We start from the raw sequence: 66651 nt of genomic DNA on the forward strand, positions 1-66651 counted from the left end.
TCCGTCTGTGGAGTGATGAAGATAGAATCTGAGAATAAGCATTAGAAAAACTTTAAAGCAGTATGATAAAGAATAATGAATAAAGGCAGCATTGAGTTTGGGCTTTTAAATTTTTCTGGATATATATATATATATATATATATATATATATATATATATACACACATACATATATATATATATATTTGATAAAACTCTCATTTTGGGAGTTCCAAAAATGGCACAGAAGTTAAGATCACACACTGCTCTTACAGAGGACTGGAGTTCGGTTCCCAGCACCCACTTCAGGAGGCTCACATGTGCCTGTCTCTCCAGCTCCAGGGCATCTGTGCTTTCTGAAAGTCTCTGTGTGACCTATGCCTATACACATGTAACCACATAAATATACGCACATGTACATGATTAGAAGTGTCAGTAGGTATCTTATCATCTCAGGCATTTAGAATATCTCTTCTGAGTACCAGATCATACGTCTGCATCCTGCCCTGAGACAAGCCCTTGCATTATTCTCTGGGAAACCCTTCACCACATACAGTTGGAGAAGGATTGGTTTTGGTCACCTGGTTGTATATATGTAAGATATTTCAGTCATGTTAATAAGTGGCCAACGTGTTTTTCCAGCCCCATTGCTCTGCATCCCAGACCACGTGGCATCTTTCTCCCAGGCCTTTGACCACACCTGTGACCATGGGTACACGAGAGGAAACCGAGAACCACACAAGCACAGCTGCCTGTCTTCAGGGACGTCCGATGAATGTCAAGAGAAACTATTAGTCAGCAGCGACCATGAAGTTAGGAAAAAAATGCTTCCTGAGTTTTAATTTATGTACCTCTTTTAGGCAACAAAAGAAGTATGGAGTACGAAGATGCTTCTGAGCCCAGCAGCTGCGGTGACCACAGGACTCAGTGGTGAATGTTGAAGATACTTGCAAGTGATGTAATTTTTCCATTGCATTGATTGAGTGTCCCGTTCTTCAGCCTCCCATGGTAGAGGATTTCAGAGAATAATGCAAGGTGATGTTTTTTCTAGGGCTCCTCTTAGGGCAGAATACAGACATATAATCTGGTACTTGGAAGAGACACCCTGGACAATTTATGTGCCCAGGATTCAGAACTGGCTTATTCATGACTTCTCAGGGAAGCCATGCATTTAAAGAGTCAATTACTGCAACCGGTGATAAAAAGCTGCTGCCAGCAGAAAACGTCATTTGACAAAAGCTTTGAAAAGAAGTCTTTGCCCACACCCTGGGTGATATGTTTAAGACAGCATATGCACAAGCGATTTTCTTGTTTTCAGAATTGTGTCCTGGCTACAGAAACGTCTGGGAACAATAGCTCTTTGGTTGGCGACAAAACTTTTGGTTGGACAGAGTTGGTGGCAAGCATGAGTCTGTCGTGGTGACAGCTGAGAGAAGGCAGCCTTGCAGTCAGCCCCATCTACAGAGACCAGCATGAGCACACAAGATGGCTCTTTTATGTGCGACTTCAGGAATGAGCATGGTGACTCAGAGGCCAGCACGCTCTAGGGGTGTCTTCCTTCAAAGTCTGGATGGGAGGAAGATGAACAGCTGGTGAAGACACACTGTAGATGATAATTCTCCCTGGGCAGGTTATAAAAGTCCACCGGCAAACTGCAAATGGGAGACGAGGAACTGAATGGCATGTGCTTGCTTTCAAAGCCGTTAGTTGTGGCGTGGGGGGCGGGGAGGCTCTTGATGGAATAACACTATGTCCATGGCATGTTGGAGTGTGCATGAAATGTGCCTTCTTGGTAATGAATGAACAGTTTGTGCCCCTGAAATATGTAAATATTAAGTACATATGTTTAATAAAGCAAGCTGGCTATAAACTCAAGTGGATCAAGGCCAGAGTTCATGTCTGAGCTTGTCTTTTTGTTGATGAAGTACAGAGATGGGTAATTTTATAAATATCATAGCTATGTCAGCTTTCTAATAAAGTATGTAATGCATATATTAGTAAGTCCTCAGTGCACACACACACACACACACAGAAATTCATATGCAAGTAATAAGGTATGCAATATATATATTATAATATAGACAGCAAGTCCTCAGTGTGCACACACACAGATTCATATGATAAATATGCAAGTAATAAAGTATGTAATATTTATTATATATAATATATTATAATTATATATAGACAGTATATTATAATATAGACAGTAAGTCCTCAGTGTGCACACACACATCACACACACAGAGAGAAAGAGAGAGAGAGAGAGAGAGAGAGAGAGGGAGAGAGGGAGAGAGAGAAAGAGAGAGCAATCCCTCTAGATTATTTATTATCAGAGATAGATATGTTGAGTAAGATGTAACCTATAGCATAATGGCTAAAATAAATCAGTTAAGTCATTGCCTGAGGAGTCTCAGTCAATCCACAGACCGGATCAGAAGCTTAAGTCTCCGTGTAACAGATTAAGAAACAGATGGAAGCCTGTAGCACAGGTTGGCATGTGTTCCTAAAGAAACCAGGAGAGGGCTGCATCTTTTCCCTTTGGAAACTGTGGCATAGAAGCAATTTGACTTCTGGAAAGAAATCATGACCGAGTGTTTATGGCTGATTAGTGCATGTTCAATGTAGAGAAGGTGGAGGTAACATTTATTGTGGACATAGGTTGTGGATAGAGATCAGATCTTATTTTTATGAATCCTATTGTATAGTCCATAAAGTGATGTACACTGTACTACACACAAGTCAGTGTTAAATTGTAAAACTAAATTTAGTATTCATCTGCAAGCTTTGTATTTTTTTTAAGTGAAACATGTCCATATTTAACAGCTAACTACAAGAATCTATAAACTTAAAAATGCCTTGGCTCCAAACACAAGGACACATTTTTATTTTCCAAATCGGTTAAAACACTTGGATGGAATAGACACCCAACCACAGGCCAGGAGAAACATCCAAGCTCTCTCCATCCCTCCCCTAAATCAATCTCACATTTAAAAATATGTAGAATATTAAAAAGGCAGATTATGCCTTTTCTAAATTCAATTAAGTAGTAATAGGGAAGGTCGAAGCCTTCAGGAGTTGAGATAATGAATGGCATGGGGCAAAGTCTCTCGCTCAGCCTCCAGGCAGTCCCTGCTAAATAAGAGGCTTTCATTCAACTTGGTAATGGGAAACATCCATCACCCGTGTCTCCGAGGCCAGCCCTAACTCTTCCTCAAGTGGAGACATTATTAAACGCTTAAAGAAAACTGAAGTCACAGAAAGACATTTCCCGGGCTCATGATAATGTAGATTAATCAATGGAGACGATTTGTACATTATCTTCAGAATGTGAATACAGAGTGGCCTTAAACATTCTAAGTCCTCGGAGCCTACTTAAAATAATACTCACAGTACTGTCTCTGAGCTCTTTATTAGATGGCCCTGTAGGCATATGGGATTGGCCCATATATAGGTTATTTTATGTGCCCATCGACAAGCAGGTGCATGGTAAATACATGTGAATAAGAAGACAAGGGAATATTCAAACAAAAGCTATCAAAGGGGAACCACATGTCGCCAGTCCGGTTAGTTTAATCTGGTATTTGTAACCTAATGCATATATGTGGTTTATATTTTAAAATGTGTAGGGATTGGAGAGGCAGCTCAGTGGTTAAAACACTTGCTGCTCTTGCAGAGGACCCAAGCTGTTCCCAGGCCCTGTGCCGGGTGGCTCACAACCACCTGGACCTTCTGCTTCAGGAGTTCCCGTGCCCCCTTCTGACTTCATGAAGCACTCTTACACACTTGGCACACACAGAGACACACATGCATATAAATAAAAATGAAATTTCAAAAAATAATTATGGATACTATGAATGCAGATTAATGAAAACCCTATGGTTGCTGTTAGCTCTCTCAGGCTGTCCATGTATCCAGAAGTGAGCTAATACTGGGCTACACAAGGTATCTGGTGGATAGATAAAAGCCAGCATTCAGGATCTTGTGAAACTGGTTCCCATCTGCCAAAAGGAGTCATTTCCCTTACCTCTGGAGGAAGGAGCATGTGTGGATCCTATCAGCATACCAAAGCCACGCTGGCCTCCAGGTCCCCTCAGCATCCTGAGTACCCTTTGTCCATCTCCAAGTCTCCACTCTACAGTCAGGTGTCCCTTCACCCAGATACACTCTTGTTTGTTCCCTTTATAAAGGCAAGATTTTCACCCTGCCCTGGATATTGTCACTCTCCCCCCACCGCTCTCCCTTCTTCTCTCACTTACTCTCTTGTATTCTTACTCCCTCTAGGTGTGGCTTTATAGCTATGTCCTAGTCTCTGTCCCCAGCGTCTCCATCTCTGCCATTCTTCCTCTCTGCCCCAGCCCTGGCCACATCTAGTCTGCAGATCATGTCCAGTCTTTTCTTTCTATGCTTAGTTAGTTCTTTCTATGCTTAGGGAACTGGCTGTTCCCTCTCTGGTATCTACAACAAAAACCTTAATCATGTATCTTGGCTGTCCTGGATCTCATTCTGTAGAACAGGCTGGTCTCGAACTCACAGAGATTTGCCTGCCTCTGCCTCCTAAGTGCTAGGATTAAAGGCATGTGTTACCACACCCAACTACTCTATTTCTTTTTTAAAGAACTTTCTCTATCCTTTGTCTTTTCTCTCCCAAGACTACATATATTTTTTTAACACACTGTAAACCGTTTACAGGTTTCCCCCCATCTGAATCTGTCTTTATTGTGTATGTGTAATTATTTTCTGATCAGGTGAGGTTTTAATCCACTAAACGATATGGCTAGGATTAAAGCCGGGCTATGGTGGCTGCTCCGCTCCATTCCTTAGATTCCTGCGAGTCTACTAGCTTCATGGTGGAGGTACTGGCGGGAGCCACATTTATGGTTACAACTCTGTGGAGTTTCTAGGTCCACGCCACCACCAAGAAGTCTGATGTGGGCTGCTCATAAACATCATTTAAGTGTTTGGTTGTAGAGCGTCTTAAAAGAGCTGCAAGGTTTTTGCTGCTAATGCTGAGATAGGAAGTCTCTCTTAATGGGTTTCTGCCTCTGCTTGCTGCCAGCAAACAGAGCCTACTGGGGAAAAGAAGGTTACAAAGAAACTATGCTTGACTCTGTTCTTGTCTGTCTAGAATCCCTTTTTTTAAAGCTTTCTCAGGCTTTATGTGGAAATTCTTGCCAAATGCTCGGGCACCAAATATAGCACGGTTAATAAAAACTCAGAGACAGATATTGAGGTTCCACTATAGGTTCTAAAGACCAGAAAAGCAGAGCAGTCAACCACTGGCTCTCACGTCCTCCTCAGTCTGAAAACGGTGATCCTGCCTCCAGGAAACCTCAGAATGAGATTGAGACTGAGCGCTGTCTCCTCTCTAGTTCTGGTATTAAAGGTGTGCACCACTGGAATTAAAGGCATGCACCGCCCTTTTTCTATGCCAGACTAGTGTGGCACTGGCATTAAAAGTGTGTGTTGAGCCGGGCGGTGGTGGCGCACGCCTTTAATCCTAGCACTCGGGAGGCAGAGGCAGGCGGATCTCTGTGAATTCGAGACTAGCCTGGTCTACAAGAGCTAGTTCCAGGACAGGCTCCAAAGCCACGAGAAACCCTGTCTCGAAAAAAAATTAAAAAAAAAAGTGTGTGTTGATGTGGGAGTCCCCTCTCTATGCTGTGAATATCATTGGTTAATAAAAGAACTGTTTTGGGCCTATAGCAGAGCTATAGGAGAACAGAGCTAGGTGGAAAATTCTAAATGGAATGCTGGGAGAAAGGAGGCAGAATCAGAGAGAAGCCATGTAGCCCTGCCGAAGCAGGTTGGAACTTTACCCGGTAAGCCACAGCCACGTGGTGATACACAGATTGATGGGGATAGGTTAAATTAAGATGTAAAAGTTAGCCAATAAGAAGCTAAAGCTAATGGACCAAGCAGTGATTTAATTAACACAGTTTCTGTGCGATTATCTGGGGGCTAAGCAGCCGGGAACCAACCAGTGGCCTCCTTACAAGTGTGTTACCACTGCCTGGTCTGTAAGGCTGACCAGTGTGGCTGTTTTACTCTCTGGTCCTCGGGCAAGCTTTATTTATTAAAATACAAATGGAATATCACTACACCATGCCATGGAGCATTGTGTCTGCAATTTCTTTACTGCATGGTTTTTTGTATTCATTTGCTATGAGACTTCTCCTTTCACTCCCTCGCCCTCCAGCAGTGAACTGAGCTCTGCTGGGAGCTTCTTGTGCCCTCTGAATGAATGGTTTGGGAGCCCAGGAAAAATTACAGGCCTTTCTTCAAGAGCCCCAAAGCTAAAATTTTAGGTAGTCTTATCTTATATGTTATAAGACAGCTTTATGGTCCTGGATGTTTCCGAATTATAGACCCTCTTTTCTACTTTACCCTGTAGAGTTTTCGTACTCATTTTAAATGAGGGAAGGTCAGTTAGTTATGGTTTGGATGGAGAGTATCCTCCCCAAAGGCTCAGGATTTGGACACTTGTTCCCCAGGTGGCAGCACTATTTTGATATGTTCTAGAAACTTTAGGATAATCAGAGAAAGTAGGTCATTGTTCACTGAGGGAGCCTTGTGCCTGCTGTCTGTCCTTCCGGTCAGCCATGAGGTGAACTTGGTATTCTAAACTCTCACCATCATTTTCTGCCCATTGAACAGAGTTAGGAAAGGAGAAATTGAGTTGTCTGAAACTGTGAATTCACATTAGTCTTTCCTTCCTACAGTTGTTTATGTCTTGTGTTTTCGTCACAGCTGTAAAATAGCAATCAGGTTGGGGGAGGCCGCTCCGTGGGTAAAGCACTTCCTGCATACACGAGGCCCCGAACCATGTAAAGCTAGACACAGCAGCCCACACCTGTGATTCCAGCCATTGCTCTGTGGTGAGGCAGGTGGCAGAGAGAGGAGATCCCAGGGCCTCACACTCTACTGGTCTGCAGCGAGAGACCCCTGCCTCACCCAGAGGCTCACACTGCTCTAGTCTGCAGCATGAGACTCCTGTCTCACCTGGAGACTCACATTGCTCTAGGCTACAGCGAGAGACCCCTGCCTCACCCAGAGGCTCACACTGCTCTAGTCTGCAGCATGAGACTCCTGTCTCACCTGGAGACTCACATTGCTCTAGGCTACAGCGAGAGACCCCTGTCTCACCCAGAGGCTCACACTGCTCTAGTCTGCAGCATGAGACTGTCTCAAATGAGGTGGAGCAAAACCAACAACTAAAGTTGTTCTCTGACGTCCACACATCTCTGCAGCACACAAGAGCACACATGTGTGTACACACATGTGAAGGCTGGTAAATCAGAGGGCATATTGTTTCTTTTTGTTTGAAAATATGAAAACATGCTTTCTGACAGGTGGGCTGTGTGAGCCAGCTGCACTGCTGAAGGAACTAGTTCTCAGTGCCAATAAATCAGCTGAGGCAGCAACATGAAGTCATTTCATGGACATGGACCAGCATGTATTGTTATAACTTAATGGAACAAATTGTCAAGAAAATGTAGGTCAGGCCTGGTGAGCCTTGGCAGGTGACAGGACGTTTCTGTGCTCACAAGGATATGCCTTGCTCTCTGGACCCTCACCTCTTGAGTTCTTCAGCTCAAATGCAAAACCTCAGCAAAGAGATACATCAAACTATTTATAGGTTGACATTGAAATGTTTTAACTTGCTTCACTTGGCTCCCAGAATTCTTTCCTAGAGATCACATGGCATTATCAGGCTGAGGTGAAGGGCAGGAAAGCTTTGAGATGCGAAAAGAATATAAGGATCTCTGAGAGGCAGCCATATTTTTATATAACACCTCCTGGATGGACATACTTCTATTATTGCTTCCAAGATTACAGCCAGACATAGTGGCTCCCAAATATAACCTCAGCATTGCTTTGAGTTCAAGATCATCTAGGGATATGTAGCACAATTTTGTTTTAAAAGTCAAGGAAGAAAGGGAGGGGTGAAGAGAGAAGGGAGAGTGGGAGAAGGAAATAAGGGAGGGAGGAAGGAGCAAGAAGGAAGGAAAGGAGGGAGGAAATGGGATGAGAAAGAAGGTATAGGAAGAAGAAATGGAGAAAGAAAGAGAAAATAATAGCAATCACTAACCTAATGGCCCTTTCGTAGTCATATAAATCACTCATTCTAGACTGAAATTTGCAAGCAGAGACTGCACTTTTGTTTCCTGGCTGCCCAAACCAAAATGATCACACAGAAACTGCATTAAATACAACACTGTTTGGCCTATTAGTTTAGGCTTATTATTAACTAGCTCTTACAACTTAAACCATAATTCTTGTCTATGTTTAGCCGCATGGCTTGGTACCTTTTACCAGTGAGGTATTTTCATCTTGCTTCCTCTGTGTCTGGGTGGTGACTGCAGACTGAGCCTTTCCTCTTTCCAGAATTTTCCTAGTCTGGTTTCCCTACCTATACTTCCTGCCTGGCTACTGGCCAACCAACATCTTTTTAAACCAATACAAGTAACAAGCCTTTACAGTGTACAAGAGCATTATCCCTCAGCACTTCCCCTTTTTTTCTTTTCAAAACAAGACCCCGAATATTTCTCCTTTGTTTAGCTTTTTCTCTGACCATTATCCATAACAACTTGTAACCAACACACTAAACAAAGATGAATATCATAATCCATTTTTGAGACTGTGGACATAGTTTTCTAGGCTACTTCTTGCTAATCAGGAGCACTAATACATTTATGGGGATGCAAAGAAAATTTAGGATTATGGTCAAGTCCTGACTGGAGTATTCTGTGAAGCTGGATCATCTCAGCCAGCAGTCTTAAGACTGTTCTAGATGTAGAACTCAGAAGAAACTGCAACAAAGGTGCTCTGAAATGTTGAACCATCTGGGCCATCCATTCCCACTGGAGATTTTTTAGGGGGTCTTCCTCAATCAAACCTTATTTTTCTTAACTCAGAATGAATCCACAGCCTCCCATTTCCTTGGAAACAAAAGCAAAATCTCTTCTCCAAAGTAGCATACCTTTTGACTTAAATTTTGAAGTCAAGGCATTTTTAAAATATATAGGGTAGATTAATCCTGTAGCATTAATCCAGCACTTATAATCAAATGACTTTTAGCAGCTGTTGCTCCTTCTTCATCCATCAAACAATTCAAAGTCAACACAATAACACACAATATCCAGACACTCTGTGTATTTTCTAGCTTTACATGACTTTTTAAAATTATATTTCTTTTATATTTTTAATTTTTTGGTTTTTTTAAGACAGGGTTTCTCTCTGTATCTTTGATAGTCCTGGATATCACTGTAGACCAGGCTTGCCTTGAACTCACAGAGATCTGCCTGCCTCTGCCTCCCAAGATTAAAGGTGTGTGCTACCACACCCGCCTACTCTATTTCTGTTTTTTTTTAAAAGACTTTTTCCTATCCTTTCTTTTCACTCCCACACAAACGTATATTTTTAAACACACTGTAAACCATTTGGAGGTTTGGTTTTCTTTTCTGTCTGAAACTATCTTTACTGTATATCTCTTTTTCTGAGCACCTAGAGCCTAGCTTCATGGCAGAAGTACTGGCGAGAGCCATGTCTACTGCCACAACTCTGTGGAGTTTCAAAGTCTCTGCCACCACCAAGAACCCTGCTGCCAACTATTCACAAATACCATTTAAGTGTTTGGTGGCAGAGCCTCTTAAAAGAGCTGCAAGGTTTTTGCTGCTAACACTGAGTAAGTTTCTCTTAAAGGAATCGCACCTCTGCTTGCCTCTAATAAAGAGAGTCCAACAAAGACAACGTAGCTACCAAGAAGACATGCTTGACTCTGTTCTTTTCTATCTAGAATCCCCCTGACCTGTAAAAAAAAAAAAAACTTTTTAGGCTTTATGTGGAATTTTTGCCAAGTGTTAGGGCTCCATTATGTAAACAGAGACTGCTTTTTCATTTTCCAGTCAGCAAGACCTGAATAACCATGCAGAAACTTTATTAATTGCAACACTGGCCAATAGCTTAGGCATATTCTTTGCTAGCTCTTACATATTAAATTAACCCATTTCTATTAATCTGTGTATTGTCACTAGGCTGTGGCTTACTGGTGCTGGCATGTTACTCCTTCGGCGGTTGCATGGCATCTCTCTGACTCCACCTTCTTTCTCCCTTATCTCTGCTTGGATTTCCCACCTTTCTATATTTTGTCCTGCCATAGGACAAAGTGGCTTCTTCATTAACCAATGGTAATAAAACATATTCACAGAACTCAGAGGGGAATCCCGCATCAGAAATTCCATGATTTTATGGGCTAGATGATTCTCACCAATGCTTTCTTTGGCTTGCTCATGTAAATTATTTTTAACTTTAATATTCTGTGACCCTGTGGCCATCTCTGTACTCCATCTAAACTGAGCCGGTCTGTCCTGTCTCTATGGGTACTGAAATATTATAGACTTTGGATGCCTCAGACCTAGGCTCTATCAACTTTAATTTTCCAGTTTCTGATCCTTCGTAACTGCTTATTGCTTTTAGACATCAGTTTGCTCATCTTTACATAGCAATGCTATTTCTCAGGCAGTTACCAAGTCTTCATGATAATCCCTGCATATGCACCACATGGTTAGTGCACTGAAACTGTCATCTTTTCTCAGCTGTATTTCTCCTCTTTCCTCACCTTTCTGCTGGGGTCAAACAAAGCAGACATATCTTCTACATTCTTGTCCAAGTCAACAATACTCAAAATTTGGATCACGGCAGCCCCTCCCCAACTCTTCCTGTTATATAACACTAGAAATTTCTTTGAGATGACGTTAGTCTGTTAAGCACGTAATTTTCCGTCAAACTAGTCCATCTATCTCTTCTTACCATGCCCTCACCCACATTACATTCTTGGGGATGTCACAGCAAAACTCCAAACAGCTTTCTTAAGCATAAATAAACCATAGCTACTGATTTCTTCCCCACTCCAGCCTCTCAAGGAGGAAGGGTGTCAGTGTACCATGACTTATTCAAAGGGAGATCTGCACGTAGCACGTTGCCTGCTATTATTTACATCTGGCAGTGCAAACTAACTCACTGTGTGCCTGCTGAATTCCAGAGCAGAGCTGAATTCTGTTTACTTACTGTGCTCACTGTCTTGCTAACAGAGTCTTCATATAAATGTTTATTGAATTATTAACCACATTCTTGATTATTATAATCACCACTTCTTTTTTATATATACAATTACTTTACTAGGGACTTCTAGAATCTTGCTAATGTTTATTTATCATTTACTGAATCTACTTTTAATTCCTTTGGACATAAAAATATTATCTAAATTATGTTATTGTAAGGTTTGTTTTCTTGTTTGAGATAGAGTCTCACATGGTAGCCCAAACTGGCTTTGAATTTGTGATCCTCCTAACTCTGCCTTTGGAGAGCTGGGATTACAGGCATGGACCTCCCAGATCTTTGGCAACGATCCACAGCGAGGCTCCAGTTCTAGTGTCAGCCTTTTTCCTGTACACTAAAGGGTTAACCCAGAACGCTTGGTTTGCTCAAAACCTGACCATTCCAAGAAAAGACTGGCCCTTGGGAGAATCAGCTTCTGATCCGTGGAATATCTCATCTGACAAGAATATAGTGGTGTCTCAGGCCTCAGGCTACAACAGCATTATTTTGAACTCTGGCGTTCAGAGACTGACTACATAAGGTCAGTCATACAGAAACCTTTTTAGGAGTTCCCATGACAAAGCTTCCATCTCAGTGTTAGGAGAGTTAAATGCTGTGTTTGCACCTCTGCTGAAAGAAGAAATTTGAGATAGTTTCAACCATCAACTTCATCTCTCCCACATTTCAGTCGGTACCCTTTAAAACAGCAAACTTCAACTGTGAGTTTTAGAGGTTTTCTGAACCCCAAGTCTTTCTCATAAATCTGTCCTGAATTGTTTTGGGGGACTCCCAAAGTACTACTGACTCTATTGTAGTCATGTGCCCTTGGTCAAATTAATCTCATTTAGGTTCACATTCCTCACTTATAGAATGGGTATAAAATCATCACCATCATCATCATCATCACCATCACCATCATCACCACCATCACCATCATCACCACCACCACCACCATCATCATCATCACCATCAACACCATCACTGTTTTGTGGTTATATACAAATGGAAACACTCCCTACTAGAGGGCAGGGAATGTTCATAAGACTCAGGAAGTAAATAAACTTCACAAGACCCAGGGAACTTCTAAAATTTAGAGCCACAAGTCTTCTCCCCAAGGTTAACCAAGCAGTAGTAACTGATGGGAAAAGGAGACTCTCTCTCTCTCTCTCTCTCTCTCTCTCTCTCTCTCTCTCTCTCTCTCTCTCCTTCCCTCCCTTTTCCCCTTCCCTCCTTCTCTCTCTTCTCAAGCACAGCTACCTGCCAGTTGTGCAGGGAGCTCCAAGATGCAGTTTTCATGAGTCTTCACCCACTCTGCAGCGGGCTTTCTGGTAAGGCAGCTGCCTTAGAATCGCCCAGTCTCCTGTAAGTCATGCTAATAAATTCGCTAGTTCCACTAGGCTCAACTTAGGTAGGATAGGTTTTGGGGTCTGGTACTGGTGACCTATCTAAGGGGAACTGGAAGTTGCTCACACCTCCCTCCCCAGGAAAAGTCACACAGCATCTGCTTGGCAGTGAAGCTGTGCTATCAAGTTATTTTCCTGAGAATTATTACAGAGATGCCTGGGAAAAGCTAAGTGTCAGCACGGAGCATGCACCCACCCAAGCCTGTCTCCTTTAGCATCTCTGATGAGTTCCCTCAGGCCTCCATCTCAGGACAGAGTTCTCTAGAGCAGAGTGCTCACCTCGGGTAGAGCAGGGGGAGCGCCTGTTCAGTCTTTCCCCCCTCTAGGACACTTTCTCTCTCTTGCCCTTCCCGTTTCCACCCCACAGCATTCTTCATGGAGAAGATTCATCTTCCCTCATCTTTATCTTTTGGCCTTATGCAGTACAGCTCTCTCTTTCTTGATCTTTTGAAAAAGTTCCTTTGGTTGTTTTTTGGACATCTCTGGGCTTTCTTCCCATTCCCGGATCATTGGGTGTCAGCTTGTTTTGGCCTAACTTCTTCGTATCTGTGATGCCCCTGGGAGCAGCCTTTGTTCTTTCTCTTCAAAAGAAAAACACTCTTCACTTAATTTTAAGTTTTATTCATTGCAATTATTTTTCCTAATTACAAGAATGTAAAGCCAAAATCAAAACCGTACATACATTTATACCCCAGTAAGTCCACCTAAACCTTCTTCAATCCCTCTGCCCACAGCAGAGCAATCCTTGTGCAGCCAAGCAGATTTCTTTACCTCTCTTGCCCTTTTCTTCCCTATTAGGATAGTTTTCAGTGGCATAGGCAGGGACAACATTTTAAAGAGTTTTCCAGCTCTTTTTATTTCCACGATGGAAATCATAAACAGATGGGGCAGATACATCTGGATCTTCTCTGAACTTTATAAACATGGGGCCTTTCGCGAGCCTGTCATGCAGATCTGAGCATCCTCAGCTTTATCTTCTGAGCTGTCAGGAACACCTTTCTGGGTCTCAGTTTGGAGACTCAGATTGTAACGGCCTCAGAGTGCCCTCTGTGCCCCGCTGCCTGTGGCTCCAGAGAAGAATGTGTACCGACACCTCTGGGAAGAAAAAGCTTTCCCAGGCCTGTATGTCTATGTTGGGGGTCAGAGCAGAGGCCCCAGGAACCATGGGGAACCCAGCACTATACTTGGCTCTGGTTGAATTTTTAAAAGTCTTACTCATAAACAATCTTGGGTGAACCATGGATGGTTGATGGCAACAAGACAATTTATCTAGAATGTTAGAGACTTCAGTTTGTTGGAGACTATTTTGAGATATGGTGTATTAGTTAGTTTTCTATTGCTGTGATGAAACATGTGACCAAGGCAACTTATAGAAGAAAGAGTTTATTTAGGCTTATGGTTCTAGGTTGATAAGGGTCTGTCATGTCGGGGAAGCAAGGTAGCAAGCAGCAGGCTGAACTAAGGTGCCGGTGCTCATATCTTGAACCACAAGCAGGGAGCAGAGAGAAAACTGGGTGTAACACAAGGCTTTTGATCTCAAAGCCTGTCTGCGGTGACATACTTCCTCCAGCAAGGTCACACTTCCTAAACGTGTCGACACAGCTACCAACTGGGGACCAAGTTGTCAAAACATCTGAGCCTGTGGGTGGTATATCTCAGGCAGAGGTGCGCGCGCGCACACGCACAGACACACACACAGACACACACACAGAGGAGCATAGAAGAGTGCCCATGGGACAGGAAGTGAATCCTTCACCTGAGTTTCACAAGTTCGGTGTTTGTGTTGGGTAGCTTACAACGGCAACTCAAATGTCCTCGGGGAACTAAGAGCAGTTCAGAAACAAGAGATAAAGGAGAGATTCTAGGGGAACCTTGAGCAGCCCCAGCAAGTCCTTGGCACGTACGGAGAGGCTCTGGACTACATTTCCCAGAGGGCCTTGCGGCCCAGCCCGAGAAAGGCGGGCTGATCCGGCTGCCCCTCGTGGGTCACCGGTGTGCGCCTCCCGGTAGTGGGTGCAGGCAGCGAAAGCATGGCAGCTGCTGAGGCAGAGGTGGTGTCCCCTCCGATTGCCGACGCAGCCCCCGATGCTGCAGAAACGGCCGCAGTGGTAGCGGCCCGGACCGGATCGCCAGCCCAGGTCTCCAAGGCCGCCCTGGCTGCTAAGCTGCTGTCGCTCAGCGGCGTGTTCGCCGTGCACAAGCCCAAAGGGCCCACTTCAGCCGAGCTGCTGAATCGGCTGAAGGAGAAGCTGCTGGCAGGTACTGCAGCCCGGGTAGGGACCAGGCTGCGGCGTTCTCCGCTGCTGGGCAAGCGCCCTGGGGTTTAAAATTTTATCTTAGTGCTTGTTTATATTTATTTACCGACTGACTTAATTTGCGCGCTCACGGCTCAAGAGAGAAAAAGAGCGACTGTTGAATTAACTTTCTCTGGACAGAAATCCAGGACATCCTGGGTTGAATTTATCAAGCGCAGACTCTTAAAGCAGCGGCCACGTGAGCTTCTCACGGGAAGTATGTGTGTATAGATCGGGGCCCACCTTGCACACACACTTGTGTGTAGATCGGGGCCCACCTTGCACACACACGTTTCCACCCACGTGCAGCCCAACTCTGTAGTTCGATCCCTGTCAGGGTTTTTGTTTGGCTCTTGTGGATGAGTCCCACCAAAGGAAGCTCTGACTTTCTACCCCCAAGCTACTAACCTAAAACTATTTTAAAAGCGCATAGACTGAGTTAGTAGGGACTTAGGGCGCGAGAATTCATCTTTTAATAAAATACAAGTTCCTAATCCCCACATTTGCAGAGGTTGTGATTCTGAACACCTGGGATATTTTTGGGAAATGGCACTCTTAAACCATTGTTCCAGATTCTGGTGTGAGTACTTTGTGGAACGTATTTTGAGGAACATTAAAATAGAAGCTGGCCGCTTTTCTAAGCATTCTTCATGATGATTCATGTGCACCGGGAAAATGTTAGAAAAGCATAGTTAGAAAAGCCCAGTAGATCACTTAAAACTGTGACGTGAACAACAACAACACAAAACCTTAGTTTTGTTCTGTATGTGTACATATGTGTAGTGTGCATGGATTTGTGTGTTTGTGTGTGTGTGGGGGGGGCACATGCGCCCCCATGTAGGTCTGAGGTGATGACCACCATCTTCAGAGATGGCTTTCCATCTTCCATGCTGAAGCAGAGTACCTCTCTTGAACCCAGGGCTCGCCAGTTAGGCAAGTCTAGCTGCCCCGCTTGCTCCAAGGAACAACCAGCGTGGCTCCCTTGCATGGGCATCAGTACCATATGGGTGCTGGAGGCCCTGACTCCGGTCCTCAAGATTCCGTGGTGAGCCCTTTACCCTGGGTTTTACTTGGTCCTCATATTAGGCCGTATCTTTGCTGTCTATAGACACACGGAGATGAACGGTGCCAGGTCTCTTCCCTTAACTAGGCTTGCAGTCTTGTGATGCCTGCAGGCTTTAGTCGAGAGAGAGGGAGAGAGAGAGAGAGAGAGAGAGAGAGAGAGAGAGAGAGAGAGAGAGAGAGAGAGAGAGAGAGAGAGAGAGAGAAGTAAGTTGTAGGCTCTCCCGTGTGGACTCAGTCTGTCTAGGTACCACACAGAAGAAGCCTCTTATGTTGTTCCGTGTCTCCTGGAAGACTTCATCTGTTTTCTTTTGTTTGCTGTGTGAGATAGGCTCGCTTTGAACTCACTGTGTAGTCAAGGGTAGCCTGGAACTCACAATGATCCCCCTGCCTCAGCTCCTGAATGTGAGACTTACAGGTGTGTACCTCCATAACTGATTTAAAGTTGTTTTTCAGACATGGGGCCAAACTATTCTGATAGGAATGTGCTATTTGTAACAGGTAGAACACAAATTGAAGTGTTGGTTGACAAAGAGGTGCTAAATTGAGCTGGTGTTACACCTGCTCAGTTTGGTAAGCGTGATGGCTAACTTTGATTGCCAGCTGGAAATAACCTAGAGTTCCCTAGGAAGAGAATTTCAGTAAGGGAGAGGGATTGTTTGTTTGTATTGGGTTGGCCTGTGGGATTGTTTTAATTCAATTCAGTGATATGGGGAGAGCCTGCTGTGGGTGGCACCATCCCTAGACAGGGCGTCTTGAACTGTGTAAGAGTGGAGAAACTGATCTGAGCACAGGCTAGCTGAGCATGAAGCACGCATGCCTTCATTCCCACTCCCGCCGGATGCGATGTCACAAGCTAGCTGAGCATGAAGCACACATGCCTTCAATCCCACTCCCGCCGGATGCGATGTCACAAGCTAGCTGAGCATGAAGCACACATGCCTTCATTCCCACTCCCGCCGGATGCGATGTCACAAGCTAGCTGAGCATGAAGCACACATGCCTTCATTCCCACTCCCGCCGGATGCGATGTCACAAGCTAGCTGAGCATGAAGCACGCATGCCTTCATTCCCACTCCCGCCGGATGCGATGTCACAAGCTAGCTGAGCATGAAGCACGCATGCCTTCATTCCCACTCCCGCCGGATGCGATGTCACAAGCTAGCTGAGCATGAAGCACACATGCCTTCAATCCCACTCCCGCCGGATGCGATGTCACAAGCTAGCTGAGCATGAAGCACACATGCCTTCATTCCCACTCCCGCCGGATGCGATGTCACAAGCTAGCTGAGCATGAAGCACGCATGCCTTCATTCCCACTCCCGCCGGATGCGATGTCACAAGCTAGCTGAGCATGAAGCACACATGCCTTCATTCCCACTCCCACCGGATGTGATGTGACCAGCTGTCTCAAGGTCTGCGGTGATGGACAAGAAGCTCGGATTATGAGCTAAAATAAACTTCTAAGTTACCTTTCGCAGAGGTGTTTTATTACATCATTGATGGTACTAGAACACGGAGGTTTCTTTATACGCTATTTCCTGTCGGGATATTGAGCTAAGGATTGCATCAAAGGGAAGCCCTGTGGAGTTTTGTTTCTTCCTTCATAGACATGTTGCTTTCATTTGGTCTGGTTTGTGAGTAAACTGGCATTCTTAGAGAGCTTTTCATAGGATCAAAAAAAAAAAAAAAAAACCACTGACATTTCTTGGTTACACTTCATTAGGACTGATGGTTTCAATGCTGTTGCTAGGCTGGCCTCCTTCCCTGCTTGTCTGTAGTGCTTGTGACTGGGCTGTGTCCATATTAGCCATATCGCGCTTCCCAAATGCCATCCTAACCCCCATCCTTGCCTGGGAGGATGCTTAATGACTGTTGCTCAAATAATAAAAACCCAGAGACAGATATTGGGGTTCAACCCGAAGATCAGAAAAGCAAAGCAACCAGCTACTAGAGAGCTCTTACCTCTATGAAATCTTCATATTGAAAAGAGCCAGTTCCTGTCTCATCCCACCTTGTATTTCTCTCTAGAGCTGGCACCACTGCCTGGCCTGTATGGCTGACTAGTGTGGCTGTTTTGTGTTCTGATTTTCAGGCAAGCTTTTTTTTTTTTTTTTTTTTTTTTTATTAAAATACAGATGAAATATCACTGCCAACACAGCACATTCTGTCCTGTCCGGGCCTGACAAACACTGATTCACTCACTCACTGACTGCGTTCGTAGCTCTTGGTGAACATTCCTTGCCTGTCCTTACATTAATTTCAGCCATTGTAGGATCCTGTCTATTTTATGACTTTGAACCTTTCAAGGCCTGAAGCATACAAGGTTTTTATAGTTAGGAAGAACCTTAAGTGGTCGTCCATAGACACTTGTCTGAATATTTGGGTCAGGAGAGTGAGCAGAATTTCTGTAGTGTGACAGAGACCTTATGTGTGCAAGTTAGAGAAAAATTCAGGCTCAGACAGGATGATTGAACTTGTGAGGTGCTTATACTGATAGGCACATCAAGAGTTCCCTAATGTGTGTTTGTCATTTTGCTGACAGAGATCCAGGATGCATTGCAAGTGGAAGGTGAAGCATTTGAAGTCCAGGCCTAATCTTCAACCTTGCTAATTCGACCCTTTAATTCAGTTCCTCATGTCGTGGGGACCCCCACCGTAAAATTATTTTTGTTACTAACTTCATAACTGTTTTGAATCACAGTGTAAATATCTGACATGCAGGTTATCTGCTGTGCGACCCCTGGGAAAGGGTTGTTCAGTGGCCGAGAACACCCCCTTAGAGGCTCCTGTTGCTCCATTCGTGTTCCTCCAAGTATGGTGATGTCATGTCTGGTGACACTGGGACTGCTTGCCTGGTCTCGGGATTCTGAGCCAGTGGGACGGTGTCATGCTGGGACTGGGTGACCAGCACCCCTTCGGAATGTGGCTGTGGCCTCTGCACTGGCACTGTGGCTGCCTTTCTCCTTGTCTCTGCCCTGCCCTCTTCATTTCCTTTCCTGTGTTCTGGCCCCTGGTGTCGGTTGTTATAAAGTAGGTTGATGGGCTGAGGGACAGGTCCGGTGTGACGGTTGTCATAACAACGAGAGACAGGGAATGATGGTTGTCATAACAACGAGAGACAGGGAATGACGGTTGTCTTAATGACGGGAGTGTGAAATAAACTGGTCTGCAACCCTTAGGTTTTTTCTTTTTATTAAATGCACAGGTCTGCACCAGGTCCCCAGTGTGTCCTGGCGGCTCCTTGGTGTCTTTGTGGCATCCTAACAGTGGGACAGGATGTGTCTCTGACTCTTCAGCCTGCCCTGGCAGACTCTCCTCCTCATATTGGGTTGCTTGTTCCGCCTCCGTGGATTTTACCTTGTCTTATTATATTTTGTTTTGTTATGTTTGGCTGCTGTGTCTTCGAGGCCTACCCTTTTCTGAAGGGAAGTGGAGGGAAAGTGGGTCTGGGGGAAGAGGGGAGAATGGGAGGAGTGAAGGAGGGAAACTGTGGCTGTGATGTTCTTTTCTGAGAGAATATTTTCAGTAAGAAAATGCTTCAGAGGTTGGGCAGTAACTGAACTGTTTTGCGATTGCCACTCTCCCCTCCCCCTTCCCCCTGAGATTTGTTTCTTTAATGAATGGAAAGTTTTGATCGTGAGGACAACAAATAAAACCAGACCGAGAGCTCAGTGCAGGTAGGCGTAGCCCGGTACTGAGATGTGCTTCCAAAGTGAGGAAGGACAGAGGAAATTGGAAATACTTAGAGGGGTTAACCGAGGACTTTTAAAACTAACAACATATGCCCACGCCAAGCTGTTGTCATTTTCTAACTATAGGGAATTCACTGAGTTAGCATAAATACCGACTCACTTGAAATTGTCTTCCTTGGGACTGGAAAGATAGCTCTGCAGGTAAGAACATTGGCTGCTTTTACAGAGGACTCGGGGTGGATTCCCAGCAGCCACTGGTGTCTCATTTCCATTGGTAGCTCTAGTTCCTGGGGCTCTGATGCCCTCTTCTGGCCTTTTTGGGTACTGCATGTACATGGCACACATGTATACATGCAAGCAAAAGTCACACAGTAAATGATGGATAGATGGATGGATGGATGGATGGGTGGGTGGGTGGGTGGGTGGGTAGATAGACAGACAGACAGACAGACAGACAGACAGATGATAAGTAGGTAGATAGATAGGTAGATAGATAGACACATGATAGATAGATGATAGACAGACAGACAGACAGATAGATAGGTAGATAGGTAGGTAGATTTGGGCACTGTGTGTACATGGCACACAAGTATACATGCAACCAAAACATTCATTCACAGTAGATAGATGGGTGGATGGATGGATGGATGGATGGATGGATAAATAATAAATAAAAGAATTGTTTTTCTTTAGAAATGAGTTCTAGTTTCTAGTTAACTAATTTTGGATTACTGTTCTTCTGTAAGTGAGCAAGCATCTGGTCATCCGTGTGTGTGTGTGTGTGTGTGTGTGTGTGTGTAGGCAGAGGTCACCTCAGGTGTCGTTCCTCAGGCACTGCCCACATTATTTTGAGGCATGGCCTCTCCCTGGTCTGGAACTCACCACACAGAGGCCAGCAAGCTCCAGAGACCCTCTTGTCTCTCCTTGCTCAGCTCTGTGATTCATGTCGCCACACCCAGGTTTTTTTCCTGTGTGTCCTGAGAATGGCAGTCAGGCCCTCAGGCTTGAGTGGCAAGTACTCTACCAACTGGGCTGGTCCCAGGCCTGGTTCTGCGTGTTTTGTTGTTTTGGTTTTTGAGACAGGGTCTCTTGGCTAGCCTGGGGCCCGCTTTTACATCATCCTTGCCTCAAACTCGGTTCTAAAAGCGTGCACCACCACACCGAGCCTGCTGCACCTTCTAAGTGGTCCCAGCCTTACACTTGGACTGTGTTTATTTGGAAGAGGCCGTGTGGTCTTCCTCGTTCCTCCTGACTTGTCTTGGTAATTGTTCTTTTCATCCCAATCACTCTTGTAGAAGCTGGAATGCCTTCCCCAGAATGGCACAAGAGGCAAAAGCAGACATTGAAAATTGGACACGGAGGGACGTTGGACAGTGCTGCACAAGGAGTCCTGGGTAAGAGACACGAAGGCAGGTTAACAGCACTCTCCTTTAACACCAGGAGTGCCGGGGAATGCCCATCCAATCGTCTGAAGCCCTGGCTCTGCAGACACCTGGAAGGTTCCAGTTATACTGTGTTTACAGTGCTTCTTCTAGGAAGCCCTGGAGAGGTGCAAAACACACAGCACCACACAGCACACAGTACATACAGCACACACAGCACACAGCACAGAGCACAGAGCGCGCACAGCACACAGTACACACAGCACACTGCACAGAGCACACACAGCACACAGTACACACAGCACAGAGCACATAGCACACAGCACACAGTACACACAGCACAGAGCACACAGCACACAGTACACACAGCACAGAGCACACACAGCACACAGTACACACAGCACAGAGCACACAGCACACATAACACACAGCACACAGTACATTCAGCACAGAGCACACAGCACACATAGCACACAGTACACAGAGCACACAGCACACAGTACACACAGCACAGAGCACACACAGCACACAGTACACACAGCACACAGCACAGAGCACACACAGCACACACAGCACACACAGCACACAGTACACACAGCACAGAGCACACAGCACACAGTACACACAGCACAGAGCACACAGCACACATAGCACACAGCACACAGTACACACAGCACAGAGCACACAGCACACAGTACACACAGCACAGAGCACACAGCACACACAGCACACAGTACACACAGTACACAGCACACACAGCATAGAGCACACAGCACACAGTACACACAGCACAGAGCACATAGTACACACAGCACACAGTACACAGCACACAGTACACACAGCACACAATACACACAGCACACAGTACACACAGCACAGAGCATACACAGCACATAGTACACACAGCACAGAGCACACACAGCACAGAGCACACACAGTACACACAGCACACAGTACACACAGCACACAGTACACACAGCACAGAGCACACACAGCACACAGTACACACAGCACACACAGCACACAGTACACACAGCACAGAGCACACACAGCACAGAGAACCATCACCTCTTCCTCGTGTGCTGGGCTTTGAGCAAAGGTTTGAATTCGAGAAGAGTAGTTAATATACCATGTATAAAACTGCTATGCTTAGGAAGGCATGGGCATGGCTGCCTTCTGGGGTCTTGGATTATAGGAACAATTGCTCCCTTTCCTCTGTCATAAACAGGGTTTGCTGTTTGACCCTGTGGGCTTCTGCTTTCCTTTAGGAATCTGGAATTCTGTGCTACCGCACAGGCAGGAGTGCCTGGGTGACCATTTCTAAACACCAAATAAAGCGTTGGTTTACTGTGTTTCTGACGTTTCCCTGAGAGAAGCATTGTATATGTGACATTGCATTTCAGTATTGTTGAAATAGTGAGCCAAGCAGGAGGGAGAGAGGTCGAGGAAGCCGGACTGGGGATTTAATCTCACTAAGTCATAAATACACTATAAATAACAAGTCCTAGCTATTTACCAGTCTTTGAGCATGGGAGAGTTGTGGGACTACTGAGAATTTTAGTACAGCTTTGGGGGAATTGCTGTATCTAATGCAATCTCAGATAGCTCTCTTTAGAACATAAACCCGACAGTCCTTGAGGGGAAGCCTTTTGTTTCTCACAGAGAATTATAGGTTTAGTTGCTTGTGGAAGGAACTTGGTAGTATCAGTCGGGAGGAGAAAAAAATCATTTGTCCTTTTAAATATCCTGTTATAAAACTCTGGTACAGGTTCTGACGCCTTACCTTTATGGACTGTTAAGGTGTATGTCCACGGGTTAGGGTGGATTTTTCCTGAGATTACACCTGTAGGCTCAGGAATGCAGATATCAAGCCTCCCGTCACCTCCATCCCCGCGTACTAGAAACAAACCTTTATTCTCTGCTCGGCACTGTGCTTGGTTTAACCCTGAGTGCTGGGATTAAGGGCTGGCACCACCATACCCAGCCCCATAAAAGCTCTTCTGGGAGGATAAAATAAAATAAAGGCGTTGATGGAAAGGGGAGGAAGTGCCAGGAATTCGAGGGGCTTCATTTTGGGCCCAAGTCAGTCTGTCCTGGGCTGGGGTTCAGGTGGACTTGCGGGCTTGTTTTTCCTTGGCTGACGCTGTGTGTTTTTTTTTTCCTGTGACTGATGCCAGGGTTGTGCTTTCCTGTGGTTTATGTACTATTGTTCCTTTAGGTCAGGCTTCTGCTTCCCCTACCAGTGAGCGTAAGGCTGGAGGGGGTGATGGTTGCACCTCCCACTGAGTCACTCTGCCGTCCTGCCATTCCCTCGATCCCTCTGTGACGTCCCTGTGTTCTTTCTCCCTTTCTCTCACCCTTCCCTTCTTCCCTGTCTTGACTCTGTTCTTGCTACATGTCACATGGGGCCGCTTTGAGTCTGCCGTCTTACTGGGAAGTACTTTATGCACTTCAGAAACTGCATTCTTTCTGTATTCATGGTACAGATTCAAGACATAAGGTGAAAAGTCAGTTCGCAGAAAAAAAAATTAGGGATGAATATACATATCAGGAGAGCCTGCAAACTGGGCTAATGGAGCTGCTGCCTGGTATTACCTCGTCTTCACCTCTAGGACCCCTGAGTGTGTTACCTTACGTCACAGGGAGCAGCCAGAGTTGATGTCGCTGCTCAGATGACTACTAAGATTATCCTGGAATTTCCAGGTAAAGCCCAGTGATCATCTTTAAAAGCAGAAGAGGCCAAGGAAGTCAGGACGTGGCAGTGGAGGCTGCCGTGATGTGATTGCGGGCTTTGAAGAGGGAAGGGAGCAGGAGCCAAGAGTGTAAGCAGCCTCTAGGAGCTGGAAAAGGCCAGACATTCCCTTGGGGAAGCTGAGCTGTGGCTTCTCTCCCCGAGAACCACAGACACAGACACAGCACAGCCACGCAGTCCCCAGACTGCATTTCAAACGGATGTGCAGTCACTGTCGCAGCGTGTTGTGACCGGCTTTAGATTTCTGTCCCGAGACCGGAAACTCTCCACACTTCTGTCCCCAGTTCCTCAGGACTGATCACTTTAAGTAGGTAGGTTTAGCTTTACAGGTATAAAAGCACAGGGGAAATTTCCAGAAGTATCACAGGCCGCATTTCTTCTTAGCGCTCCGTTTACGAGTGCTGTTATTTACTTTTATTTTGTGTCTCTGACTGGTGCCAGATGGTGCGGAGTCCTCTGGAATTAGAGTTACGGTTGGTTATGAGCTGTCGTGTGGGTGCTGGGAACTGAACCCAGGTCCCCTGGAAACGCAGACAGAGCCCCTAACCACAGAGCCATCTCTCTAGTCCCTGCCCAGGCCTGTTCTAAAACTGGTCTTTGCTCTGTGGTTTTCTATCCTTTTTTTAATTTTTTAAAAGATGTTTAGTTAACAGAAATATTTCTCACGATAGTTTAAGAAACTGTGAAAACACTTTGTAAATACTGTTTTTCATGTCTTCGTAACAGCAAAAATATAGTTGTGTGGGGAGACTGAGGTCCTTAGCAGCTCTGTTTTATAGGGCTGGTTTGGTTAGGGCTAGCACCTTTCCTTTGCTTGGTTCCTGAGTGACTCCCAGGACTGTAATGGCTCTGCTCAAGGTGGTGTTACAGAACTGGATGAACAGCTGTGAGCTTCCAAGTGTAGGAAGCGTTGGAAATGCAACACAGTGCCCTCGCCCGTCCATAGATGGTGCCCTGTCCATAACCAGAGACTAGTGTGCTGGGTGTGACATGGTGCCCTGTCCATAACCAGAGACTAGTGTGCTGGGTGTGACAAAGTGCCCTCGCCTGTCCACAGATGGTGCCCTGTCCATACCAGAGACTAGTGTGCTGGGTGTGACATGGTGCCCTCTCCATTACCAGAGACTAGTGTGCTGGGTGTGACAAAGTGCCCTCGCCTGTCCACAGATGGTGCCCTGTCCATACCAGAGACTAGTGTGCTGGGTGTGACATGGTGCCCTCTCCATTACCAGAGACTAGTGTGCTGGGTGTGACATGGTGCCCTCTCCATTACCAGAGACTAGTGTGCTGGGTGTGACATGGTGCCCTGTCCATAACCAAAGACTAGTGTGCTGGGTGTGACATAGGCTTTGTCAATAAAACAATAAATACAATTTGTAAACTAGGGTAGTAATTGTGAGAAAAGCCTCTGTTTTATCCAGCCTGTACTCCACTGCTGTAGGATAATCCTTCTGTGCACTGTGAAAATGTGTTGCTCTCATTGTTAATAAAAAGCTGATTGGCCGATAGCTAGGCAAGATTTTCAGGGCAGAGAGAATGCTGGGAAGAAGGAGGTGGAGTCTGGAGTCAGATGTGGGAAGGGCCACATGGGAAGTTCACAGATGAGGTAAATGAGTCTCGGGAAAGGCACAAGGGGAAGCAATGTGCCATGTTTAAAGAAGGTACTGCCGCATGGCAGAGGGTAGATAAGAAGTGTGTGTTAATTTAACATGTAAGAGTTAGCTAGTAACAAGCCTGAGCTGCCGGCTGAGCATTTATAATTAATACTAAGTCTCTGAGTGGTTATTTGGGAGCAGCTGCTGGGACACAGAGAAATGCCACCTACAATCCACGTTTCCCAGGCTCTGCGTCTGCCTTCTGTAACTGCACTTTCTGTCTCCTATGCTGACTTTTCCAGGCCTGACTGAGACTTCTGCATGTGAGTCTCCCTGATAGGCTGCTGCTCTGAATGCCAGACCAGTCTTACTCAGTTCTGCACGTATACAGTCAGCTCACAGTAGGATTTTGCATGATCTAATGCGAGTGCAGGCCTTGGGAGTGGGATGGGAGAGTCACCACCAAGTAAAACTGCAGAATCATCCCGTGACTCTTCCTCCAGCCCTTCATGCGATGGAGCTGCCCTTCCACGGGGTCCCGGCTGCAGATACTCTTCCTAGATACCAGTGCTGGACCCGTTTCTCCCGATTCTGCTTCCACTAACCACCTCACTCTTCCACCTTGGTTCCTCTTGAGTATTAAGTGAGGGTTAATCTGGTTGACTCTCAAGTGTCTCCTTGAAATCTCATCATCCCGGACCACCTAATTAGACTGGAAGCCATTGCCATAGTGCAGGATGTAAGGCTGGTGAACCCCCGCCCCACTCTCATATCTGAATATTTGCGCAGTGGGTTCCTTTAGAACACGCGTTGTCTTCTGCACACACGTTCCCTGCCAGCTGATGGAAGCCTCGTCTGGCCTCAGCTTTCTAGGCGTTCTGTTCCTGTCCATGCTGACACACACACTATGGCTTGTCATTTAGAGCTGTTCGCCCGTTAGCAGGGGCAGCAGTTTTAAGCACTGTGATTGCCCCCTGACTGTATTTTCCTTCCCCAGAGAAGACAGGCTTCAAAGTCAGGAAATAGTTCTCTGACTTCCTTCTTGTCCGCTCAGGACTGTGTACATAGTAGTTGCTCGAAAACTATTGATCAGGGATTCATCTGCATGTGATCAAATGATATTGAATCTTGGTTGCTATCATACAATGTTTTTGCCCCATCGGCAGCATTAGCAAGTGCTGCCATTTGAAGAATATTGAAGCTCTTCAGAGCTACTGAAAGCAGGCGGCCTCTGATCTTAGTTCTTGAACTATTATGATTGTACTTAGAGACAAAGGACCAATCCCAGAGAGTGGCATGGGTGTTCAGTGTGGAGGCCCAAAAATGCGAGCCTATTTCCATCCTGACAGATGGTCGGGATATGCAAGCATACTTTTGCTCCTGCTTTTGTGATTGGAAGTTACCTGCGGAAGGGCTGCCTTCGGGATACTTGGTCTAGAGAGGGTTCACTGCCTAAACAACAGAATGCTAATGACTTGATGTCTCGAAGTGTTAAAGCAATTAACTGTTCAGTTGTCCTTTGTATCATGTTGAAGAGTCTTATGTTGCCTCCTTCCTCCTTTTGTATTGGGTATAAAAGTGTATGGAAAATTAAAAGTTTCTGAATGATTTCAGTATTCACTGGAATGCCCTCCCGGTACTATTTTATGGTTTCTGTATTATTTTTCAAGCGTCTTTGTATTCTTTACTTATATTTCTAAATTCCCATGCCCCTACCCTGGCAAGAAGTGTTTCTGTCGAGGCTGGTCCCTGACAGGTCAGGGGACCTGGGATAGACTTTAGGAGTGAGTTGAGACCTGAGCTCTATTTTGCAGGTTGAGCTTTGACTACTAAGGAGCTGGGCCACTTGAAGGTTTGTTGTCAGCAGTGTAGTGTGTACAGTGAGGGTTTCAGAACCGGTTATGAGGTGGTATGGGTTGGAAAGGACGGCAGTGATTGGGCTGAGGGGTGGGGGAGGCAGGGCTGAGGAGGCCACACAGTGTGGTGTGACTTCAACTCCCCCTGTATTTCTCGAGCTGTGAGAAGCTGGCCAGCATCTTAGTCTCTATAGGCCTCAGTTTCTTCACTTTTTAATTTTTCTTAAATTTTTATTTTTTCTATTGTTTTTATTGTTTTTATTTTTCTCCACTCCCCTCCCTGCCTCTCCCCTCCCCTTCTACCCTCTCCCATGATCCCCATGCTCCCAATTTACTCAGGAAATTTGGTCTTTTTCTACTTCCCATGAAGATTAGGAGTCGCTTCACTTCTGAGGTAGAGATAACAACGTAACTTACAGGGACTGAACGAGGTGATGAATGGAGAGTCGGGTGGAAATTAAGTGGGAAACTGCCGTAAATACTGAAGATGTTCTTTTTCAGCGTACCAGCCACTTCGCCTTGTTTCCTCTGAATTCTGAATTGTGCAGTTACATTATATTCTTACGGTAAATACTTGGATCCTTACAAAATATTGCCTGCTTTATAAAAAGAAATTATTAAATCCTCTCTAATATCCCTGGTGAGCTGTGGTGTGTAAGGATAAGTTATGGACTATTTGTTAACCAGGCGATGATGTGTTACATTTCTTAATGCTGCGTTTATTAACTATGTAAAGATGCATTTCATTTCTTTATGCTGTGTTTGTTTACTATGCAAAAATGTGTTTCATTTCTTTATGTTACGTTTGTTAACTATGTAAAGATGTGTTACATTTGCATTAATTAAATAAAATTATCCTGGGTTCAGAGAGGTGGGGTTAGCAACTGATTGACAGGAAGTAGCAGGGAGGAGCTTAGTGTAGGGTTTTTGTTGTTTTTTATTTATTTTCCTTTTTATTAAATTATAATTTTACAAATTTTCCCCTCCTCCCCTCCTCCCATTTCTCTTCCCCTTCCTCCTCCCCCTCCCTCTCCAGTCCAAGAAGCAGTCAGGGTTCCCTGCCCTGTGGGAAGTCCAAGTTCCTCCCCCATCCATCCAGGTCTGGGAAGGTGAAGATCCAAACAGACTAGGTTCCCATGTTGTTGTTTTTTTTTTTAAATTTTTTTATTTTCTATTTAGTTGGGGCAGTGTAGAAGGGAGTGTTTTCAGGACACCAGCAAAGAGAGAAAGTTAGCCAGTATCTCTTCTAACTCTCCGAGCTCACAGGTTTTCTCCCTAGACTTTGAATCTTGAGTGGTATTAGAACGATAGAGATTTGGTAGTTAGAGCTACCTTTAGTGGCAGCAGCCAGCCTTTGTCTGGGGAACAGAATACGATCTTAGTGGCCGGCTGCTGGCGGTTTAAAGCAAACCCACTGTAATGAAGGCCCAGCAACAAGGAGCGGAGTTTGAGAGCAGAGGAAGACAGCCGCTGTGCTGGGCTGGACGACAGCCGCCGTGCTGGGTTGGCTGGGCTGGTTGAAGTGGTTCTCTTGGTCCCCGCCGTGCTGGGCTGGATGACAGCTGCGGTGCTGGGTTGGCTGGGCTGGTTGAAGTGGTTCTCTTGGTCCCCGCTGTGCTGGGCTGGCTGGGCTGGACGACAGAAGTGGTTCTCGTGGCCCTCGTTCCAGCTGTAGCTTCTTTTTGTCTTGTTGGCTGCTTAGCCATGTTTCTCTTTCTTGATTGTGTGCTGCCTGCTACTAATCATCTTTAATGGTTCGTTAGCTACGATGATGACTTTTGCTTTGTTTAGTAATGAGTCCTGTCAGGATTTCATCAGCCCACTTGAACATGGCTAATTGTACCCTGTCTCTTTTATGGTACCCATATAAAATTCCAGAGCATCCTCTGGGACTGCTCTGAATCTCCATCCTGTAGTTGGCTGGGTTAGGCAGCTGCTGTGTTTAATGTTTGGGAATGGGAAAATGCTCTTTTCTCTCTTTCCCTAGTCATAATTTCTTAGTTGCCCGACATCTTCTGGCTGGATTAATAGGGACCTCGAATTCTGTTAAATGCCTTTTCTTTACAGCCTTGCACTGCATGGGCCAATAAATATGAACGAGATATGCAGGTGTGTGACGAACTTTGTCGTCAGAAGAGATTGTCATACTATTTCTTTCTTTCATAGTGGTTGGGATTGGAAGAGGAACAAAAATGTTGACCAGCATGCTGTCGGGGTCCAAGGTAAGTCTGTGAGAATGTTTTTCTTCTCAGAGACTGTCTTCCTTCCTTTTGCTGCGACAAACCATCATGACCAAGGCAACTTATAAAAGAGGCCCAATGGACTTAACAGTTCTGAAAGCTTGGCTTCAATAATGGATGATGATGGATTGGACATACAGCTCCAAACGGTTAGCTTCCATGATGGTGGGAGTAAAACACGGCCACAGGCAGTTGGAGCAGCAGCCCAGAGCTCAAGTCTCAAACCACAGCAGGCGGGAACGGCAGGAGGCTTTGGAAACCTCAAAGCCCACCCCAGTGACACACCGCCTCCAGCAAGACCACCTCTGACCTCCTCACGCTCCTGTTCCACCAAGGGAGGAGCAAGGACTCAGACACCTGAGGGCCACTGTCACTCAAACCACCACAGTGACCTACATGCTGAATTTCATTAATAAAAACAAACAAACAAAACACCCAGAGGACTGAGAGGTGGTTCAGAGGTTTCGAGTATCTGTTGCTTTATAGAGGACCTAGGATCAAATCCCAGTGCCCATATGATGGTCACAGCCAGCCGTAACTCTAGTTCCTGGGGATCTGGTACCCTCTCTTGGCTTTTGAGGGCAACAGGTACTCACACATACATGCAGATGAACCATTCGTATACATATAAAAAAATCTAAAGCCCCTCAACCACAGTAAAAAAACAAATTGTCAGACATAAGACATAGTGGTATAGGATTGTAATTTCAGGGCTTGGGATGCTGACATAGGGACATTGTCACAAGTTCAGAGCCAGTCTGGGCTACATAGAGAGCCCTGCCTCAAACATTAAAATAAAGAAAGAAATAAAGTAGAATTTGCATGGACAAGTGTCAATGCTTGTAAACACAAGGCTATGACTTGAACAGTTCGCCTAAACATTTTTAAGTATTCTATATTTGGATTTCTTAATGATGAGAGGAATTTATAGATTATAAACCCCACTTGAAGATTGTGTGTGTGTGTGTGTGTGTGTGTGTGTGTCTGTCTGTCTGTCTGTTTGTGCACACACTCTCATGCTGGTGCCCATGCCTGGCTCTTTGTGGGTTTGGGGATTTGAACATCGTGTTTGCACAGTGAGGGCTTTACCTGCTGAGCTGCCATCTCCAGGCCTGGTTGTTTGTGTGTTTTTGTTTTTTAGCCTTGGTATTTTTATAAAAAACAAAACCATTTTGTTAACTGTGTACTTTTTAATGAAAATATATTTTATTCCGTTACTGTAAAATGGAGACACCGAGGGTTGCTCAGAGAGCGGCTCAGTGGTGCTTACTGTGCAAGTATGGAAACCTGATTCAGATCTTCAGCTCCCAACATAAGATGCTGGCCTGGTGGTACGTGCCTGTAACCCTGTTGTTAGACAAGGGGATCCAGGAGCTTGCTGTTCACCCAGTGTAGGCAGAGCAGTAAGTTCCAGGTTCAGGGAGAGACCCTGCTAAAAAGATAGGGTGGAAAGACACTTGGGGACGATATTCCAGTGTCAACCTCTGCCCTCTGCCTCCACACACACACACACACACGCACGCACGCACGCACGCACGCACGCCCGTGCTCACACACACCACAGAAGAAGACAGCAGGATCCCTTTCAGGTGATTTTCAGGTGTTTGCCTGTGAAGTGGCCTTGACTAAATCCAAGTATTCTTCTCTGGATTGAAACCCATGAAGCCACTTGGGGTGTTCCGCGTGGTAGAGGAACACTGAAGAGAAAGTTAGGATGGCAGTGTTGTCAGCCCATAGGCTAACGCGCCCCACACAAGTGCATACAACCCACACGTCCATGAAAAGTGGCCTGTGTAAGCCATTGCTTACTAGTGGATTCACACACTGTTCCTGAGCCCTGTCACGCCATTCACAATCTGTTTCAGACACAAGTTTTTGCCAGTTGCTTTGTTTTTTTTTTTTTTTTAAGAAATGATAGTCTTTTATTTATTTATTTCATATGTTTTCTTAAAAAATTTACCTTTCATTTTACATAGCAACCCCAGATCCCTCCTCCCCTTCCTATCCCCCACTTACTCCTCAGGGTGGGTAAGACCTTCCTTGGGGAGCCCATTCCCTATGGAGGGATACCTTGCTCAGCTTTGATCCGGGGTGCGGGGGGATGGGCTTGGTCCGGCCTCATGTTGTGGTGCCTTAGCTGTGTCTAAACTACAAACTGTACATGACGGCTGTTTAGTAGGGGGATAAGGATTATATTTATTTTTTGTACTATTTTATATCCTTTAAAAGTTTTACAATAAAAAAAAATCACTTTCATGTGAGTAGCAGAAAGGCACACTTCCATTAGTAATTGCTGAGGCTTCCCCCAGGCTAAAGTTGGCTGAGGTTACGACCTATTTGCTGCCCAGCTCCACAAGTCTCCAGCCGTGCAGCGCTCTGTGTCACGGGAAGAGCTCCCTTGTAAACTCCAGGAAATGAGGACTGAGGGTGCAAACACATCCAGTTCAGGTTTTATTGGGTAGAAACCGTTTTGGTGTTCAGCTAGAAACGCCGAATGTCGCAGGGAGGAACCAGGGATCCTCAGATGACTGTAACGGAAATGGAACACCAGGTGCGTCTCGTCACCGAAACCTAATTTTGGGCTTCACGGAATTTTGGATCAGGCATTGATGTTCGCTTTTCTCCCACTTTTGATTTCGTGTTATTTGCTAAAAAGATTAAGTCATCTTATTTTGACTCGGGTGTTGAAGATTGCGTTTTTGTCAGAGATAGTAACTATTAATAGATGCTGTTCCGGTGGACTGTGTTCCTTACTCTGTATGCTGCTCTGATAAAATACACAGCAAAAGCAACGAGGGTTCCTTAGGGCTCACGGCTCCTGGGTTCAGTGCGGTGGTCGGAGCGTTGGCTCCTGCCACGGAGAGCGGAATTCTGATGCTCTGCTGGTCTCCCCCCTTTACTCGGGCTAGGACCTCAGCCTGTGGAAAGATACAGCTGCATTTGAATCTCCCCACCCTGCTTCACCTAATCTACACAGTTCTTTACTAACGGGTCCAGACGTCGTGCTTCTAATTCCCATCAAGTTGGCAGTAGAGATTAGCTGTCATACAGACTGCAGTATTTTACTTTATTGTGAGACTGTATTCAAACATCTATAAAATGTCAGCAAACATTTTCATTAAACAACGCCAATCCTGTATATGATGGGCCTTTGTTTGTTTGAAACATGTACACGTTTGGCCCCATGTGGCCAAGCCTGGCCTTGAGCTCCCGATCCTCCCACCATTCCCCCTGAAGTGCTGGGATTAGGTGTTGCGCCACCACGTGACTGATACGCTCCCCAGTCCCTGGTGTATTAAAAGATGTGAGCACAGCCTCCGCTTGACCCGGACTTAAGCACCGAACTAGTGTTCACTGCTCATCCGCTTCCTAAATGGGCAGGTAGATGTCACTTGTGTCGCACACTGCTTGAGACATTACACTTGTGTGTAAGGCGGACGTGCTTCATTTCATCCTAGGGTGGTGGATGCTGTGAACTCTCCCCTCACAAGTCAGGCTTAACTGGAGGGAGGCCTTGCTCTTCTGCATGGCTGACCATCTTCCTGCAGTCAAGAACCATCATGAGAAGTCGTTTCTTCTCAGTACGTTCATATAGTCACTCCCGATTAACAGGCAGAGTGCTGGATTTTTGTTTTTTATTTTATTGTTTTGTTTGCTGGAGGGAGAGTCTCACTATGTAGCCTGGCTGTCCTGGAACTTACTGTATAGACCAGGCTGGCCTGGAACTCACTGCATTCTGAGTGCTGAGATTAAAGGCTTTTTAATCCCACCCTTGGACTTCTAAATAAAATCTTCAGGCCCTCTACTGTTCCTAATGTCTGTGAAGAGGGAGGCTATCCGGACATCCAGATCTTTTCTTGCAATTTCTTATTCAGGTCAGGGTGTTAGAACCAGGAGGCCTAGCCCTGCACGCTCGGGTCCTTACTGTGGGCTTTACTTTTCCTGCGGTCTGCTTGCTCTTGGGTCTTGCTTTTTTTTTTTTTTCCACTGCTCTTTTGAGGCTGTGTGTGTGATGTGTGTGAAAAGCATCTGGTCTTCTTGGCAGTTCGTCAGCACACAAAGTGCTCCGTGAGTAGTGTTATTACTATTCCCGGGAGCTTCCTGTATCATCAAGTCCTTTTGCTCTGAATTGCGAGCCTGCTAGATTGCTCTAACTTCGTGTTCCATATACACCTGAAGTCAATTTTATCCAAACAACTTCTTTACTACAGTTACTTTTTTCTTTTTAAAATTCCTGTAATTTCTCAAACTATAGAGAAAACACCACTCATCAGAAAGAAAAAGCTATATATATATATATATATATATATATATATATATATATATTTTTTTTTTTAAAAAAGAAGAGGCCAATTTCTCCAGACAGAAGTTTCATACATTAAAGGATTTGGGATGCAGATAGATGTGGTTCTCAATACAGTTTACACCAGGCATGGTGGCACACACCTAGTTCCAGATTCTCTTTAGGAGGCAGAAACACTGGATATCAAGACTAGCCTGGCCTACATAGAAAGTACCAGGCCCATCAGAGCTACATGGGGACCCTGTCTCAGATAGGAAAAAAAAAATGGGTTTTCATAAATACAATTTAGACAAAATTCTGGGAGGCTGGACTAATGTCAGGTGTATAAAGGAAGGCAATACCCCCCTCCCCAAATTAACTGTTTGAACAGTTAACTCGGCAAATGCAGGGGAGCCCGTGCCCTCTGAAGTCCCAGGCTTTGATGAGGCCCTGGAGAGCTAGAAGCCTTCAAGGCCGGGGTACTGCAAGAGCCGACTATTATGGAAACTTGGATCTAATTAGCACTGTACAGACAGGAGGCCCCCCACGTCTGCACGGAGGCCAACCACACTGGTGTCGGCGGAGCTGGCGAGGCTCACGGCAGAGCGAGTGCCCTTGGCGCCACGGCTTCCCACCCTGGATGTGGTGGGGGCAGACATTTCTCTAAGACACTCCAGCGTCTTAGGTTCGCCAGCCATAACACACCTGTGAGATTCAGCCAGTTCTTTAGATCCGGTATTCTATCCGTCATGAGATATTTGTAGACGGTGTAAAGATGTATTTGAGGGTATTGGGGTAATAGAAAACTGAGAGGCCAGTAGCTAGACAGGAAGAGGTTAGGCGGGACTTCTGGAGACAAAGAGGACTCTGGGAAGAAGGTCAGAGATGCCAGGAGACTCGGAGAGGAAACGGGGTGCAAGATGAAGGTAAAAGCCACGTGGTAGAATGTAGGTTAATAAAATTATGGGTTAAGAACTAGTGGGACAAGCCTAAGCTAAGGCCAAGCTTCCATAATTAATAAGTTTCCGTGTCATTTGGGAGCTGGCTGGTGCGACAGAGAAAGACTCGTTACAGCCAGTTTTCTTCAGAGGCCAGTTCAATTTGTTCCATTTCTGCATCTGAATTTTCAAATGTTTCATAAGAACTTTATTGAAAATTGAAGGCTGACACTTAGGAGCTGGGAAGAGCTGTTCCTTTAGTAACAAAGATTTCAAAGCCACGTGGTTTGGGTTTCCAAGTTTTAATAAAATATTCTTCATCCTTAATAACACGTCCCCTGTTTTTTTGTGCAAGCTTGAATTGTGAGCTTTCAGATCAAGCTGCTGATGAGTGGAGGGGAGTTGTTTGAGCTGGAAACCACAAGCCCCGAAGAGCAGAAAGTTCGGTGGGATTTTCTACAGGGTTTCTGCTTGTTTGTTGTATAAAATTATGCTGTAATAAATTTACCAGTCTTAACAGAGTTCACAACTGCCAGGAATCCATACTGGAGAAGGAACAACCGAAGCAGAGCAAGTGAGAAGGCTTGCCTTAGACCCCACAGGAGGACGAGCTCAGTTCTCAGTTGCTGTTTTAGCTTCAGCACAGTGGCTGCTCCGTAACCCACTGCTGTTTCAGCCCGCAGCAGTTCTCTTCCCGCGACTGACTCTGTCACTGCTGCTAAAGGTACTTTAACTAAGTCTCTGTCGTTCTGTTTATAAATAAGATTCAAAGGCTAGGGTAAAAACCTGCTAGCTCAGGGAGGCTGGGTCATATTAGATGACCTTCCCTCCTTGCTGGCGTCTCCAAAAGACCCGCCGGGCTTCCCTTTCACCAAACCAGAAGAGGCTACACCACTCCCTCCCCCCCCACTTCCTGTGCCTCTGCGTACTTCTTCCCTTCTTCTTTTCTTCTTCCTGGGTCTCTGTCTCTCCTGGACGCCCTCTGATGCTCTATGATTGCTTTCTGTCAACTGACGCAGCCTCCTGACCCAAGGTTAATTCTATTTAATTAACACCAATGCAGACTTGGGGTTCACAGTGTGATCAAATTGTCCCCCAATACTGTACTCTGTCTTGTTCTTCTTTCCCGTATCTTTTGGTGGTGAGCTGGAGGTCAGGTTTGTCTGGATGGACTTTTCCGAGTGGCTTACAGAAAACTCAGTAGAACAGAAGGTTAATTCTCCTTAGATGCCAGTTTAAGGTAAAGTGAGAACAGCCGTGGCAGGATGATTGGTTTTCAGCGTGTGGCCGAGAGACTCCTGAGACTTTGTCAGTGGCTCTATTGAAATCACAACCATGTTAATAATTTTGCCTTTTTTCACTTTGCAATCTCAGAATAAACAAACAAACAAACCAAAAAAGAAACAAGCAAGAACCAAACCCAGAATTTCCAGGGGCTGTGCAGTGTGATGGCCATGCTGATGGATGGGATGTGTACGTGTTCACTGTAGATTTCTGATACAGGAAATAAATACTGAAAGATGTACAATGTAGTTTTGAAATCTTGCCAACAGGACTGGAGAAATGGCGCAGTGGTTCAGAACACTTATTCCTTCTGCAGAGGACTCAGGTTCAGTTCCAAGCACCCACACAATGGCTCACAGCCATCTGTAACTCCAGTGCTAGGGACCCAACATCCCCCTCTGACTCCTGCCAGCACCAGGCACTCAAGTAGTGCACATACGCATGTCTGTGTAAAACACATGCACATAAAATAAAAACAAATCTTAATTTTTAAAATATGATGCCCAGGTGTTCCAGCAAGTCTTAAGTACATGTCAGGATTCTTAAATCAGTTTGAGAACCGTCGGTGTAGATATCATGTCCTCTAAAAAGAACCAAGCATGGTGCTGGATACAAGGGAGACCCAGGAGTGCACTGAGAGTTGCCACCCGGAGCACAAATGTCTAATGTGACAGAAATGTGAAGAGTCGCACACATAGAAATTCCACGAGCCCGAGTGTCAGTCTGTCTGCCAACTTCGCATGAGACTGGTATCATGTCTGTCTGGTAGGGAAACAGAACGGCACGGAGTCCCGGTGCCGTTTCTAATGTGGGAAAGTGTAGATTGGCTTGTGAGACATGGGAAGAGGTAGACATGTGCTGGTGATCACATGACTAGCAGACATGGTGGGAGCCCAGGAAGATGAGCCGCTGAGTGGCCTTTGTCAGGTACTGCTGCTAGGCCCTTTTCCCTCGGCGGAGTCGCAGTAACATCCTGGAGGGTGGTGTCACTGACGTGTTGGTATCTGGGAATTTCACACGTGATGAGGATAAGATCTGCCCTTTCGCAGCTCTTAGCAAATATGGTGGAGTCTGGATCTGAGCCAGCCTTCTGTTCTTTCTACATACAGTTTATATGTACTACCTACTCTTGTCCTGCTCTTGAAGGTTTGGAAGCTCCGGGGCAGGGGTGGCTTTAAAAATGAAAGGATGTGCCGGGCACACGCTTTTAATCCCAGCACTCTGGAGGCAGAGGCAGGCAGATCTTTGTGAGTTCAAGGCCAGACTGGTCTACAGAGCGAGTTCCAAGACAGCTAGGGCTCTTACACAGAGAAACCCGAGGGGGGGAAAAAACATGAAAAGGTTTGATACTTAGTAAAGGGAGGAAAATCAAAGTTGTGGGCTTGGCTCGTTCCAAGGTAAAGGACATCTAGAGTTCAGAGACCGAAATGAGAGCACAAGGCACCCAGTTCAGACATGTTCTATAACAGACCACTGCAGATGCATTCAAAGCACAGAATATAACATGTCATATGTAACCGTTTTCTATAAGTGTGGACAGTTGTTTTATTCCCCCACCCCACCCTGTGTGCATGCTGCTCCGTGTGCACGTGGAAGCCAGCGGTCAGCCTTGGGTGCCTTTTCTCAGGAGCCATCCACCTCGGTTTGAGGCAAGATCTCTCATCAGGACCCAGCGCTTGCTGACTAGGTTAGCCTGGCTGCCAACGAGCCCTAGGGGTCCACTTCTCTCTGCCTTCCAAGCTCTGGTCTTCTCAACACACGCCACTGTGCCTGGCTTTTTATATGTGTTCTGATCTCCCGGTGTAGCAAGCACAGAGCCATCTCCCCAGCCAGTGTCCGTGCTACGTGTGAGAACACCGTAACTGTGAGTCACTGACCATTGCAGACGCTGAATCATTCCGTGTTTTCTTGGGATATTGATTGTTCTCCTTTGCTTACCAGGGACAGAAACTGTTGTTTTAAATTCTTTGCCTCTTCTCACGAGGCACTTATTACTTTCCCCTACTTTAATATGAACTGATTCAGAAGCAATTAAGATGTACTTAAGCACTTTACCATCTGTGATGGAGCTGTAATTGCCACCCTGCCAGTTCGCGTTTGAGCCTCTGCTCTTGCCGCTTATCCTTCTGCGCCCTTCCTGTGGGACGCTGACTCAGGGCTGACTGCTGAGCTGGGGAGAGAAGCTGTGTCTGTCTCAGGGGATGGGGCCGGAGAAAAGCTGTGTCTCAGGGGATGGGGCCGGAGAAAAGCTGTGTCTCAGGGGATGGGGCCGGAGAGAAGCTGTGTCTGTTACAAGAGGTGGGGCTGGAGAGAAGCTGTGTCTCAGGATGGGACTGAGTGCAGGGTTCTAAGGAACTGATTTTTTGCCAGTCCTGATGAAACTTTTAAGACGGTGACTCAACCGCGTTGAAGAATTCCTTCCTGCACTGCGCTGGGAAAGATGAGTCCTGCGATGGCAGTGGCTTCATCAAAGGCCATTTGCTGTCATGTCTGCTTATTTGTGGAAGTTACAATTTTTAATATTCTTTTCAATTTTTAATCCTTTTACTAGCACAAACTTATCATTAATAAATTTGCATTCCTACAAAATTCTTTGAGGTTCTGCCCCAGACAGGGTCTCACTATGTAGCCCTGGCTGGCCTCGAACTCACAGACATCTGACTGCCACTGCCTCTCAGGTGCTGAGATTAAAGGGTACAGCACCACAGCTGGCCAGAGTGTCTCTCTAAAAGTCACAAGTGCACATTATTTTCTCCAGGAGATTATAGTCCTTTCCTCTTTCTCACTACTCCATGTGAAACACCCAACAAAAGCAGAATTTGTCCCAAAGAGTGGCGGGTAGACTGCACGGCACAGGTGTGTGTCAGATGGTGAATAGGCTACACGGCACAGGTGTGTGTCAGTTGGTGGCTAGACTGCCCGGCACAGGTGTGCGTCAGCTGGTAGATAGACTGCTCGGCACAGGTGTGCGTCAGCTGGTGGATAGGCTACACGGCACAGGTGTGCGTCAGCTGGTGGGTAGACTGCCCGGCACAGGTGTGCGTCAGCTGGTGGGTAGACTGCCCGGCACAGGTGTGCGTCAGCTGGTGGGTAGACTGCCCGGCACAGGTGTGCGTCAGCTGGTGGGAAGACTGCCCGGCACAGGTGTGCGTCAGCTGGTGGGTAGACTGCCCGGCACAGGTGTGCGTCAGCTGGTGGGTAGACTGCCCGGCACAGGTGTGCATCAGCTGGTGGGTAGACTGCCTGGCACAGGTGTGCGTCAGCTGGTGGATAGACTGCAAGGCGCAGGTGTACATCAGCTGGTGGATAGACTGCTTGGCACAGGTGTATGTCAGCTGGTGGATAGACTGCTTGGCACAGGTGTATGTCAGCTGGTGGATACACTGCATGGCGCAGGTGTGCAGAGAGACGTGGCCCAGGCCTCAGCTGGTGGATAGACAGCATGGCGCAGGTGTGCGTCAGCTATTGGATACACTGCACGGCACAGGTGTGCATCAGCTGGTGGATAGACTGCATGGCGCAGGTGTGTGTCAGCTGGCAGATAGACTGCACGGCGCTGGTGTACAGAGAGACGCGCCCAGGCCTCAGCTGGGATGTCTTAGTTCCATGAGAATTAATGTCCTTTATGGATAGTGATCGATTCTTAAAAACAGTGTCCTTTCAGACAGCTTTGGTAGCCTCTTTTTGAGAAAGCACGCTGCTGGTTAAGAGTGTCTCTGTTGTACTTGGTGTTCTAACCTTGTGTTGCCCAGAGGTTTCTAATATCTAGCTTTAATTTAAATGTGTGATGTATTTACTAAGATGGGTGTTAGTATTTCATGGAATAGTACCAGATCATTTGACTTGAAATCATTTTAATTGTGTGTCTTGTAAAATTACTGATTCTTGTGAGCCACGCTATGGTTTGTTGTACCATTCTTTCCACTTGCGGGCATGTAATGTCCCCACTCTCTGGAGAGTATTGGTTCTGGGACCTCTGTGGCTCCTGCTAAAACATGGTGTGATGTATGCGGGCACCTCTGTCCTTCTGCTCAGACTTCCGAGTCTCTCTAGGCAGCCCGTCCTGCAGAAGAAACGCTATGTAAGCAGGTGTCATCCTGGGTTACTTAGGGAATAGCGACAAGCCTGCACATAATTGTACAGATCCTTCTTATTTTTAGAATATTTTTTATCTATGGTTGATTGACTGTGTGAATGTGGAATTCACGATGCAGAGAACCGGCTATGCCTGCAATTTCTTTAAAAGCCAGTGTGCCCAGTATAAAAATAGTTTTGGAAATTTGCAATGACAGTATGCACATGAAAGCCATGAAGCCATTTTGGTGGGTTTTGTTTTTCTCTTATTGGCTGGTGTGGGGAGTTTGAATGTTTCTGGGTTTGCAAATGCTTCCCACACAACAGGAGCAAACCAAAGAGGCAATTTCAGTGTGCTGTTTTCACCTTCACGTTGTTCTCTGTTAGGAGGCCTGACCGTCCTGAGTGACTCATAGCCGCCCTTCTCATTTCCTTTCCTAGAGGTATATTGCCGTTGGAGAACTGGGGAAAGCTACCGACACGCTGGATTCTACTGGGAAGGTAACGGACGAGAAGCCATATGGTACGGAACCTCTAATGCCATTTTCCTTGGTGATTAAAGAAAAGTTTGTGTGATTGCAAAATGCAGAACTTAAGTAGCATGTGGTAGCATCCGTTGGTTATCCCAGCCCTGGAGGGCTGAGGCAGGAGGATTGAAGTTCCAGACCAGCCTGGCTACACAGTGAGACCCTGTCCCCAAGAGAAACGTCACAGCAGAATCACAAACAGCTGTGGTGTGCGATGTTTCCAGCTCTCAGGGTACAGTTCTCTAGCATAAGCTCATTACGTCAGACTGCTCTGAGTTCCACTGATTTTCTAAGTGATTGCCCTGAGTTTTTGTAATGTTCAGAATTATTGTATTTGTAGCTAGGATTTAGGATGTTTTTCCCCATGAATGAGTACCAAAACAGGGTTATTATCCTGTTGGATTTGACCTGTGTCATGCCTCTCCTGGTTTTTTAAACCGACTTCCCGGCTGTTGAAATACATGTGCCTGAGTTAGTCCTGCAGATGTCGGCGTGTGCCTGTGTTTCAGAGTGCAAAGATCCAGCAGGGGAGAGCTAATTCTCTGAAGGAGAAGGGAACTCCCCAGGGCCCACCTTAGTTTATCTGCTATTCTTTCACGACTTCAAGAAAGGGAAGATAAATGAACTGGTCTCCTAGCAACTCACACAGCGCAGGCGCTGTTTCTAGGGCAGCGCTCGGTGCTGTCAGTGAGTTCACCTGCATTTTGATGTCAGCGGCTCTGAGTTATTTGTAGGCATTCTGGTTTTCCCCGTGTTTGACATTAACTCTTCTTGATTTGACTGCAGACAGTGTAATGTCTGCTTCCCTGTGCTTTTGTGTTGATTGCCCTTACTGCGTATTCCGTATTATGCCGGTAGCAAGGACGACCTTCTCTTGTTCATAATGGCTTCACTTGCCCTGCCAAGATCTCTGTGCCAGGTGGTAACTCACTCAGTTAATCAAGCAATATAATGAAAATTAAAACCACTGATTGATTTCCACAGCCTAGATGTTGAAGTAGCTGTGAAATTATTGTTGGAATTGGTGAATGCCGGCTTTCAACTAAATCCCCTTATTTAGTCGAAGCCCAGCTATGACTTTCAGTTAGTGGGGCTTTTAAGGCGTAAGAGGCATAAGACAAGAGGTGGGGCGGACTTTCAGAGTACGCACGGATGCTGGTGGCAATGACACCCAGATGAGTAAACCTCCTGTGTCCTCATCCCCATTGGCCAAACATAAACCTGAGGGACTGTAGTGGAAGAGGGCCATGTGAAGGGAGCGTCATGGTGGAGGAGGATTTAATTCTGTCTACCCTTCCTAACCTGTGCTCTTAAGGTCTTTATTTGTCATCCCCGATTAATAATGGTTCAGCTTCCTATCGTGGCTGAAAGGTGATGGGTGGCAATCACGTGGCTCTGGTAGGAGCTGAGGCAGAGCGGATGGTTGCATGGACCAGGGCGCTAGTGGGAGCCAGGGCAGTTTTAGCTGGAGAAAGAAAGTGGTGCAGTCTGACTACTGATGCACTGGATGGGGGTGGGAGGGAGGTCGTCAGTTGTGACCTAGGGTTCGTGGTTACAAACCTGGTTGGAGAATGCTGCCATTCATTGAGTGGGCATAACTGGTGGGCAGCTGAGAGGATGCTTTCTTCCTAGCCTTAAGCATTTTGGAATCTTAAAAATGTCTACATTGAGTTTGTTAATCTGTAACTTTGTGTTAAAGACAGATCAGGGTTAGAGAGATGACCCCCTGGTCAGCTGTGAGCACCTGAGTTCCCATCCCCAGGACCTATGTAGACCTGTGCCTGGAGCCTCCCTAAACCCAGAGCTCCTAGGGAGCTGGAGGCAGAGACAGGAGACCCCAGATGTCACGGGCCAGCAGCAAGCATGGTGGCAGGCGTGGACTTGAAGTTGTCTTCTGACCTCCACCTGTGTGCCCCCGTCTCATGTGCTCGGGGTGGGCACACACAGGCACATGCACACATTGGCACATGCATGCATGTACACACACGCTGTCACAAATTTTTAAAAAGTGAAAGAAAGCACAGTGCGTTGATGTGCTGAGTCCTGAAGACCATGAGGGGCTTCCCTCCAGCCCCGGACAGAAGCATCCTCCACACAGTGTGCTGAGTTCTGAAGACCATGAGGAGGGGCTTCCCTCCAGCCCCGGACAGAAGCATCCGCCACACAGTGTGCTGATCCTGAAGACAAGGAGGGGCTTCCCTCCAGCCCCAGACAGAAACATCCACCACAGTGTGCTGAGTTCTGAAGACCATGAGGGGCTTCCCTCCAGCCCCGGACAGAAGCATCCGCCACACAGTGTGCTGAGTTCTGAAGACCATGAGGGGCTTCCCTCCAGCCCCGGACAGAAACATCCACCACACAGTGTGCTGAGTCCTGAAGACCATGAGGGGCTTCCCTCCAGCCCCGGACAGAAGCATGCACCACACCATGTGCTGAGCAGTGCCCGAGACCCTGGAGGGTGATGGTTCCAGACATTGTTTGCGGATTGGCAGGATTTTTCATTTCCTTTAGTGAATCATGAAGTATTTGTTATCTGAAGCCACAGTGGGCACCAAGGACTAGAAGAAGGGTTTAAATTCTAGCTTCTGCCTTGAGGAACTGACTGCCTAGTGGAGAATTCTGTTTTCAGCCATCCAAGGCCATGATTCTATTTCCCTTTAGGATTATCCTGAAATAAAATCTGAAACACAGTGACCTGTCTGCATAAAAATATATTTAAAGTCAATGTAATGCAGCACACAGACTATAAAGACGAAATCAAAGTAATTTACAGTAAGTACACCAATATGCAAACACAAACTGTAGGACACTGCGGGCTCCAGGAAGTAGCAGGCGCGAACACAGGCACAAATCTAAAGTGGCGCTCAGGTATCATGCCAGTACGTATAAAACCAGAGAAAAATGATTTCTATTGAAGCATAAGGTGGAGTGAAGTTCTAGCCGTCTCCTTATATTGACATTTATTTGTATTTAAGCTTTGTTATGAAGTTTTATACAGTGAACAATAGATAAATTCACAGCTCAGTTCATTATCACAAAGCAAACACCAGGTAGCTATTGCCCTAGTGAAGAAGTGGATTTCTTAAACCTCTCCCTCCCTGCCCATGTTGCTGGCTCCTCTTCCTTCTTTTCCCAAGGTAAACTCTAACAGTATGTATCCTTCTGTGCTGGGATTCTCCTGTTTGTATATGTGCGATTTATCCCTGTGCGCACGTGTGTGTGTGTGTGTGTGTGTGTGTGTGTGTGTATGCACGCCTGCTGCCCATAAAGTCCAGAAGAAGGCATTGGATCCCCTAAGACTGGAGTTACAGGCAGCTGTGAGCTACTATGTGGGTGCTGGGAACCAAACCTGAGTCTGCAACAACAGCAAGTGCTCCTCACTGCTGAGCCCTCGCTCCTGCCTGCACTCGTGTCTGCTTCTGCTGGGTTTGGGGTCCAGGACTCCATGCTTGGAGGGAGCACTGTTTATCACAGCATTGTGCCTAGGCCTCTTCTGTTAATAGACATGTGGGCTGTTCCAGGTTTGGAACTTCACAAAATAAAGCTGTATTTTGTGTTCCCTTCTCTGATGTTTAGACCTAGGATTGCTAGGTCACAGGGTGGTCATGTGTTCCACTGCCCTGGAAATGGTAAACTAGTTTTCCAGAGTCGCTGTGTTTCTTCCACAGTGTGGGAGTTCCGCGTGGCCCATATCCTCAGCAGCACATCACGGCAGCGTGCGTTCTGTGAGTGGGCCACGGTCCTCTGACAGGAGTGGTGTGGGGCAGTGCCTGGGCCATCTTCCTCTGCACCTTCCGCGTGGGTGTCTTGCCTTCCTCTGTCGTGCTGATTTGTTTGAGTGGAGAGCTCATCTCCGCCTGTGTGTACACACACATTTTTATGATTCGGCTATTTATTTTACATCCCAGCCACAGCTTCCCCTTTTCATCCTCCCCTCCCAGTTCCTCCCTCCCCTCCCTCCAATCCCTTACTCTCCTGTCTCCATCCAGGAAAGAGCAGCTCTCTCATGAATATCAGTAAAATGCAGCATACATATCAAGTTGCAGTAGACTAAGTACCTGCCATGTTTTAAGGCTGGGAAAATTGACCCAGTATGAGGAGTAGGGTTCCCCAAAGCAGTAAAAGAGTCAGAGGTAGCTCCTGTTCCTGCTGTCAGGAGCCCCACAGAGGATGGAGCTACACGGCTGTCACACATATGCAGAGTGCCTAGGTCAGTCCCATGCAGCCTCCCTGGTTGCCCATTCCGCCTCTGCGAACTCCTATGAGCTCAGCTTAGTTGATTGTGTGAGCCTTCCCATGGTGGCCTTGACCCCTCTGGTTTCTACACTCCTTCCTCCTCCCTCTCTTCTTCTATAGGATTCCCAAGCTCCGCCTAACGTTTGCCTGTGGGTCTCTGCATCTGCCTCCATCAGTTGCTGAACGACACTTCTCTTGACAGTTGGGCTAGGCACCAGTCTGGTCACGGGAGATGGCCACTTCAGGCTAGTTACCCACTATTGCTAGGAATCTAAGCTGGGGTGCTCTCCGTAGGCTTCTGGGAGATTCCCCTGAACCAGGCTTTTACCCGACCCCCAAACCCCACACCCAGGAGTCTCCCTCAGCCCTCTCCCCCCTCACACCCCACCCACCTAATGCTTATGCCCCCCACACCAGCTCTCTTCTGTTTCCCCTTCCCAGGGAGATCGGGCTTCGCCATGAACTCTCCTTACCTAAGCTCTCTGGGTCTGTGGATTGTAGCATAGTTACCCCCCCCTTTTTTTTTTTACAGCTAATATCCACTTATGAGTGAGGACATACCATGTTTGTCTTTCTGGTTTATCTCACTCAGAATGATTTTTTTTTCTAGTTCCATCCATTTGTCTTCAAATTTCCTGGTGTCCTTGTTTGTTTGTTTTTGTTTTGGTCTGGTTTGGTTTTTCAAGACAGGGTTTCTCTTAACATGTCCTTGTTTTTAACAGCTAAGTAATACTCCATTGTATAAATGTACCACATTTTCTTTATCCATTCTTCAGTTGAGGGACTTCTAGGTTGTTTCCAGGTTCTGGCTATTACAAGTAAAGCTGCTGTGAACATAGTTGATTGAGCAATAAGTGTCCTTGTGGTGTGATTGAGCATCCTTTGTGTACCTGCTCAAGAGTGGTATAGTGGGGGCTTGCGGTAGGTTAGTTCCCAATTTTCTGAGGAACCACCGCATTGACTTCCAGAGTGGCTGTACAAGTTTGCACTCCCACCAGCAATGGAGAAGTGTTCTCCTTGCTCTACATCCTCTCCAGCGTGAGTTTTGATCTTGGCCATTCTGACACGTGCAAGATGGTATCTCAGAGACATTTCCGTGATGGCTAAGGATGTTGAACATCTCCTCAAATGTTTCTCTACCATTTGAGATTCTTCTGTTGAGAATTCTATTTAGATCTGCATCCCATTTTTAAATTGGATTATATGGTTTGTTGATACCTAGTTTCAACCCCCTGTCAGATGTGGGGTTGGTGAATATCTTTTCCCATTCTGTAGGCTGCCATTTTGTCTTCTTGATGGGTCCTTTGCTTACAGAAGCTTCTCAGTTTCATGAGGTCCTGTTTATTGTCAGTCTTAGTGCTGTGCTTTTGTTGTTCCGTTTGTGAAGTTGTCTCCTGTGCTAATGCGTCTGAGAGTATTTTTCACTTTCTCTTCTCGAGGTTCAGTGTTTCTGTATTTATGTTGAGGTCTTTGATCCACTTGTACTTGAGTTTTGTGCAGGGTGATGAATATGGATCAATTTGCATTCTTCTACATGCTGAATTCAGTTAGACCAGCACCATTTGTTGAAGATGCTTTCTTTTCTTCATTGTATAATTTTGGCTTCTTTGTTGAAAATCAGGTGTCCATAGGTGATGCACAGTTTTTTAAGCAAAAAAATATTTTTCTATATTCTAGAAATTGTTATTGCTCTGCCTCTGACAGTGCATATACAGTTCATCATTTCTCCCTTTGCGGATGCCCAGTTGGCCTTGCACTTTCTCCATTATTCTGCATGTCACAAATCAACACCTTAGCAGGAGTGGGTTTGTCTGGAATCCACGTTGTCCACTCAGTAAAGTTGGTCCATCCCGGTCTCAGCACCAAAGGGTCTGTTCATGTGTGTGATCGTTCATGTGTGTGATAGTTCATGTGTGTGATAGTTCGTGTGTGTGATAGTTCATGTGTGTGATAGTTCATGTGTGTAATAGTATAATGGGGATGAGACTGCACAGCCTGTTCATGTGTGTGATAGTTTAATGGGGATGAGGTTTTCTGTGTGTGGTGCTGGGGATTGAACTCAGGACCTTTTTCCACGTTAGGCAACTGCTTTACCACTGAGCTACAGCCACAGCCTAGAGAATGAAGGCCTTCACACGGACAAAGAAGGAAACATCCAGGGCTTTCGGCACAGCACCTCCCCCGTGCATCCTTGGCGCGGAGAACTTGCCTTGTAGTGAGGAGCAGCGGGCTGTGTTCCTGCTACCCAGCTCCCGGCCACCTGGCTAGCTTATGCCCTGAAATAACAACACACAAGCTGTATTCATTTAAACACTGCTTGGCCCATTAGCTTCAGCCTCTTACTGCCTAACTCTCACATTTTGATTAACCCATATTTAGTAATGTGTGTAGTGCCACGAAGGGAGGCTTAACGGGAAGATTCTAGCCTGCGTCCATCTTGGGTCAGAGCTTCATTGCATCTGCCCGAGGCATCTGCCTCACTCCCAGCATCCTGTTCTGTCTACTCCACCCACCTATGTTCTGACCTATCAGGCCAAGCAGTTTCTTTATTAATTAACCAATGAAATCATCAGATAGATAGAAGACACACCTACATCATTGCCTCTTCGAGATCTTATGGTAGTAGTGTAGTTAAATCATGGGACAGCTGTTTTGCTGGACTAAGACCAGCCTTAGATACAGCCAGTGTTTCACTGCTTCCCCTGTGCCACCAGCCTGGCTTTTGTTACAGAATAGCCTGCTCTGTGGGCTATCTGTCTGGCTGTCCTAACAGGGATAAATGAGTAGCCCAGTGCCTTTTAAATGCCCTTCAACCTGGAGATTATATTACTCTGAGCCAATTAAATCTCAGCAAGAACAAGAATGTCTTGAGTGCCGTCTTAATAGTGTATGTTATCTCAGAAGAAAAACTGTCTTTGTCCTCAAAGCTCAGGATTTTGTTGGTGAGCTAATAGCTCAGCATGCCGTTGAAGATGGCCGGAATGAACAGCACATGCACCCCAGACGCCTGAGCTGTGTAGTCAAAGGGAGACGGTACATAGAAGTGGAATGAGAAGGACCATGTCTCGGTATTTTGTGTGTGTGTGTGTATGTGTGTGTGTGTGTGTGTGTGTATGTGTGTGTGTGTATGTGTGTGTGTGTGTATGTGTGTGTGTATGTGTGTGTGTGTATGTGTGTGTGTATGTGTGTGTGTATGTGTGTGTGTGTATGTGTGTGTATGTGTGTGTATGTGTGTGTGTGTATGTGTGTGTGTATGTGTGTGTGTGTATGTGTGTGTGTATGTGTGTGTGTGTATGTGTGTATGTGTGTATGTGTGTGTATGTGTGTGTGTATGTGTGTGTGTATGTGTGTGTGTGTGTGTGTGTGTGTGTGTGCGCGCACGCACGCGCGTGCGCAGCCATCTGTGAAAGAAAGCCAGTGAAGCAGGGCAAAGGTGAGCATGTTCACAGGAAAGGAATGTCAGGAGTGGACAGCCATCTTGTCTGAACTGCCTGGCTGAGTTAATGCACCAGACCAGGTCTACCAACCATGGCGTTTCCTTCCGCAAGTCCAGCCTGGTGGTAGCATGGGACACCTAGATTTGGCAAGCTCAGAATAGCACAGCTACGGTGTAACTGTGATTCTTTCCTAATGTCACAATGGAGTAAAACTTCTCCATGGGAGAGTCCCCAGCCAGACTTCCAGCCACATCTCTGTGCAGTGGCCCGGACGGGGCTGCTTGTCTGCTCTCTGCAGTGTTGGAGGCTGCGGCAGAGCTTGTGGCTCTTCACTCACCACGTCTCGCAGATTCCAGTTTTGTTCCTGGTTAGCTCACAAGGCCGCAGTGAGGCTGCGACTGTCTACACAGTGCTCCCCAGTGTCCTTAAAGTGTTGTCGTGGCTTTGGAGCAACTCAGCACAATAATTTCTGTCTAATATTTGTCAAATAAGATCCAATGTACATTTTACCAAAACAGTTTAAATTGTCTACAGAATAATAAAAACACTGACAGTAACCTAAATGAGCTACAGAATATTTCCAAGCCGCGGTTTGTTCTTGATCATCTGCAGATTGACAGCCCAAACACTGAACCTGATCGGCTGTCTCACCCGCCTCCTTCTGTTGGATGCACCAAAAGGAGCCTGGAAACACGACTGGCGTGTGAAAGAAAGGCTTTGGATACAAGTCTGTATCTGTACAAATCTTCTGAAATCGGCCTTTAAGTGCTTAGTGAGCTTACCAAAGCGCTTGCTGCGTGCATCCCTTTTCTGTTCTGGTTCGTGAGAGCTGACTGACAGTGATCATTTAAAAGTGGAGAAGTCCCAGGCGGAGGAGGACTGGGAAGACAGATCAATAGCTTTGCTCGGACACCGAGTTGAATGTGTGCGTATGAGATTTATCTCAGTTAAATTCTCTGAAGTGAGACTTAAGGTGCAGTGGTACCCACTGTCCCCCGTGTGTAACAGATGCTCAGACGGTGAGCCCTTTGATCCCTGGAATTGATCACTGTAGGCCGTGTCTGCAGCTAACTTCGTATCTTTCTTGGATTCGCTGCAGGCACCGTCAGAGTCTCCAGCCTCACGACACATTGTTTTTAAGTGGGGAACAATTAGGTTAGGGTGAGACTTGAACTAAGGGAAATTAAGTTTCTATAAAGAATAACATAAAATTTGCTTTGCATCTCATGAATATGCATTTTATTCTTTTCAACAAGGTAGCATTTGGCCTATGAGACATACACTATAATTTATGATGTTTTATCTTTTAGTTATTTATGTAGGTGTTATGCCTGTCTGTACAACACTGTACCTGGTGCCCTCTGAGGCCAGAAGAGGGCATCAGATCTACTGGGATTTGAATCATAGGCATGCAAACCGCCATGTGGGTGCTAGGAGTTAACTAGCCGCTGAACCGCAGAACCATGTCTCCAACACCTGTAATTTGTATTTTATTGAAAAATAATAGTAATGATTTTTCAGAGCTGCTGTGGCTGTTGCCTCCATGGCTATTCCGTCTTTTCTTGATTGATTTTTGGCAGATAAAATAACACAAGAAGATATTGAAGGCGTTCTGCAGAAGTTCACTGGGAATATAATGCAAGCCCCCCCACTGTAAGTTCAGTTACTGGATTTATGTTTAATTTATCATCTATAGGTTACGATCAATAATGAGAATAAAGTGGGCTTTCTTTTGCTCTGTTTTAATCTGGACATTGTAAATAATCAGAAAGAGATGAGCAGATTCAGCTTGGATGCAGATACTTGGTCCCGAGACAGAAGTGCATTTGATCCGTGCTGGGCGTTAGCACAGCCTGGTCCCTCTGTGTCTCATCTCTCCGACTCTGTGTGTAGATATCAGGCAGTGGCAGACCCAGAGGTGTCGCTTTCCCTGAATTTACAGCCAAAGGACTGTGTTAGAGCAGTAGGCCTGTGTCAGAGTCCTCATGTGTGCCCCCCTCCCCCCCCCAGTCCTGACAGCTAGGGAGTCTGCGACAAAACCCCACACACTCGGGCGGGGCTGCTCCCCGTGGTCCTGCCACATCCAGCCAGAGGTGTTGCTGAGTTGTTTGCCAGCGAGAGCCTGCCTTCTCCCAGATGCTGTCCTGGTGAGGCAGAGGGATGAAGGTATCTGTCTGGGGCAACAACTTCTTCCCTGAGGGCTCTGGGTTATATGACCTGGTCACCCTTCAAGAGGCCTCTCCTTCTAATGCCGTCATCTTGGTACTGAGTTTGAGCAGGTGACTGGGAAGGGAGGCACTCGGCCACAACCCCAGTTAGTCACATCTGTGTGTGCGTTAGTAGGCCACACCAGGATACGTCGCTGACAGTTCGTTTAGAATTTAGATTTTTATCTGTATTAGAATTTTTGATTTTGTTTTTGCCATGAACATTGAACTGTATCTGTGGAGATAACGTTTCTTCAAGATTTTTCTCAAACATAAAACTTTGAAACTTTTAGCAAAATCTGCATAAAATGTTTTAATCATTTGTTAGACTAAGTTAAATATGTATGTTTATTGTATGTGGATGGCCTTAGCATTTTCTGTGGTTATTCATGAGTCTGTGGTGTCACGAGATTTCACAACACAAAGCTCTGTTTACTGTGAGACATTTTTCAGGGAGAAGCTGCTGCTTCTGGGTTGGGGGCTGGTGAAGGGAGCTGCCGGGGTCATCTCCAGGAAAGCTGAGGAGGAAGGGCGCTGCCCACTGTTTGTATCCGTCACAGAGACAGGAGTAGACCAGGAGAAAGGACTAGCTGAACTTGGGTCTTCAGAGTAAGGAGCTGCTCGTCATCCTCCATCCCACCCCTCTGCGAGTTACTCGCTCAGCCCCCACCACCTCTCTCACTCGCTCTCTCCTCACAAAGCTATTCTGCGCTGAAGAAGGATGGCCAAAGGCTTTCGACGTTAATGAAGAGAGGTGAAGTGGTTGAGGCCAGACCTGCCAGACCGGTGACTGTCTACAGCATCTCCCTCCTGAGGTTCCAGCCACCGCTCTTCACCTTAGGTAGGACGGAGAGAGCGTTGGGATCATCTGCTGTGCGCGTATCTTTACTTTGTGTTGGCTAATGCTGGAGAAGAGCTGTTTGTTAGCTCCTTACCACCCGGCTGGCTGAGACCCGAATTAATCACACAGAAACTGTATTAATTAAAACTGCTTTGCCAATTAGCTCTAACTTCTTATTAGCTAACCCTTACATCTTAATTTAACCCATTTCTAGTAATCTGTGCATCACCATGTTGCGACCTACCAGCAAAGTTTCAGCACGTCTATCTCCTGCGGCGACTCTGCCTTCTTCCTCCCAGCATTCAGTCTAGTTTTCCCCGCCTCCCTAAGTTCTGCCCTGTCAACAGGCCAAGGCAGTTTCTTTATTCATTAACCAATAGAAGCAACACATAGACAGAAGGACCTCCTGCATCAGGCTAATTTTACATAGAGTGGATCCTTTTGGTCTTGGAATTTTTTTAACTATAAGAAAATTTTATGGTCTGATTTCATGAGGTAAATAAAACTGACTCTATAGAGGTTCTAAAACATCTAACGGGGCTAATTTCCAGATGTTTTGTGGTCATTTTACTATAACTTGGGAGTAAAATACTTTAGGTCTCTTCAGAGAAGTAGGTAGGAATGTGTATTTTCAAGATCTTAAAGTTGGAGGCTGGAGATCCAGCTCAGCAGATAAGAGCACTGGCTGCTTTTCCAGAGGACCTGGATTTGGTTCTCAGCACCCACATGGTGACTCTCAACCTTCCGTAACTCTTAGTCTCAGAGGTTCCCACACCTCTTCTGACCTCCATGGGTACCGCATACACACATGGTACTCAGACATACATGCAAATAAATTCCCCACGCATGTAACAATAGAAATAAATATAAATTCATTTTTATCTTACATATACTTTTCCTTCCATTTTGATTCATACTTTATGCATTTCATTTTAGATTAATGTTGATCTGCCCCTTTAAAGCACAGCATGTTTTGGGATAAAAGGTTGTGTTCATCCCTTCTCTATGATGTGCATGTTAGCGACAACCATGTGAGATACCTGGGAAACGGGAGACAGAAGTGTTGTTGGACACCTGCTCACAGTTTGAGTCCAGGTCGTCAGTTTGAGCATGTGATCTGTATTTGAAATAAATTTTTTTAAAAAAAACCTTATTTATATAGTTTAAAAAATGTTTACATAGTTTTAAAAATGTGGTTGTTAGTCCCCAGGCTCCTTGAAATCCATCCAGCCCTTCCTTCCCTCACCCTCCCTGCTTCTCCTTGGTCTCCTTACTCCAGGCGTAGTAAGTGCCTGCAGAGGTAGCAGGTAGAAAACGAGGCTTGCTTACGCTCACGCTTCCTGATTCTAACAGGCTTGACAAATAATAAAGAAAAACCTACCGTTCACTCCGTGAAAGCGCAGCCTCCTCTTTGGCAGGGCAGACGGACGCCATGAATGATCATGGTTTCCTGGCTGCTTGTCAGTCAGAAGTGCCTCATGGTACTGACTGGAGAGTGTGGAATCGTGTCTGTCAGAAATGCTGGCCCTCCAGCTTGGTCCCAGTGCTTTGCCCCCATCTTGCCTCAGTAGCCCCCAGCTGGGAGCTGTAGGGAAGAATTAAAGTCCCCAGGGGCTGAGTTTCGATTATTCTTCCAGATCTCTTTATTTGATTGATACAGCTAGAAATGCTTTGTACCACGGAGCGTGTAGCCACTGCACTCGGGGCGTGGTGAGTCGCTTCCCATAGGCCTTGCTTTCTGCCCAGCGTGTGTAGCCACGCTGAATGGGACGCTGTCAGCTTTACGACACAGTGTGGTTTTAGGTTATTTTATGGTTTTTAGCACCCCAATGTGGTTCTTTTCATCGCCAAAGGGATTTTTTTGGTGGGTGTTTAGTTAAATTTTTCAATTGTTTTAAAATCTGAAAATACTAAGAAACCTACAGTTCATGATAGAAAAGCCGGGATTTCTATTTAAAACCTATTAAGTGAACAAGGCTGAGGTATTGACATGGTATGGCTTGCCAGTTAATTTAAAATGTGTTCATGACTTTCTGCCTGCGCCACACTGACTTTTCAATCTCTCACACACATATGCTGCTGGATGAATAATTTATGGTTTAGCACATAAATATTTTATGGCTCGATTGTTTGCATAGTGCGTTTCTACATGTGTTGAAGAGCATCATTTTTATGTAAAGTGGATCTCTCAGAGGTCAGCCTTTTACCGTGTCCCTGCTAACATTCCAGATGTTGAGTGCGGAGGAGGCTTTTACATCAGAAGCTTGGTCAATGACATTGGCAAAGGTAAGCAGAAAAATGAATTATGAATTATCATTTAGAGAGTAATGCTCCTTTTTGATGGGAGAGGGAATTTTCTGTTTTTCGCTTTTCTGAGGAATTGAACTGTTGCTGCTTTTAGCTCAGATGCACTGTGGGTTTATAGCCTGCACTCAGGAGCTCCGGCAGCTGCAGCGAGACGCTGGTAATGGGGGTGGGCGTGGAACACATCGAGGGGCAGAAGACGAACACAGTGATAATGGCTGAAAAAGCCAACATTTTTTTTCAAGTAAAAAACATTTTAACTCAAAGTGGGGCTCAGGAACAAAAAGATTTATCCTTCTAAAAATTATTTACGTTGATACAAATCAATTTTTTCTTTTTAACCTGGAAGTCACAGTCTGAAAAGCACCCAGAAAGTTCTGGTTCTGCCTCTTCTGTTCCCTGGTCATATGATAGTGGACAGGTCACATTGTCCTGTGTGCAGAATAAGGGGGGGTATTTACCATGGGGCTGTTTCAAGTGCTAAGTGGTTTTGAAAAGCGGGTGTAAGTTTAAACCATGAGACAGTCTTCCCTGCTTCAGCCCTGGTTTACCTCAGCCGCTGGACTCTCGCGTTGGTCCGTCACCCTGGCATCTGGGTAGCGTTCTGCCGTCTGGAAGTTTGCAGGCTGTGAATACTGCATAGCTCACCTCATGTTTTCACTTTGGGTACTGCAGAGCTCTCTTCCTGTGCCAACGTGCTGGAGCTGACCCGCACCAAACAGGGGCCATTTACCCTTGAAGAGCACGCCCTTCCTGAAGATAGGTGGACCATCGATGACATCACACAGGCCCTTCAGCACTGCACATCCCTTCTGCCAGAAGAGTCGGCGTTTAAAAAACCAAAATCTGAGAAATCTGGTGACCAGGTTTTAAGCTATGAATATATAACTCTAAGTGAGACAAAGAGAGAAGAGGATGCAATTAAGACACTCTGAGACCGGCCTGGGAAGATCATTTCCTGGTTGGTGTGTGTACCCTGACCCAGGAATGGCCATTTCTTTGCAAGGTGTCTTAATGCCACTGAATGATGAATATGACTGGATTCAGATAAATAAGCTTTCTGGATTTGATCTTTTCTTAGTCTTTTTCATATGAAAAAGTAAATAATTTTCTAATTATGAAAAACAAGTAGTTCTGTTAGTCTCACAGAAGCAAGTTTTCTGGATGTCACGTTTGCTTTGTTTGAACTGCCAGGGGCTTCCACTGCTCTCAAATTCCTTGAGTATATTTGAAGTGCTCAGTATTGAACTGTTCCTGTGTTTGCAGAGCTCACGGCTGTTGTGAAGCACTGTACTGATTGACTGTAGTCCTCTGTGGCTGTGTTTCTCAGATCTTGACAATGAATATATTTTCCTAATAAATATTCACAAAGCACAAACCTCTTTTCTACCTCTAACAGAATGTCATAGTTTACTATGTGTGTAGTTTCCCATGTAGAGCAGAACTCAGCTCCTGTACCTCTGTATTGTGGCAGCTATTTCTGTGGTCACCCACATCGTATCAAATTTCTAAAAATGTGGATTTTTAGAATATAAACTAAAGAATGTATCTTGGGTTAAAATTCTCTCCTGCCTGCTCGTCAGTGTGTCTGTGCCTCTCACTGGAGCTCTGAGCCCCTGGCGTGGTCTCTGTATGACTGACTCCTTCAGATGGTACCGTGTCGTGGGGTACCAATGCTTGTTTCACATAACTCGGGAGTTCTCGCCCTTCAGTGTGACCTTGAGGATGTGCTTTTTAACGTAGCATATTTCATGAGTACCTAATCTTTTTGTTATGGGAGTAAGTATTATTCATTTACTGTGTGTTTTGGGTTCTTGGAGACAAAGTCACCATAACTCTGGATAGTGGAGCTGGAAATGTGGCTCACCCACGTCAGGTGGCTCCTGCTACGCAGACCTGAAGGGACTCAATACCCATGTCTGTCCTTGTGAACATACGTGAACACGCATGTCTCCGTGCATACACAGATAAAACAGTTACTTTGAAAGGTGTCTAATTAAAGCCAGGATGACTTCACTCGCTGTGTAGCTGGGGCTCCTCCTGTTTCCACTCCCAACTGGAGCCATTACAGCACACACCCTGTGTCATGTAGGGATGTAATGTATCGTGCATATATGTTCAACTGCAGCCATTACAGCACGCACCCTGTGTCATGTAGGGATGTAATGTATTGTGCATATATGTTCAGCTGCAGCCATTACAGCATGCACCTCTATGTCATGTAAGGATGTAATGTATTGTGCATATATGTTCAGCTGCAGCCATTACAGGCGTGCATCCCTGTGTCGTGTAGGGATGTAATGTATCGTGCAGATATGTTCAGCTGCAGCGATTGCAGGCATGCACCCCATGTCATGTAGGGATGTAATGTATTATGCAGCTGCGACAACATTCAGAGCTTCATTTCCTAAAGTATATTTTCAAAAAGAAGATTTATTAGATATTTCATAAAAGTCTGTATGCTTTTCAGATTGCCATTCTTTTTAAAAGTTATTTTCTGTATCTAAAATAAATAAATAAATAGATTAATGGTCTTAATATGGTTACTGTAATGTAAACCTAATATAAAAAGTTAGATGCTTCAACAGAATACTCTCAGCATATTGGCAACACTTTTAATAAAAATGTTAAAACTAATTCTGAGCAGGCAAGATGGCTCGTCAGGTAAAGAGAGGTATTTGCCCCCACGCCTGGTCGTTCCCTGGGCAGCATACGAGGTGGAAGGAGAGAACCAACACCAGCAAGCCATCCGTATCTACTCCGTAGCGTGAGCACGCCCACCCTACCCCTCCACACATAAGAAATGAACTTTTTTTATTTAAAAACTAATTCTTAGTATAAGACAGAAAAAAAAAGAGTATTGATATCCTTGTAAATTAGAAGTTTTGTAATTTTGATCCAACTGTCATGGTCCGACCTTGAATCCTGGCACTGAGGAGGCAGAGGCAGGAGGATCTCTGTGAGTTCCAGGCCAGCCAGGGCTGTGGAGTGAGACCAGGAACATCTGTCACGTTTCTCACACCTGTCTGGTGCCCTGTGTTTGGTGTGAGCAAAGGTGGCAGAAGATCCCGCTGCCCTTTGGAATGGCACAGGCTGTGTATGGTGTGTCTTCGTGAACAGCTGGAGTCTGAATAGACCACATGGCTGAGCGATTTCTTTTGTCGTCTGATAGGAAAGAAATGGCAACCAGTCCTTGTCTTTGGTTTGAAAATGCTGAGGAAAATGGCACACGTCAAAAACCTACCCATAATGCTCCTCATCCTAATGCAGCCATTCAGACTTTATTTTTGTATTGTATTCCCCTTTTATTCACGTCATCGGGCACCTATGCTTTGACTGACTTTTCGTGTGATCTTTGAGTGTGTTTAGTCTTCGCGATCATCTCGGCCACAGCACTCTGACTCCGTTCATCTAAACTGCTCTCCTGTTGGTGCGCACCTAAGTGAGGCTCAGCTCGTGGTTGCTGTAGGCGATGCAGTATGCACAGTTTTGTGGTCTCACCATTTGTCTGGGATTTCACATGCTGTTGCTGAAGTCTCTCAGCTCTGGGCAGTTTGTCTTTATACTCTGTTCGTTTGTATAAATAAATGTCTCGATGGTTTCTTTCTCTGCTACATGACTTATGTGCAGTAAGTGCTTAGCAGAAATATTTTTCACGGCCTGTCTTGGTTTCTTTTCCAGGTCCTGTGATTAAATGTCCTGACAAAGGCGACCGATAGGGGAAGTGCTTATTTTGGCTCCAGTTCAGGGGTACAGCCGGTCAGAGCAGGGAAGCCAAACTACTCAGCGCACTCCACGGACAGTACTAGCCAGCCACACCTGTTAGCACTCACGGGCTCTCTCCATCTTACACAGTCCAGGACCCCCGCCTCGGGAATGGCCTCATGCACTGCTAGGTCTCCTGCTTCCATTAACCTGGCAAGATCCTCCTCCCATGCATGCCAGAGGCCCGTCTCACAGCTCTGTGGCAGCACCGCGACCACATGTCTTGCCTTTTAAACTTCAGTTTCGCTGCCCATACTTGCTGACTCGTTCTTCCTCCAAAGCAGTTGAAATATATTAAAGTTTAAAGTATTTTCACTTTTATGGGTAGCTGGAACCAAGACAGAAAGCTCTGAGAAAGTTAAAGATTCATCCTTTTTAAAATTTTCATCAAAACGTGGGAGAAATATATGTGAGTTATGTATCTTAGGCCTGAAGATACTTAGCATGATAAAGTCATTTTACTTACAGACAAAGGCAAGTTAGAATTCTCTGAAGATACCCCAGGATGAGGCATACCAAATCACCCCATTTTCATTTTCATTTTCATTCCTTTCTCTCTCTCTCTCTCTCTCTCTCTCTCTCTCTCTCTCTCTCTCTCTCTCCCCTTAAAATCCACGAACATCAAACAAAATAATGGGAATTTGTTCTTTACAAACTCAACCTTGCGATTGGTGAACAAGGGATAAACTCCCATTTCTCCGTGTTTACTAGATCCTCCTTTCTTCCGTAGTGAATTAATTGTTGGTTTCTGACTCATTGGGAGTTGCCCATCTGAGGGGTTCAGTCTCTGCCCCTCTGACTAGATTGAAATCTGTATCAAACAGTAAACATCTACAGGTTCAGTTAGCTGGTGAGTTGTTCTGTTTCAAAGGAAGAAAGTAATTTTCATTGCATCATGATCTGTATAATGGAAAACGTGATTCAAAGGTGCTCTAAAGTGCTGTGCGGTTATCAAACAGATGACGATAACGGTGTGACGTTTGGGCACTGAAGTTATTGTGTTAACCTTAAATTGTAAATAGCTGTCTTAAACTGTTTAATTCCTCAGAAATCGTGCCAGCGGTTCTAGCTGCCCTGGTCCTCTGTTAAATGCAGATGTTATGAACGCATCACATGGCACTCAGATCGGCAATACCTTCATTAGCAAAATGTAAATTAAGTTTTCAAATGGTATGCTTTCAGATTGATGTTAAAAATGCTGAAGCCAGTCATAAAGTTGTTAGGGATTGTTTCTATTTCATCTCTCTTAGAAAACTAATAAGATTATTTCTGTGTCTACCGTTAATCAGCTCTTTGGTGGTAGCCAAATCACTTCGTCTCTGAGGGACTCAGCTAGCTCACCTCTGACAAAGGAGACAGCCTGGAACCCTGCCAGTCAAGTCCTGGGCTTTGTGTTCTCAGAAACTCATTCCTCAGGAACTTGGGTTTTACTGCATTTATTGATTCTGGAGGGTTTTCGCCCTTCATTTCTTGTACTGCACACGTCTTCTAGTTATTAGTCTTTCTTATGCTCACATTTCATCGTGGGCATCCAACCCCTTTCATGGTCCCCATCCCTTTATCCCTCTGCTCTCAATCCTGAGTTTCCTCAGATCTCTTTTCCAGATGCTTCCTTCTGCAGTACTGTTTTATTCTGTTTTATTTCTAAAACATCACAGTATATTATATTATATATAATGCATTCTTTAAAATCTGCCTCTCCCTCCCCATGGCGCAAAGGATTGAACCAGAACCTCATTCGTGTTTAGATATTGTCCTACCGCTGAGCTGTGTTCCAAAGCTCCGTGTTGTCTTATTCCTTCATCAGGGTTTCTGTGAACATGTATTTTTAAACTTCTATTAATGACTTAATATGCAAGCAGAGAATTGTTCATCAGCGTATAGCTTCACATGGTTTCAGAGACAGGACACATATGCAACCAGTGTGTAAAACAAACAGCAGAACTCTCCTAACCCTGCCTGCCCCTAGGCTCTGCAGTTTTGGGGGTCACTCGCACCCTGCTCCCAACTACTACCACACTGTGTTTTATTATCTCGTCTGATTTGTGCTTTATATAAGTGTAAGCACACGTCTGTGCACATCCATGTCTGCTCAAGATTGTGTGTGTGTGGTGTGGGCGTGTGTGTGTGTGGTGTGTGTGTGTGTGGGGTGTGTGTGTGTGTGTGGTTGTGTGTGTGGTGTGTGTGTGTGTTCCTTATTCTGTTGCAGTCTTAGCCCAGGCTGTTATAGATACCACAGATGGGATTGGCTCAGCCAGCAGCTGTTTACTTTGGGGCAGGGTGCCAACATAGTCTTGTTCCTGATCAAGTCTTCTGGCTCACCACGTCCTCTTGGGACAGAGAGGAAAGTCCTTTGTCCCCTTCTCTTCACACAGGGCACTAATCTCATCTCGGGCCTAACACATGGCTTTATCTAAGCTTAATTGGTTCCCAGAGGCTCTACTTTCTAACTAATCCTGCTAGGGTTGGGCTGTTGTAGTGACTGAGTGGGCATGTCCCCTATAGGCTCTGATATTTGAATGAAGACTTGGCCCCAGAGGGGGACAGACTTGCTGGAGGAAGAAGGTCGCCCTTTGAGATGAAAAGCCCCACATCACTCTGGTTCACTCTGCCTTCTGCTCACAACTGATGATCTGAACTCTCAGCTTCCTGCCTCAGCCTCCATGCCTGTCTGACAGAACCGAGCCCTCTGAAACCATAGACACAGACAGGCCCTCCCTTCTGAAAGTTAGTCATGGTGTATTGTCGCAGCAACAGGAAGGGAGCAAATGCAGACATCACACAAACATCGGGCAGGAGTCAGGAAGCTTCTGACATGGGCTTTGTGTTCCATTACTGTTGCTGTCTCTGTGCTTAGCACAGCCCCCTCTGTGTTTCCTCGATGACAACACACTGCTTCCGTCTCAGATGGGTTTTGTGATGTGTATTTGCTTCCTGGTGAGAAATGCATCCTCGTTTGCGTCAGCTGTGTCTAACAGTGGAGTCTCGTTTGTAAGGTGCACGACCTAAGGGTGGAGTCTCGTTTGTAAGGTGCACGACCTAAGGGTACGTAAGGTCGTGCGGTGTACGTGTGTAGCTTTGGTAGCTGCCAGGGGCCGGTTCTCAAAGCTTTCCAGCAGTGCCTCGGGATTCTGGCGTGCCACATCGGCATTGGCACTAAATATTCTCTTAGCTATTTACGAAGGTGTTTGTGTTGCCACAGGGCTCCTCTTATAGTCTCCCACCCCCAACCTCCCCTCCGTGCCCCTAGTCTCCCCCCTCATGCCCCCATCTCCCCTCCACCACCCCTAGCCTCCCCTCCCACTTCCGGTCTCCCCTCCCTCACCCTCAGCCCCCCCCATGCCCTCAGCCTCCCCAGTTATGTTTGGTCTGACTCCTTAGTCTATTTCCTAGCTAACCTTGTCTGTTTTTTTTTAAAGATTTATGTTTATTATTTTTATTTATTTTTTGACTAGTTCACATCATCAGTGAGTGTGTTTGTCAGGAAGGGCTTAATGGAACACTAATTCGTTCCTGAAAACATCTGTTAGAGTCTTGCTGAAAGGCGAGGAGAGAGCACAGGATATCATTGGAAGACAGGCTTGGAGTCACTTTTGGACTGTATATCCAGAACAGCCGAGGGGGAGATTAGTCCGACAAAGATGGCAGAGGACATGGTCAGCCAGTAGTTCAGTCTGAATGGAGAAAAGGGTCTGAGTCCTTTGGGATGATGTCATTGAGCCTTGAAGCTTCGTAAGGATTCAGCGATGCTTCAGAGAAGAGACCGGCTCATATGGCAGCTTTGCTTAAGGAGACTGCACTAGCACAGCTACATAGGTAGAAGCAGGAGGCAGACACCCAATTAGAAATGAGTATGGAGCAATAATGACTGATTGAGGTCATAAACTACAAACTGGAGACTCATTAGGTGACAGACATTTGAATGAACAGCAAAAACGAAATTGACAGTCTTTAGTGATTTGCTAGATAATTGAGGGCTATGGAATTGAAGGACAAAGTGGTTAGCCATCGTTTTTCTTGAAGGAAATGAAGCTGAAATTCTGTTTGAGTAGCATTTTCTTAGGCACCGGATAGCTGATAACAGTTGCCCGTGGTGGGGACATCCACATGCATAGCCCTCTTTTACCGGATGATGAGGGTCTTGGAAAGATTCTGCGGAGTGTATTGTGTGTAGAGTCTGTTGACGCTGGTCTGGTCTGTAGGGCTTCCTAACTGTGATTTGAAACAACCAAGTGGTTGATTGCATGGGCTCTGAATGACGCATTCTCCCAGGCTGCTGCTACCGTCAGCTGTTAACCTTAGACAAGTTAATTCACTTTCCTTGCTTGTAAAGTGGGGGTATTAAAACTCCCCTTCACAAAGTCCTGAACCCCAAATTAGATGATTTAGATAAGGTAGTATGGAGCCCAGGAGACAGGGAGCAGTGAATAGCTGCATATAGCTCACACCTGACCACACAGAGGGGGTGCATGCTAGTCTCCCGCCTCAGGGGTCCTAATCATTTCAGAGATGCCTTCTCTTTTTTGGGTAACAAGATGTGCGCCATAATTTCCTGACAATACAGATTTTGGTGAGACAAGCTACCAATGCAAGTAGACGTGGCTTTAGAGAATGGGGTGTCCACATCTGTACAGCAGGTACATTAAGAGCCCTAACTATTTGCACATATTTAATCCATTTCCTCTGCTTGGAAGCCCAGCCCATCATCTCCGTCATCTGAGAGCTTGTCTTTGAACCATGCCTAGCTGTGTAAAACTGGTGCCGAGCAGTCCGAAGCCAGATGTGTCCATACATTTATAAACACAGCATTCACCTTAGTACAGCCGCCCCTCTTTGTGGCTTCATGTTCCAGTCTCATTATCTGCAGTTAGCCGCTATCTTGACATACAAAACAGGACTTTCCGGCTATGGACGGCTCACAAGTTCTACGTAGCATTTATTAGAGTGCTTTCATCACTTTTATTATCAGTAGTTGGTTGCTATCCTTTACTGCCTCATTTATATCATAGAAATGTCTAGAGAAGATGACAGACATCAGTTTGGTACTATCTGCAGATTGAGGCATTCAATGGGGTCCTCGGGATGTGCCCAGCTATAAGAAGAGGCTGATTGTCCGTCGGTGGTAGCCTGCACCTTTAATTGCAGCACGCGGGAGGCACAAGCAGGCGAATCTATGTGAGTTCGAGGCCTACAAAGTGAGTTCCAGGAAAGCCAGCACTGTTACACATAGAAACTCTGTCTGGGGTGGGGACTGGGGAGCTAATTACCTTAAAACCCTTTCACTTATGTAATTCCATTAGTCCCTTCCAGCTGATCTCGTGACGTCATAGGATCTGCCTTTAGACAAAGACCTTGAAGTGGGACTGAGGGGAGGTTACCCACCAAGAGATGCACCCGTAGTGTGCAGGGCACACTCATGCCTGCCTGCATCACATCTGGGGAAAAGTGCTCTGTGACACATGTGTTTAGTGGGAGGGATGGAGTATATGCTGTAATGCAGAGGGGGAGGGGGAGGAAGAGGAGGAGGAGGAGAAAGAAAGCCATTTTAGATAAAAAAAAAAAGAACTTGGAATAAAAGCATAGAACAAGACATTTGTTTCCATTTTCATGTGTCAGACAAGAAACTTCTGGTTTGAGCCTGAGCACAGGGTGGAACGGCCGGTGGTGCATCTTGGGTGAGACCCCCTCTTGGACTACATCTGGTCTGGGGCTGCTCGGTATGGGCTTTATAAAAAGCAGCTGGGCACAGTTCAAAGATGAGCAGCAACTTGATGGAGAAGCTGACGGTGGATTTATGAGCACAGAAAGCAGATTTAAATATGTGCAGCTCAGCTAAGCAAAGACAGGAGGGGAGGCTACACTCGTGCAAGTATCTGAAGTGTGTAAATACTAAAAAGGGAGATTATTCATTTAATACAATACACGGGGGCATGATATGCACTAATAGGATAAAAACTTAAGCTAAGCATATAAGTTTTTTTCCTGATAATGAATCTATTAAGGGTGGCTCTGGTATAGCCTGTCTCTGGAGAAGCAATAGAGATTTCAGGCCTTATGGTTTTTAAAACTTTCTTGGGAACTAGGTATTAGCAGTTAGAGCATTGTTATTCATTGGTCAGTTGTGATAATGGCCTTATGGTTGGATAAGGAAATGTCAGGGCTGGGGATACAGCTCAATAGGCCGAGTGCTTGCCTGGCATACACAAAGCCCTAAATTCAGTCCCCAGCCCCTCGCATAGCAAGACATGGTGGTATATACCTGTAAGTCTCGCATTAAGGAGGTGAAAGAAAGAGGATTAGAAAGTCTAGATCATCCTTGACTATGCAGCAAGTTTGAGACCAGCATGGAAAAATGAGACCCTACCTCCAAACCAAAAGTGGGAGGGGTTATCAGGATGGCTCAATGGGTAAGAGCACTGCCACTAAGCCTGGTGACCTGAGTCAGGGCCGCATAGTGAGAACCTGTTTCAAACAACCAACCAAAAGAAGCGTTTGCCAGCAGCTGGGGAGATGGTTCACCTGGAACTCTCCACGTAGACCAGCCTGGCCAATTCAGAGATCCACCTGCTTCTGCCTCTCAAATGCTGGAATTAAAGGCGTGCATCACACCAGCCTCTTTGACACATCTTTATGTGTGGATGGTGTCAAACACCACGGATGTGGGGGGGAAGACTAGCCATGGCTTACTCAGCTTTATTTGGTAGGTTTGAGTCACTTCGGACTCTTGTTCTACTGTGTACTCAGTCTGCTTAACCTGCCTGTAATAATGTGACAATCAACCTACCTGTCTTGAATTTCTCATTTAAGCAATTTCTACAAAGTAAACTAATGCTCAGCTCAGTCTGAGGTTATGTCCTTTCGTGCCCCTGGCCCAGGGTAATGCAGGTGTGTTTGCGTTTGTGTTAGGACAAGGTTCTACTGCACATATCCAATGGGATGAAAGTGGCCCTTATAAAATGAGCATCCACCACACACTCTGAAAGCAGCCTTCAGATGTTGCTTGACAGTGTTTGTTTGCTTGTTATCTGGGTCAGGTGGAGTCAGTAGAAGTCGGTGACTTTATGCCATGTAAAATCTATTAAGGATTTGCAAAAAGAATCTCTCATTCCTTCCCCATATGATGCTTTCTTTGTTGTTTAATAGAAGAGAGAGAGCAAAACATTCTGTTAGGACACAGACAGACAGGTCAACACACACAAACACACACACACACACACACACAGAGAGAGAGAGAGAGAGAGAGAGAGAGAGGAACACACGGATTCATAGGACAGCCTTCAGACTCATAGACAGACAGACTCACAGACAGACAGAGGACAACAGAAGACACAGGAACAGTAAAATAAGAATTCAAATCTGGGCTGGCACTTGGTTAAGTGACATCAAAGAGAGATGCTTTGATTTCTTTCCTTGATGTGATACTGACACATTATTAGTGACTTTATTAAACCAAACACACACACACACACACACACACACACACACACACACAAAGTAAATAAGTTTAAAACATATAAATCTTTTTTCCAGTGTTACATACATTGGATTATTGACATACAACAAACCGTTATAAAGAGATTTGCTTAACAATACTGCAGCAAAGAAAGAAATAAAGGAAAAGAAATAGAAAGGGGGAAGAGGAAGAAGATGAGAGGAAAGGATGGATGAAACCGGCGTGGCAAATACTTGATCATCTGACTCTTGGGCAAGCTCTAAGAGTCCATTTTTCTCTTTTTTTCTGCCTTCTCATATGCTTGCAAACCTTCACCATAAAAAGTGTTGATGTTTTCCTGAACACAATTCACCAATACACTTGACCCTGGGCTCCGGGACTTTAAGTGCCTTCTGTCAGGTAAACAGACTTCTGGTCAACCAGGCCCCAGGACCTTTTTTCATCTTGTTCTTGAGATGAAAGGCTCTCTCTGCAGCTGTAGATGGAAGTCAAGAAAATGCTTAGCAGTGCACATTTCTGTGTCATTCCAAGAGATGGTCTTTTAAGATGAAAGGCAGGTTATTAAACCACTTCTCATAGGCCACCCTGTTCTGTCATTGAGGGAAGATCCTGTGTCTTTGGAATGACAGAGCCTTGGTCTCTCAAACAGAGAAACATTCTTCTCTTGTTGAATTTGGGAAGAAAAATGGTCATTCGTAAAGGTGTATGTGTGTGTGTGTGTGCATGTCTGTGTGTGCATGTCTCTGGGTGTGTGTGTGTGTGCATGTTTGTGTGTGTGTGTGTGTTTAGATGAGTGAAGGTGAATTTGATGTGTTTGGGGTCATTTATAAAGGTGTGCTTGCCTGTGTGTGCTTGCCTCTGTGTGTGTGTTTGTGTGTGTGTGTGTATTTAGATGAGAGTGGATGTGAGTTTGCTCAGCTGATTTACAATGCTCCTGTCTTACCTTTCAGATCATTGGACTTAGAGTTGTGTGCCTCTGTGTCCAGCAGAAAGAGAAAGATTTGAAAACCCCAGTTAACATTCATAAATCTAGACACTGAAACAAAAACAGAAAACAATATTGCCAGGTAAGTAGAAGTGGCATTTGAGGCCTCTGTAACCACATAAATGCCAGTGACTGGCCTGTAGTTCTAACATGTCAAAAGCAGAGATGGCTAGCTAGCCTAGTCAAAGCTATGAGTTCTGGGTTCAAGTGAGAGATATGTAAGATGCAGAGTGATAGAGAAAGACGTCACATGCCAACTTCCCGTCTCCACATGCACACACTTGGAGATACGCACCTGAGGGCAATGCACTCACACATACAAAAACAAATAAAACCAAATCAAAACAATAGAGAACCGAGTTGAAGGTCTATCTCGTTAACAGAGTGCCTGCCTGGCATGTGTGAGTCTCGCAGCTCTGCGGGGATTTTGGTTTTATTTTTAAGGAAGAATTTATAAAGCAAATTCTTCCCATCATTTCCCTTCTCTAAGAAGACCTCACCTCACCTTCTTGCTTTGAATGTTTATGGCAGGAAGTCTAAAGAGCGTTTGTAGTGCAGGCCCTGCCTGTTTCTTAGTTTGCTGGAGGAATATATAAATATTTGATCTGGATGCTGCTGGCGGCAATCAAGCAGAAACAAAGCCTGATATCCCAGGAGCTGTCGTGTCTGAAATTTTCTAGAATACACAACTAGGCCAGCATGGGCAGTAAGAAGAGGTGGAGAGTGGCTTAGTGTTGAGGGTATTCTGGGCATGCAGGAACTACCTGGAGGGAAAGTGGCATGGGTGAGCTGTGGGCCACAGGCATTTATCCCCAATAACTGTCTTCAGCCAGGCCAGAACCTCCTGCCAAGGGCTCTTAAAGAAGAGGTCGTTAAGCTTCCTGGATCCTCCTCCCACTGTCCTCCTCTGCCTGCTGAGGTGCCGCTCCCCTTCTTAAGCTCCTCAAACCTACAAAATAAAAC

The 66651-nt window shown here is 45.7% G+C and overlaps 1 protein-coding gene across 1 annotated transcript; it reads left to right on the forward strand.

Annotated features, from left to right (window-relative positions):
- The first annotated feature begins 14451 nt into the window (after nt 1-14451).
- Nucleotides 14452-54863, forward strand: Trub1 (TruB pseudouridine synthase family member 1). The gene is made up of 8 exons (XM_038342129.2): nt 14452-14738; nt 20826-20924; nt 29282-29337; nt 40375-40456; nt 49714-49786; nt 51042-51181; nt 53411-53467; nt 54161-54863. Exons 1-8 carry the CDS (start codon nt 14510-14512, stop codon nt 54418-54420), a joined length of 996 nt encoding a protein of 331 aa, XP_038198057.1. The 5' UTR covers nt 14452-14509; the 3' UTR covers nt 54421-54863.
- The last annotated feature ends 11788 nt before the right edge of the window (nt 54864-66651 follow it).

The sequence above is a fragment of the Arvicola amphibius genome, chromosome 1 (assembly GCF_903992535.2).
Source record: "Arvicola amphibius chromosome 1, mArvAmp1.2, whole genome shotgun sequence".
Classification (NCBI taxonomy): Eukaryota; Metazoa; Chordata; class Mammalia; order Rodentia; family Cricetidae; genus Arvicola; species Arvicola amphibius.

Bases quoted from the DNA above. Each gene is read 5' to 3' on its own strand.
- Trub1 (XM_038342129.2), top strand. From the start codon at position 14,510: ATGGCAGCTGCTGAGGCAGAGGTGGTGTCCCCTCCGATTGCCGACGCA. The intron at 14,739-20,825 runs GTACTGCAGCCC...TCACTCTTGTAG, and splicing joins GAAGGAGAAGCTGCTGGCAG to AAGCTGGAATGCCTTCCCCA. The intron at 20,925-29,281 runs GTAAGAGACACG...TTTCTTTCATAG, and splicing joins TGCTGCACAAGGAGTCCTGG to TGGTTGGGATTGGAAGAGGA.